This window comes from Cervus elaphus, chromosome 19 (assembly GCF_910594005.1).
Source record: "Cervus elaphus chromosome 19, mCerEla1.1, whole genome shotgun sequence".
NCBI classification, from domain to species: Eukaryota; Metazoa; Chordata; class Mammalia; order Artiodactyla; family Cervidae; genus Cervus; species Cervus elaphus.
The window spans coordinates 73,916,914-73,973,443 of NC_057833.1; the positions used below are offsets into that span (position 1 = coordinate 73,916,914).

At 53.0% G+C, this 56,530-nt stretch overlaps 3 protein-coding genes and 1 non-coding gene across 4 annotated transcripts; 1 reads left to right on the forward strand and 3 right to left on the reverse strand.

The window, feature by feature from the left end:
* Window positions 1-3,278: 3,278 nt before the first annotated feature.
* Window positions 3,279-3,659, reverse strand: LOC122676098 (60S ribosomal protein L10-like). Its single transcript, XM_043875433.1, has one exon. It carries the CDS (start codon window positions 3,639-3,641, stop codon window positions 3,339-3,341), a length of 303 nt encoding a protein of 100 aa, XP_043731368.1. The 5' UTR covers window positions 3,642-3,659; the 3' UTR covers window positions 3,279-3,338.
* A 40-nt stretch (window positions 3,660-3,699) lies between these two features.
* LOC122676250 lies at window positions 3,700-3,828 on the reverse strand. Its single transcript, XR_006335521.1, has one exon. It is a non-coding gene; the product is annotated as a small nucleolar RNA SNORA70 (small nucleolar RNA).
* A 15,002-nt stretch (window positions 3,829-18,830) lies between these two features.
* RRP1 (ribosomal RNA processing 1) lies at window positions 18,831-32,922 on the reverse strand. Its single transcript, XM_043874958.1, has 13 exons — window positions 32,695-32,922; window positions 30,676-30,758; window positions 29,244-29,301; window positions 27,649-27,734; window positions 27,218-27,279; window positions 25,566-25,695; window positions 25,406-25,470; window positions 25,060-25,238; window positions 22,198-22,274; window positions 21,453-21,550; window positions 21,298-21,317; window positions 20,307-20,417; window positions 18,831-19,351 (listed from the first exon to the last, which is right to left on the reverse strand). Exons 1-13 carry the CDS (start codon window positions 32,825-32,827, stop codon window positions 19,119-19,121), a joined length of 1,335 nt encoding a protein of 444 aa, XP_043730893.1. The 5' UTR covers window positions 32,828-32,922; the 3' UTR covers window positions 18,831-19,118.
* A 14,555-nt stretch (window positions 32,923-47,477) lies between these two features.
* On the forward strand, window positions 47,478-50,965 carry CSTB (cystatin B). The gene is made up of 3 exons (XM_043875239.1): window positions 47,478-47,654; window positions 50,087-50,188; window positions 50,629-50,965. Exons 1-3 carry the CDS (start codon window positions 47,589-47,591, stop codon window positions 50,755-50,757), a joined length of 297 nt encoding a protein of 98 aa, XP_043731174.1. The 5' UTR covers window positions 47,478-47,588; the 3' UTR covers window positions 50,758-50,965.
* Window positions 50,966-56,530: the final 5,565 nt, after the last annotated feature.

Consider the following 56,530-nt stretch of genomic DNA (forward strand, 5'->3'; position numbering starts at 1 on the left):
CGTCACTCCAAATTTTTGTTGTGATGAGACAAAGAACTGAGGAGCATACATTCGCATGACAGGACTATGTTTGCCAACAGTCTGTTCCTTTTTGTCACCAGCGTCTTTTGAATGGCCCATCTGTATTTGGGGACACGCCGGGACATCCGTGCCCCGGCGTAGGAACCAGAGCTCCCCCCACCCCGACCTCTCCAGCCCCAGCAGCCTGACCCGGGCTGAGCCGGGTGGCCCAGGTGAGGCTTCAGGTGGGGGAGGGGGCCCAGCATGTGACAGACTTGTTTCCAGGTGCAGGTGAGCTTGGACAGCTTCTAGGGCCTCAGCGTCCAGGGTCAGGGTGGGTGGCAGGTGGCCAGGAACTTTCCTGGCACGAGTGTGCAGCGACAGGGCAGAGGCTAGGGGGTCTCAAGGCTTGGAGTGCTGCTTTTATAAGCTTCCACTTGCTTCTCTGGCCGCCCCACCAGGCCCTGAGCCCCTGCTGTCCCTTCAAACATCCCTTTCCAGCTGAACCAGCCTGAGAAATATCTCCTGCTGTCAGCTGAAGACACTGCTTGGGGTACCCCCTTCTCCAGAAATGAGATGGGGTACAGGCCCCTGAACACATAGCTGAGGACAGAGCTCCACATGCACGAGCCCACCCGGGTGATGAGAGGGGAGCACTGGATAAGGAGGCCAGCCCAACTGTGCAACGGTCACACCCCTGCCTCGCGGGTCTTGGTCTCCTCGGCTGGAAGCCAACACACTTCACACAACGCCTGTCATGACAACACCTCTGTTTAGTGGCCGAGCCCTGGGTCAGCCTGCGTGGCTGTCATTGGAACACAGAGCTTCGCCCCATGAGACCTTGTCTCATGGTGGGTCTAGCCCCTGGAGTCTCCTACTGGGCATCTTTCTCCTTTCTCTGCCATTCACCCCTCCCCTTGCACACTCACAGGTACACACCCTTGCACACCCAGGCTCACCATCACACTCACACATATTTGCATGCTCACACTCACAAGCCCACATTTGGGGTCCGAGTTCACTTTCTGGGACCTTAATGCTCAGGAATGAGCTTGAGATCAGGAAGAAGAAAGCTGGCAGTCTGCCTGATGTTTAACTGCTTCCTCTTCGTTTCTTACGCTGCCCTGCTGAGGCATCCATTTGGTTTTTGTTTTGTTTTGACTTTCCCTCTTAGGAAATGAAACCAGTGACTCTGGGCAGGCATCTGATGGCAGGAGGCACCACCCTTACCCTCCTCCAGCGGGGTTGGGGTGACTGCAGGCCTCTCCCCACCCACCCTGGGGGTCCAGACCCCACCGCAGGGTCCTCTCATCTTGCCCCTCCCATCCCACAGGCCCAAGGCATTGCCAGGTCACTCCAGATTAGATGTACAAAGGACAGGAACCCCCAGATGCTGTGGTGGGTGCAGGGGGGCTGGCCTGGGTCCCCCAAGGTCAGGAGAGGGCTCAGGGGCCCTGCGGGCAGGACCAGCCCAGGCGGGAGAGCCTTGCTCACTTGGGTAAAAATATAGGTGGGTGCCAAAAACTCAGCAGTGGGATAAATAATATAATAAATCAAAATGGATGCCCACCCCCGAAATTAATAATAAACAAAATATCAAAAGTTTAAGTAGGACATCTCAGTGGGGCAGTGGCTAAGAATCCACCTGCCAATGCAGGGGACGTGGGTTCAATCACTGGTCTGGGAAAATCCCACACGCTGAGGGACAACCAAGCCCCTGCCCCACAGCTTCTGCCCTGTGCTCTATAGCCCGGGAGCCGCACCTACAGAAGCCTCTGCACCCTAGAGCCTGTGCTCCGAAGCAGAGAAGCACCCCAGTGAGAGGCCGATGCACCCCAGCGAGGAGGAGTCCCCGTTTGTTGCAACCTGAGAAAAGCCCCTGCAGCAACAAAGATGCAGCACAGCCAAAAGTAAATTAATTAATTAAAAAAAATTTTCAAATAAAAGCTGAATCTGGCCCTAGCCTCACCAACCTTTTCACTCACCTCTCCTGACTCCAGCCCCACTTGTGGGCAGCTTGACCCCCAAAGCAGAAGAGGAAGGATGGCTCAGGGGTCCGCGTGTGGCTCAGGGCTCTCTGGGCTTTGCAGCCAGCTGGTCAGGTCCTCCTGTCACCCACGTGGCAGAGGGCTTTGAGAAGTGAGTTGGGGTCGTTCCCTGGAGTCCTACAGCCATTGCTCTGGGCGTCACCAATACACATGCACACGTGTGCACAGACACACACACACACACACATACACACACACACACATCCACATGTGAACGTGTGTGCTAAACAGCGGCCTCCAGGGAGCCCCTTCTCACTGCCTGTGGGCTGGAGCAGCGGCTGCTGAGTCCTCATCAGCCAGAGCAGATTTCTGAATCCGGGTCAAAAGTCATCTAGGCAAGAACTGATGGAGGCCCAGGCCCCCCACGGGGCTTAGTCAATGATGCCTTCTGACTCAGGTGTCAGCTCTGCCTGGGCACTGACCTTCCGGCAGGGACACATGTGCAGGTGTGTGTGTGTGTGTGTGTGTGTGTGTGCATGTGTGGGTGTGAGCTCCGCGTCTCCTTCCCCGGCTGGACGTCGTGTCCACAGGGCACAGTCTCTCATGCCACCCGCCCCTCCAGTCTGCAGCGCAGAGTCGCTCACTCTGCTGGAGTGAAGGAAGGAATGACGTGGGCAGGGGCTCAGCAGGGGTGTACCTTTCTGTGCAGTCCGTCTTGTGAAGCCCCCACGTTGCAGGGTGGACTGTGGTCTACTGCCAGCTCTGGAAGGCTGCCTGTCGACCTCGTGGCTCTTCGGGGCCGTGGGGAAGGCAGGTGGGCTCCAGGGCCAGAGCTGCAATTCCCACTGGCCCCAGGGAGGGGACGGTACAGACAGCACCACCCATGTTGGCTGCGCTGGGAACCCCGTCTCGAGGCGGGAGCAAGCCAAGACAGGGCTCTGTCCATGCTTCCCTCCCAGCCACCATCCTCCAGGCGACCCGTCCCGTCGTGCACGTTCATTACCAGTCCCTTCTCGCAGCTTCCAGCTCCATCTGCCCCACTGTTTATAGTTGACTGTTTTGGGGACACAAATGGCCACTGTGACTCGACCTTTAAAATCCATAATAAAAATAAATGAAAAAAAATAAAAAAATAAAATCCATGGAAGACACTGGGCTGAAGCGTTTGCAGGCGGACTTGGAGTCTGGAGGGAGGACAGTAAAACCGTCCCTCTTCTCTTCAGCGCTGAGTGTCCTTTCATGTCCCAAGAGGCTTCTCCAGAAACACAGCGCATTTTATTTATTTATTTATTTTTGACAGGAAATAGCATTTATTGGTGAGCATGATTAAGGAGGGAACAGAGCTGATGCTCATGAGTGCAGGGCCCGCCATTTGTCCAGGGGACCACGATTAGGGATGTATTTGACCCCACAGCCGTCCGGGATGAGTCGCTTTTCTGCCACCATGTTCTCAAATTCATCCGCATTGAACTTGGTAAATCCCCACTTCTTGGAGATATGGATCTTCTGACAGCCAGGGAACTTGAACTTGGCCCGGCGGAGGGCTTCAATCACATGCTCCTTGTTCTGCAGCTTGGTGCGGATGGACATTATGACCTGGCCAATGTGGACCCTGGCCACTGTGCCCTGGGGCTTTCCAAAGGCACTGCGCATACCTGTCTGGAGTCTAGATTGAGAAACAGCAGGCCAGTCATGAATGCCCACTAGGAAGAGTTGTCTCCAAGGTCCCTTAGGGCTACCTGTACAGGCAACAGTTTGCATACACTACCAAGGAGGCTGCTGTTTGCAGCCATTGCACACTGGGCCCCCATGAACACAGCGCATTTTAAATAAACTGCCCGCTCCTCCCTCTCTTAACCCACCATCTATGGGAGAGAGGCGTCTCTTCCATTTGAGGATTTAGGAAGGTCCCGGCTGTCCCCACAGTTTCCTGATTTCACAGCCTCTCCTTTGTCCTCCCCAAGCTTGGAGGGCAACCTCTGTTCAGCACAAGCAGAGTGAAAAAAAAAATGATGAAAACCTTATTCACAACTTATCCACTTACCCACAACTGTTCTGGGCCCATGTGCCTCTAAGTACTTTACACGCATCAGTTCACTGAATCCTCAGATGACCCTGAGCCAGCATGGTGCCAATTCCCAGGTGAGAGACGGGAAACAGGGCTGCCTGTCAGTGCTCCGCATCCCGAAGCTGCTCTGGGCGCGATGGTCCTGAGGTCCCCGGGGCCTGAGCCTTGCCTGCCCCCTCATCGTTTGTTAGGAGGCAGCGGGGGCTGTGGCCTTCTGACCAGGTGAGTGTGTGAAGTGTTGGGGTGATGTGGGGAAGACTCCAGGTCCTGGGGGCTGCTCGCCAGGGAAGCTTTCATGAGTTCCAGCCAAGCCATCCTAAGTGCCCACGGGACTGGCGCAGAGGCAGAGAGGGTCTCTGGGAGAGCCAGCTCACCTGGCCTCTCAGCTGGCCCCTCACCGCAGGGCGAGGGGACCACCTATCAGCAGGTCTCCCCCTCCTGCTGGGTTGCCATGGCTGCCGGATGCTGCCCCCACCGGCTCTCTTGGGTGGACCAGGCTGCCATCAGGCTGCTGAGCCGCCAGGCAGGTGGCGGGAGGGAAGCGTGGCTGCCGGCGGCTCTCTAGCCCAAGGAGACGCCGAAGCACTGAGTGGACCTCCCGAGGCTCACGTCCCAGGCCTGCGGGGCCCGCGCCCAGGGAGCACAGGGAGACAGGCACCCTCGCCTGAGCCGGGCGTCGGCCTGTCCGCCTTCTGGAGACTGTCACCCAGCCCTCTCCAGGAACGGACTGGCAGATTCCCAGGCAGGAGACAGCAAGAGGGCAAGTCCAGTGAGAGGGCAAGTCGGATGGGGACGGCAGAGCCTCAGCGCTGGCTGGGGAGCAGGAGCGACCTCCTCCCTCCGGGACAGACGGACCAGCTTTCCTGTACACACACACACACACGCACATGCACACCACACACACACACACACACACACACACTCACATGCATATACTCACAGCACACACACCCCCAGATTCACACATGTGCATACACACAACACAGATGCACACTCACATGTGCATGTGTTCCCCTGACCTGAGCTGTGTGTGCGGTCCTGTGGATCCATGCCAACTATGAACACAAGAGTGCATGTGGACGAGGGTAACAGCCCCGCCCTCACCGTGGTCACACTGAGGACCTGGGAAACAGCCTGGAGTCTGCCAGGCCCTCGGGGGCCCCAAGCTGAGACCCTGATCACACACACTCACACACACACACACCCGGCGCTGGTCCAGTAAGAATGTGTCCCGGAGGTTCGTGGCAGTGCAGTCGGGGGTGTGGGCAGCCCAGGATATCCAGGGGGCTTTCCACATGGGAAAAGGGCTCCACGTGGCCATGAGCCATGGAGGAAGGGATGCCCCCACCGCACAGGGACGGCCTCACAGTCAGTGTGGGAGTTAACAACGAAGGGGGGATGAAGTCCCCGCACAATGACATATACGTGGACCCAACACGCGGCCCTGCAGCAGAGGACACACCAGCAAAGTCCAGGAGTGGACAACTGAGGTCAGAGAGAAAGAAAGGGATGGAAGAGGGACTCTGGGTGAAGAGGTGTAGGCATTTCAATCTAAAAACAAATGGGCAAGTCTGGCGGCCCTGCAGTGGTTAGTCAGAGTTTAAATAGAATTGAAAAGAGGTGTTCAGGACTTCCCTGGGGGCTCAGTGGTAAAGAACCTGCCTGCCAATGCAGGAGACACAGGTTCCCTTCCTGGTCCGGGAAGATCCCACATGCTGCAGAGTTTCTAAGCCCCTGCTCCACAGCTACTGAGCCTGTGCCCCAGAGCCCGTGTTCCATGACAGGAGGAGCCACTGCAAAGAGAAGTCCGCACACCACAACTAGAGAGGAGCCCCCACTCACCGCAACTAGAGAAAAGACTGAAAGCAACGAAGAGTCAGCAGAGCCAAAAATAAATATTTTAAAAAAAACTGTGTCAATAATCTAAAAAAATAGATGTTCTAACAAAAACTTGTCCCTCCCAGGAGAGGGACAAAGATGGACCTGCTCCCACAACCATGCTAAAATCACAGCTATTCACAAAGCAACTATTGGTGAGAGAGACTGGAAGCCGAGCAGAAAATACCCAGAGTAACACACCCATGGAGATAAGAGTAGCTTAGTGGGTGTCAGGGGCTGAGGCTGGGGTGGGGTGATAGGTAATGGTGCAAGGCTCCTTTGGGGTGACAGAATGTTCCAGAACTAGGCAAAGCGAAGGGTTGCACCACCCCGGGGATGTATGAAATGCTGCTGACAGCAAATGTCATGTGATGTGTGTTTCACTGCAATAAAAACTGCTTAGGAAAACAAGAGCCAGACCAAAGTAAACTATTGACTCTAAGGAAGCAAGCGCACTTGGGCAGTGACCTGTTCAAACACACAGGCGGTGATAACTGTGATGAAACATTAAACACAAGATCCTCTCTGTAAGGTTGTTTGGGCCTCTGCCTCACACATGAACCTGACCTTCTTCAGGGAGGGAAGTCCTGCACCCCACTAAGATGGACTCATTCTCTCCCTTAGGATGCTGGCGATGACACTTCTTCGAGGAATGACTGTAGAAGGTCATGGTGACCAGCCTCTTTCTGTGTACATGCTACCTGGCCTCTACACCCCTGGTGACCTTGAAGTAAAATGCCAGACTGTCATTTTGATGGATAATCCTTTGTCTCAAAAACATCCCTGAGTGTGCTTTAAACTCCACCTAGCAGGTGGTCAGTGCTCAGAATTTCTGAGAATCTGCTTCCCGGGTTAGAACCCTCAGTTTGGAGTAAAATTCCCTGTTTGATTCTTCACATGGCCATGAACTGAATTTTCCTGGCCCATCACGAGAAGCTGGGATGGTGGTTACCTGTGTGGTTGGGCGCGGCGTGTGGAGGGGCCTCAGGGCAGGACTGGGGGAGCTTCCGGTACTGCTGTCTGGCCTGGGTGGGCTCCCCTCATAAGCACGTTTCTCGTGGGTTCTATGTCTGGTTTCTATGACTACAGGCTTTTGGACGTGCCCTAGTGGCCACGAGCCTTATGCAGGGCAGCTGCTTGTTCCCTCCAACACACACCTGCTGCCCCTCACCTGCTTCCTCCCCATGGCTTCCCCGAGGGCTTGCCCACCTATGTGTGCCTCTAAGCGTCTGTGTAACCCCCGGAGGAACAGCCAACTGGCTCCTCTGAGCCCACAGACGCCGTTAGAAACAGGAGCAGGCAGGGCTGGCCCCTGCTCCCAGCCTCCCGTGCCCATGGGCACTTGGGGGCAGAGCCAGCAGGAAGCTGGCCAGTGAGGAAGCTGGCAGGGGCGGGGCGGTCCTTCAGAGAGACCCCTGTCCTGAGCTGAGGACACAGGCAGGAGGACAGCCAGGCTGAGGGGGAGCACTGGTCCATGCCCAGAGCCTGGCCAGTTCCTCAGCACCTCTGCCCCCGGGCTCCCACGTGGCTGCCGTGGCGGGAGGGCGGTCAGTGGAGGGGTCGGGGTGAGCGGCGGCTTGGAGACTGTGACCGTGCTGCTAATGCTGAGGGTGGGGTGGCCTCGGTGAGCCGAGGAGGGAGCTAAGATGGTTCAACATAAAAGTGCTCAGATTTCTCTCCAGGTTAGGTCTGGAAGGTGGCTGCCTGCCACGGTAGGTCCCTGTCACCTGGGGGACCCATCTGACCCATATCCCAGAAGGGCCTCCTGTGTAGACAGTGGGTTCGTAAGTAAGCAAGGGGCCGGCCCCACACAGGACACGGACTTTTCATCTAGATTTAGGCTTTTTGTGTATAAACCAGAACAGGATGATTTAAAGCGAAATGATTTTAATTTTACAACATAATATAACCAATTGATCTACTTTGTTTTCATGTAAATGCTTGGCTTTTTAAACACATCCCATTTCCAAAGGTGGTAATACAAGAGAAATCATGAAAATGATATTTTCCAAAGCTTTCCTTTACTTCTCAGGGAGAAGCAGGCAACATCTCAAACAGATGAAGACAGAATCGTACAATAAACCCCAATGACCTCAGGGTTTCCCCACTTGAACACCTGCATGTGTCCTTCCCACAAGGATGCCTTCGACCTTCCCTGGTCAGCCTGGAGGTCAGGAGACACGGGGGCGGGTGGCATCCAGCCTTTGCTCCGGCTCGAGTCCTCTGGGGTCCTGTGATGTCCTTGGGATCAAATCGGGTTCCCTGAGATCATCACTCTTCCGGCACAGTCCCGGCAACGTCTGCGTTTTCCTAGTGTGTTTACTGGCATCATAGATTCAGTCTATAGATGGAGACCAGCTGGTGTCCACTGTGCTTCTGTAGCCCCCCACCCCCAACCCCACTTCTTTCCCTATAGAGTTTCTGTTGAACCAGGTTGCTTGTCCTGTGGCGTTTTCTCTGGACTAAAGGACACGTTTCTATAAACAGGTGTCTGCTCTGCAGACCTAATCCATCCTGGATTATTCTTCTTTCTTTCTAGACTTCTTTCAGGCAGAGGTAGGGTCTCTGCCAGGAGGGACTACAGCTGCTTGTTTCTCCTTTGTGATGTCACATCCATAGGTTTCCATCCCCCACACCCCTTAATTCATCAGGGGGTGCACAATGATTCCTGGGTCTTATCTTCCTGTCTTTGTCTAACTCTCTGTAGTCATCTCTCTACTGCCCTCGGGCAGGGGAGGGTCTGGAGGGTCTGGACAGGAAGGGTGAGGTTGGCGTGGAATCCTCAGTGGGCCCCCAATTGAGTTCAGTTCAGTTCAGTCGCTCATTCGTGTCTGACTCTTTGCGACCCCATGGATTGTAGCATGCTGGATTTTCCTATCCATCACCATCTCACAGAGCCTGCTCAAACTCATGTCCATCGAGTCAGTGATGCCATCCAACCATCTCATCCTCTGTCATCCCCTTCTCCTCCTGCCTTCTTTCTTTCTCAGCATCAGAGTCTTTCCTAATGAGTCAGTTCTTTGCATCAGGTGGCCAAAGGATTGTAGCTTCAGCTTCAGCATCAGTCCTTCCAATGAATATTCAGGACTGATTTCCTTTAGGATTGACTCGTTTGACCTAGTTGCAGTCCAAGGGACTGTCAAGAGTCTTCTCCAACACCACAGTTCAAAAGTATCAATTCTTCAGCACTCAGTTTTCTTTATGGTCCAACTCTCACATCCATACATGACTACTGGGAAAATCATAGCTTTGACTAGATGGACCTTTGTTGGCAAAGTAATGTCTCTGTTTTGTAATATGCTGTCTAGGTTAGTCATAGTTTTTCTTCCAAGAAGCAAGCGTCTTTTAATTTCATGGCTGCGGTCACCATCTGCAGTGATTCTGGAGCGCAAGAAAATAAAGTCTCTCATTGTTTCCCCATCTATTTGCCCTGAAGTGGTGGAACCGATGCCATGATCTTAGCTTTCTGAATGTTGAGCTTTAAGCTGGCTTTTTCACTCTCCTCTTTCACTTTACTCAAGAGGCTCTTTAGCTCTTCTTTGTTTTCTGCCAAAAGGGTGGTGCCATCTGCTTATCTGAGATTATTGATACTTTCCCCAGCAATCCTGATAATAGCTTGTGCTTCATCCAGCCCAGCATTTCACATGATGTACTCTGCATAGAAGTTACGTAAGCAAGGTGACAATATACAGCCTTGACATACTCCTTTCCCAAGTTGGAACCAGTCCACTGTTCCATGTCCAGTTCGAACTGTTGCTTCTTGACCTGCATACAGATTTCTCAGGAGGCAGGTAAGGTGGTCTAGTATTTCCATTTCTTGAAGAATTTTCCACAGTTTGTTGTGATCCATACAGTTAAAGGCTTTAGCATAGTCAATGAGGTAGAAGTAGATGATTTTCTGGAATTCCCTTGCTTTTTCTATGATCCATCAGATGTTGGCAATTTGCTCTCTGGTTCTTCTGCCTTTTCTAAATCCAGCTTGAACATCTGTAAGTTCTTGGTTTATGTACTGTTGAAGTCTAGCTTGGAGAATTTTGAGCATTACTTTGCTAGCATGTGAGATGAGTGCAATTGTGCAGTAGTTTGAACATTCTTTGGCATTGCCTTTCTTTGGAATTGGAATGAAAACTGACCTTTCCCAGTCTTATAGCCACTGTTGAGCTTCAGCCCTATCCAAAGCCCACAGGTGTGTTTGCACAGCCCCGTCCGCAGAGCTCATGTCTGACCTGTTCACCCAATGGCAGCTCCCATCCTGGTGGATCTTCTCCATCACCTCCCACCTTGCACCATCAAAAGCTGGGCGAGTTAGTGACATGGCAGCAAGAGCGGAAGGACGCTGACACTACACTGGGGTCAGAGCTTGCATGTTGGGCGTGACCTCAGGCTCAGTGTGACAAAAATGGAGGGCGAATGGGTGGCAGGGCTGGGCAGGCTGAGGGAACTTCCCCTCCCCACTCTCCTTTCTGTGCTGACCTTGATACAAAGCTAGTGTCTAGTGCCATTTCATCTCATGCTGTCTGCGCTGGGACACAGCTGTTGGGGGCTTTTAAAAAGCAGGATGACTCTCCCCTCCTTCTACCTCATGCAAACACCGGCTAGTATTTTGAAATAAAATCTGAGCTTGGCAGAGATTAAAACAGGGCATGAATTTCACAAGATGCCTTGTGGTCTGGGGACACATGAGTTTCACAAAATAAACTGGCTTCTGTTTTCTGTTAGAATCTACAAGTGTCCATCTGGTCCATGCCGTGAAGGAAAAAAACAATCCTCAGAAGGATGTTGAGAAATACCTTAAGATTATTAATTATTTTCAAAATTCCTTCCAAGGCAGGAGAGACCCTCTCTCTCTTATTAAGGTTTGGTTACTGCACACCTCTAGGAGAAGGCAATGGCACCCCACTCCAGTACTCTCACCTGGAAAATCCCATGGACGGAGGAGCCTGGTGGGCTGCAGTCTATGGGGTCGCTAAGAGCACAACTCAGCGACTTCACTTTCACTTTTCACTTTCATGCATTGGAGAAGGAAATGGCAACCCACTCCAGTGTTCCTGCCTGGAGAATCCCAGGGATGGGGGAGCCTGGTGGGCTGCCATCTATGGGGTCGCACAGGGTCGGACACGACTGAAGCGACTTAGCAGCAGCAGCAGCAGCAACCGCACACTTCTGGGCACGCTCCTTAGACAGCAGCGACTGCCACCAGCTGAATGTGCCCCCCCCCCCAGTTCATGTGTTGACATCCTGACTCCCAGCATTTCAGAGTGTGACTCTGTGGAAAGAGGTGACTGAGGTCAGATGAGGTCACCAGGGTGGGTGTTGACCCCAGATGAGTGTGTCCTTATGAGAAGGAGATCAGGACCAAGTGCAGACAGATGGCCTCGTGAGGAACCAGCCCTGCACACACCATGGTCTTGGATGTCCAACCTGCAGGCCGTGAGAAGATAAATTCCTGTCATCTGAGCCCCTGTCTGCAGTACTTGTTAAGGTGGCCCCGTGACTGCCCACCTGTTACCACCCACCTCACCCTCCAGCCCTCTAGCCTCCTTGCTGTTCCACCAGCAGGCACACGCCCTACTCAGGGTCTCTGCTCCTAATACCCACTTGACTCCTGGCTTTGGCCGAAGGTGACCTCAGAAGACCACCCCTCGCCCTCCACACCTGATCCTTCTCCTCCTTCTACTGTCTCCAGACCCGCTGTCTCTGCCTCTAGAGTGTGGTTCCGTGAGGACAGAGTCTGGCTGTAAGAGGAACCCCATCTGGGGAGCCCACAGCAGTGATATCAGGATCCCTGGGGGCAGGGGGCTGACTCCACTACTGAAGCCTGGGTGGTCACTTGGGCCACTTGGGTTCTTGTCTTGTTTGAAATTCTGAATGATTATAAAGAGGGGTTGTAATCATTCATAATCTGCCCCACAGATTCATTCTTCAGACAGGATTCTGCAAACTGTGGGCCTTGGGGACCCCACCACATTCTAGATTCGTGGGCACAGGCTCCCAGACACCAACACCTTGAATGTTCTCATCAAGGTTATACCCCATCTCCACAGTCAATGCCGGATTTGGGGGTCTCCCCCAACCGGCTGGCCTACCCTCGGGACAGTCCAACTCCACAGCTGCCCTGCTCCAGGGCTCCCATGGAGCCAGGTGGGAGCAGGTCCCCAGCCAAGCCAATGAGCTTGGCTCCAGCCCAGCCAGCCTCCCTCTCTTCTCCCATCAGTCACACAGATGAGAACCACCCCCAGCCATCAATGTACCCCAGGCCCCCTACAGGCAAACTTGCGGTCCATATTCCCCTGGGCGGCATGTGCGCCAAGTTCATGCAGAAATGGGCACTTTCACAGCTCCCAGAGACCTGGGTGCAGCTGCCTCACTGCCTCAGGGACCCATCTGGCCTGAAGCTGGCTTCTGGCCAAGAACCTTTTCTCCAGAGTCAGCTCACTGCCTCCTTTCTGGAACCTTCTGGAACGTGCTCAAACTCCACAGGGTCATTACTTGGAGGGAGGCAGTCAGGGACTTTGCTCTCATCTAGAGAGAAATGCATGAATGTCACCAGGACTTACTGAAAAGCAATTCTTTGAAAAGGAAAAATAACAACAAAATAATAAAATCTCACCAGCTCTCTCAGCTGCTTTCAGCCAGGAGAGGAAAATGCTCACGTCAAATAGGCAGGAGCATGGCCGGGAAGGAGCAGGCCCCCGACTGATCACAGTCACCGCGCTGCCCACACAGTGAGGTGGGTGAGTCAGAAAACCCACCTGAGTCCTGGACCAGGGGCTTCCGGAGAGAGAGGGACGGTCAGGCCTGATGTGTCCTCAACGACACTCAGCTGCAGAGCCGACGGCCCTGACTGCATTGCGTTTCTTTGCTTTGTCGCGAGTCCTTACCCTTAGAGAAGGACCCAGTAGGTGTTCTTCACTCCGCCCGCCTGATGCCTCCACCACTGCTGTGGTCCCAGAGGCTCTGTGGCCTGTGGGTGTCAGGGTGAGGCCCTTCCTCTGGCCAGCGGAGGGTCAGGGCAGCATGAGACTCGGGGCCCGGGCTGCGAGCTCAAGACCTTCCCCACTGGGGGCGGTCAAGGGCGCGGGAAGCCTGGTATCAGGGGACACCAACCACACAGGTCTGAGGAAGACAAAGGACTTGACCGTTGTGACCTCACCTGAGGCCAGACGATTCCCAGAATTCTCAGGGGCAAGCCTGGGAACGCCCTCCCCTGTGTAAGCCCGCGTGTGTCTAAGTTCTAGAGTTAATGCATTCTGAATCCAAAAGCCCCCAGTTCTGAAATTTAACCACATCTTCAATTCACATCAAGGTAGAATTTACTTAGTTATTAGAAGGACAAGGGTACTTCCCTGGTGGCCCAGTGGTTAGGACTCCACACTTCCATTGCAGGAGGCGTGGGTTCACTCCCTGGTTAGGGAACTAAGATCCTGCATGCCACGTGGCAGGTCACCAACCCCGCCACCAAAAAAAAAAAAAAAAAATTAAAAGGACAGACTGTGATGCCAAAAGCCCAAAGCACAAACCCCTTGACCTGAGAGCAGCTGAGGCCACTCTCTCTGGGGAAAGGGGCTGGAGGCAGAGGCCTAGACTAGGACTGGGGTCCCGGTGAATCTGCTTGGCGCCAAGTCGAAGGAGCTGTGAGAAAGTGAGAGCCGGTCGGGCTGACCTGGAAGGCTCGTCTCCTTAGAAACCGTGTTGCTGAGAGAAGTGTAGCCAAGCTGAGTGCCCTGGGCACAGGCAGCCACATGCCGACAGCTGCAGCAGAGTTAGGGTTTACTGCAGGCGCCAAGCCAGCAAGGGGAGACAAGCCGTGATCCGCCTCCACCGGGTCTCTGGGTTGGGGGATGTGTTTAGGGGAAGAGCAGAGGAGCTGGGGTGAATCACCGTCTCGAGACATTTCTGAGATGTGGTTTCGGGAGGCAGGAGGTTTAAGGTGGACCGTGGCTCAGGGGTCTGTGAGCTCGTCTTGCCCTGGAGAAACGGCCTGGATGTGTACATTGCAGATCATATTACAGTAGCAATTTAAGTACCTACACGATGTTATCGCCAAGAGGACTCTCAGTCACCTGACTGGCTGACTAGGGTAGTTAGTGCAGGATTGCGGTCAGAGGGGACGGAAAGAGGGTAAAGGTTTGGATGAGAGCTGAAGCATAAACTCAGTATGGGAACTTGGCTTTAGGGGATGGGGTTCCAGAAGAGGGACCTGGCCCGGAGGGTGGGGAGTCTGCTCTGGGGGGCTGTGCATGGACCGGGGCGGGGGGGCGTTCATGGAGCGCTTAGGTGACAGCAAGAGCAGGACGCTCTGTTCTCACAGTGGGAGGGCTGTCAAGGTGGGCACCAGCCAGCCAGTCCCCCACCCCCTCCCTGGAGGGACATAGCCCAAGGCAAGGCCCACGCTGCTCAAGTGCCAGGAAGCACGTAGGGTGCCTTCCCAGCACTGCAGTGCTCTCTGATCTTTTCACTCTCTGGCAAAGCTCCCAGGGCAAGCAGCTCTCCAGGGGCAGGCGTCTCCTGCTCCTGGGTCAGGCTCGGGAGAGAAAGAGGACATGGGGCCTATGGCATTGGATCTCAGGCGACCCAGGAAGCTACCCTGGTCGTGACTTCCTCCCCACCCCCACCCCCCCACTGCCCCAGGGTGTGCACACCTGCAGATACCCTCCCCCAGCATGGTGGGTCCGCCCTCATCAGATGAGCTGGGGCTGGGGACGAAGTCAGAAGGATTCAGAGTGTGAGGCTTTCTCCTGCCGACCATAAGCATGTGGCCGGGAACCGTGGGCCCACGGTTGGGAGCTGTGGGTGCATGGCCAGGAGCTGTGGGTGGTGGAGGAGCTCAGAATGGGGACCTCAGCCTTGATCTTGGGTGCAAAGGATTGAATTCTGCCAGCAAGAAGTGAGCTGGGCAGGGCTCGGCAGCCTGGAGACCCCTGACCTACGAGGCTGCTGTTTTCACGCCAGGCTCGCAGTAATTCATGAGTGAGCGTGGCTATCTTGTGCAGGGCTGAGTAAACATTTAGGCAGGAAAAGGGCAAGGGGACAGGGCAGGAAACAGGCAGGAGGGGTGGCTGTGGAGAGGGGTGGGGAGCTGGGCTGCCAGGGGCACCTCAAGGCCTGGGGTCCAGCTGGGGAGCACAGCCCCCCAAAACACCAAATGTCAAAACTGGAAATCACATAGCTTAGACCCCCCAAGTGAGGTGGAGGAGGGGAAAGGGTGACCAAGGTCACCAGGTGGTATGCGGGCACCGCACAGCCAAGGCCCCGGGGCCAGGGGTGGCCACTTCACCCCTGAGAACCACAGTGCAGACCGCCCAGCTCCCATCCGCGGTGTGGCTTGGTGATCTGGCGCTGGAGCAGCAGTTGCGACACATTAGGCAAACCCTGTGTAGGGTGACTGCCTCCTGGGAAAGGAGGACAGAGGTAAGGCTGGTTTCCATCGCCTTCCCACCCAGGACCAGCCACAGTCCACAATCCAGGGACCCTCTGTGAAGCCACCTGAGATCACCAGCCCCACCCAACGTACAGAGGACACAGACCCAGAGCAGATGGGGACTCGCCAGGGCAGACCAGGCCCCAGGCTTGGCTGCTGGTGGGTCTGTCCCCAAGCCCACTCCATCCCACTGCAGCGGCGGGGGGCGTGTCCCAAACCGCTCTGGCTGGCCCCTCCCCTGCGACATGCAGACCTCTCCTCATCCCTTCCCCTCCACCCCCAACAAGCCTTTGGACTTGGCCCGGGCCAGAGCTCCCTGCTGCTCGCTGCTCCTGTTACAGTAGTACTTTGCCAGGCTCCAGCTACAACAGAGGGTTTTGGGAGAGATTGACGAGCAAACCATGGCTGATGTGAGCACTTTAAGAACTCTGGGCTGTTGTTTTGGACCCTCCTTAGCAGGCCAGGATAAGAGACTTGAACCAGGGTGGGAGCCGAGAACCCACACGGCTGCCACCCCTGCCCAGCAGGACAAAGTTCCAGGTGGGCCCACATGTACTGGCACACAAAGGGGGTCCCGGAGACACCACTAGTCAACACGCTCCAGAGCCCGTCCAATCTCCTGGGAAGAGAACCATTAACGGAGCTGTCATACCACAAAGCTGTAAAACACACTTGCTACCTGACACTCAGGTGACTCAGACACAGGGCTGTTTGCTCTAGACCCCGGCTGCTCCAGAAAACTGTAAGTGAACTTCCTGGCCTGGTGATCAATAATAACCACTGGCCCAAAGCCTCCCTGAGCGTAAGGAAACTCTGAGCAGTGTTCCTTTGGGGGTCAATGAAGATGTCCTAAGAGGGGCCGAGGTGATGAGCACAACCTTATGAATATACGAAGAACTGCTGGATTGCATCCTTTAACTGGGTGGACTGAATGGTTATAAAGCAAATCTCAGCAAAAAAGAAGGGGCCCCAGCAGACCCTCATCCACAGCAGCTCCTCCCAGGCTTGCGGCTTCCTGCCAAATTGAGGGGTAGGGAGCGAGCGCCTGGGAAAGGGTCTCAGGAACCGGCCTCAAGTTTCCCACTGAAGACTGAACTGAGGATTAACATTCCTGACATCAATGGAGTACAAATAATCCACTGGATTAGACAGGAAACCACGAGCCCCTGACACAGGAGATCAATGAATACGTAGCAGTTTGATGAGAAACGGTACCAGAATTTCAGAGCCCCTTCTACACTGCGAGCCCCAGCGGGGAGGCCACTTTCTCAAGATCCACCCCCCCACCCCACCACATACACACACACGCGGGCAGGTGGAAACTCTGCAGGCTGGACAGTATCGAGGGAGAAACCACATGACATCTGGGATGCTCCTACCCAAGGGCGGATCTGCACAGAGATGTATTCACTACTACTCAGCCCCAAAGGGAATGAAGTTCTGACACATCCCAGTGTGCGGGAACCACAAATACACTGAAGGAAGCCACACACTGAAGGATCCCACCCATCTGAAAATCCAAAATGGAGAAATCAGCACAGGAAGTAGGTCGGGGCGAGGGGAGGGTGGGGACTGGAAGGGGACCAGGCGTCCTCAGAGGTGGAAACGTTTGATGGTGCGTCCATCACATCTCAATGAAGTGCTTTAAAGGGTAAAAAAAAAATGATACACGGGGAAAATAAAAATAACACCCCCCTTTGAACACAAGCTTTCCAGGGAACAATGGTTGGCATCTTTACCCATCTTGCCCAATGGGAACGTTTCCCAACACTGGAGAGACACTGCCCTTCAGAAAGACAGCGACCCACTGCCCACCAGCGCCCGCAGCTAGGTAACGCGGTTAAAGTTGAAGGATCCTGAAGACAGGCGAGGCGTTCACACAGCTTGGCCTGGAATGGTGACAGGAGCAGGGTGCTGAGGGAGTTAGAGGGCCAGGGTTTGAGAACTGCTATCAGGCATGACGCTTTTTCTTCCCCCTAGTAACTTCTCCAGGAATGGTTGCTTCCTTACGTTTTGATCAAAGGAATTCCACCAAACAGAAACCCATACCCACCCGCACCCACAAAACAGTGCTAAGAGCAGCAGGACCTCCCTCACTCCCAGGGTCCCTGCTGGCAGGAGGTGACGCCTGAGGGCGTCCGTCAGGTCAGCCCCGTAGCCAGCCCTGCCGCCAGCGGTGTGTCTTGAAGCTGCTTTGTGGGGATGACAGGAGTGCTCACCCACTGAGGTGAGGGGAGGACCTTCTGGCTTTCACAGCAGTTAACTGCATCTCAGGCTGACTGCAGCAGTCTGACTGTGGCCTATCCAACACACACCGTGACCGTGCTCTAATGACTGAGAAGTAACAGTCACGAGAAGTAAAAATTAAAGATTAAGTGCCTCTCTTCCTGGGACGCCAGTCCTTCCCTAAGACTCCTTCCCAGGCGCCAAGGCCGTGTTGCCTCACTGTGCACCTGGGGGCCTGGTTCTGAAACCGGAGTTTCAGGAGTGTCCCTGACGGGTCAGGATTTTCTGTTCTGACAAGACATAAACCTGTGCGGAGGCCCCTGGTGGTCCGGTGGTCAGGACTCTGCGCTCCCAACACACAGGGCACAGCTTCAGTTCCTGGTCGGGGAGGACCCTGCAGGCCAGGTGGGGCAGCCAAAAAAACACAAACTGTGCTGACAACCTCGCTTCTCTTGATCAGCTCCTCGGCTGAGAGGCTGTCCTCTGGGTTCCAGTCCTCTGTCTGGCTCAGATAAAACTCTCTTCTATTCCTATGAGACTGGTGACTACTTCTGTCAACAGGGGAGAGGCCCCGTAAACTTGGGGACTTAGCACTCCCCTCCCCTGCAACCTTCTCCCCACCCACCTGGACTGGAAGGGGGCCCACTGGGGTCCTCCTCCTGGGCGTACGAGCCTGCACACAGCTGGGCTCTGTAAACTGAGGTTCAGCTCCAGCCTCTATGGGTCTTCCCGAGGCTGGGCCTCTCGCTGGGCTCAGCCTCACACCTCGGCCTAGCAGAGGCCAGCCTGGCTGGAGACACCCACCTGAAACCCAGGCAGCCCTCTGCTACAGGCACAGCACCACCTGGAAGCCCCCCAGAGCCCACACTGCACTGCATCCCATTTCTATTTCCTATCTAGTCAGGGCTCAGGCCACAAGCTGAACCCCAGCGGAAAGGAGCAGGGGGCCCAGCGGGCAGAGGCCCATGGGAACCTCAGACCCAGCTCTGCCTCCAGGTCACAGATAAGGGGTGGGTGGGGAGCCGACCCTCCCGCCCACGTGACAGGGTTGGCACAAGCACCAGTGCACTGCCGGCTCTCACCCAGCTGATGGAGTACCCGTGCAGACTACACTGGTAACACCTGGCATTGTCTCCAGCGTCTGAGGAAGATGTGAACAGGCTCTGGGGGACCAACACCAAAGCCGCCAGGCACCTGCCAGGTCACGTGACTAGACATCCCGTGAAACCACACCAGGGCAGGACCGGTCTGTGGGCGCCACGTGGCACTTTATTTATCGACACCCATCGAGTGGCCAGTCTCCTGCCCAGGGAGGGTGTCTGTGGGGGGCCTCCAGTCCCAGGGTGCGCCGGACTGACCGAGGTCAGCACAGCTGCAGTGTTTCTGGGACGTGGGCACCAAGTGAGGGCCCGACCCCGTTAGTCCTGGCCTTGGCCGCTTCTTGACACAGTAAGTTGGGCAGCAGTCAGTTTCTGGGGTCTCGGGGACCCAGCCCGACTGTCCTGTCCCCTCATTCTCCCGGGGAGCCTGGGGGATGTCACTTCTGGCCCTCTGGGGTCCGCTTCCTTTTCGCCTTTGGCTCCTGGCAACCGGCCATCTTTGCTTTGGCCCCCGCCCGAGGCCGCCGCTGCCTCCTGGGGGCCCCTCTCCTGCCATGGCCCCTGGGCCGCTCCTGGGGCACAGGGGGGTCACCGCCTGCTCTCCGCCGCCGCCTCCTCCTCGTGGATCCTGGGCTCGAGTCTGAATGTAAGGCCTCCTTTGCACGTCTCCCTGAAACACAAGGCTGAGTGAACGAAGTATCAAGGTCAGCTCCGACTCCTGAGATTGTCCGGGGTGTCAGGCCCGGAGGGCAGGGACACAGTGTTCAGCACAACGGCCCTGGGAATGGACCTGAGTCAGCCACCCAGGGGCCTGCATCAGTGAGGCTGGAAGGTCCACAGTCACCAGGTGCGTGCGCAACCTATGGAGACTGACCCGGAAGTGGGCCTTTAGGATGACCAGAGGACAGGACCAGGAGAGAGAGAAGTGGGTGAAGACGAGATGGACGGGGGGCCCAGGCTCAGTGTGCAGGGGTGGAGGGGCTGCCAAGAAGGTGGCGCTGGAGCTCAGTCAACGTGACAGCTGTGAGTGGCATCCAGGGCCCAGCCTGGTGCGGGTGCGCAAGATGTCCAGACTGCAGAGCACCCTGGCATAGATGGACCCGGACAGGACTGGCCTGGGCTGTAGCAGGGATGAATGGGGATCCTTCAATGGGCAGGTCACATTCCAGCCACTAGCCTGTGTACAAGCTGGTGGGGAGGGGAGAAGGGAGGGGAAGGGGAGAGGAGCAGGAGGGGGAGGGAAAGAGGCAGGAAGGAGGGAGGATGGGGGAGGGGAGGGGGAGCCTCTAAAATCAAGGAGGGCGCAGTGAGGTCAGGGGCTTCCTGAAGGAGGCTGCAGAGGAAAGGGAGGCATGGAGCAGGTCAAATCAAAGACGGACAAGGGTCAGGAAGAGGCACCAGACCAAGCCGCAGGGAAGGAGAATGGGGGGGACAGCGAGGGCCTCTGGGCCAGGGTGCCGTATCCCCCAGGGCAGTGGGGGGTGGGGTGGGAAGGCTTGCAGCAGGCTGGGGAGGAAGGCAGGGAGTCACGTCTAGAGGGAGACAGGCCATAGTCACAGGTGATATGAGCAGGGGAGGGGCGGGGAAAAGAACCCAGGTAATGAAGCCAACACTGCCAGGCCTACCCGTCTTGTCCTGCAGCTGGGATCCGGACAAGCGCTTCTTCATTCTCACCCGCCTCCCGCCCCGTGGATTCTGGTACGCTTCTTCTGGGATGTCAGCTTCAGGGAAGAGGCCTGTGGACCAAGGCAGGTGGTCAGGAGGCTGCGGGCCAGGTGCTTACAGTCCGTGCGTCCACTGCCTCCAGCACCCCGCAAGCACCACCGCCAGGAGTTTTGGGCAAGGAGCCCTGGTCTGATTCCCAGACAGCCAAGGGCAGCTCACGGGGCATTGCCAGACACTGTCTGGAAGAGCCCATGTGGAGTGCTGGACGCACTGCGCTCTGCCTCACAAACACTTAGCTGGGGAAGAGGCAGGAGACCCTTCAAAATACTGATGGGTTTGAGTCACACAAGCGTATTTCAGTCAAAACCCACTAGACGAACCCAATGTTCACGTGCTCTGTTGTATGTTAACTTCACCTAGAAAGTACTACCCCAGCATGAAATATTTAGAAGGTACACTCTGACTGAGGGGTGGGGGTAAATACATGATAAATCAAAGATGATAAAATGCTAATAGTAGAATCTTAAGTACTCATCGTAGAATCCTTGAGACTTTGCACATATTTAAAATTTTCATAATGAAATGTTGGAGGGAAACACTTACATCTTCAATCTTACACTTTCTAGGAAACTGTCTTTCAGAACAAGCCATGGCAGCTCCACCAGCCACACGCCGAGAAGTGGAGCCATATGTTGCACCACAGGCCAGCAGCGTGGCTGGCCCGGGGAACTTGCTAGAAATTCAGGTTCTTGGGCCAGCCACCCCCCACCCCTCACACTCAGCCCTGAGAACCCCTGGGCTTCACCAGAACGAGAGTTGCACAGGCCCACAGCAGCCTCCCCGAAAGAAACACCACTGGCCTCCCATAGCCACCGGTGCTGGGGGTGAGCATGTGACCCGATCCACTCCCCAGAGGACGAGATGCCGTCGAGCCTGACACCCAGCGCTCACCTTCCGCAAGGGCCTGCAACCTGGAAGGAAGAGAGAGTCACTCACCACTTATCTCAAGAGGAGAGGCCGCCCCCCAGGGAAGGCCCTTCCAACCCGATCTCTGAAGATGGGCCACCCATCTGAAGACAGGCAGAGTGGAGGGCCGGGGCACTCACTTCCGGATCACTTTGTAGAGGCGCTTCCGGTTCTGTGGAGGGGTGTCCTGGCGACTGGCCATCTCAAACAGTCTGTCAGCAACAGCCTTGTAGTCAAACTGTTCAACGGAGAGATGCCGTGGAGGCCCAGTCAGCCCCCAGGTGCTCCCAGAATGAGACCCAACAGAGAACAAGCAAGAGGACCAACGCCAAGGCTGCCCGATGCCCCCGGCTGTGCCCCCACGCCCTCCTCCACCCGGCAAATGCCGGCCTCAGCGAACACGAGGGGCCGCATGGCGAGCCTCTGCACAACTGTAAATCCTCCGGGAGCCATGTCAAAATGAGCAGGAAGGAACAAGTAAAATTAACCTGGTGAATTTAGCCCAAGACATCTAAAATCTTACTAACGCATCAAGTAATCAACATCTGACACTAACTAGGAAGGCCCCTACGGGTCCAATCCACCTGAAGTCCCCGATCTTTTCTGCTGAGCTCAGGCTCCGATGGGGGCCTGAAAGGCCCCCAATACGCACCACCCCAGTGGCCCCAGCACCTGAAGGGGCCGGGAGCAGAGGCGGGGTGACTGCCGAGTGGGGAAACCTGGGCTCAGCCTCCCGGGGTCCGGTCCCCAACTCCCCTTTCAACAAGTCTGTGTTCTACAGATGAGCCTCCAGGGTCCCTGCCTCCCACCCAGGCCCAGCCGGACAGATGCCGCCCTGCTTGATGCCCAGAGCTGAGCGCTGAGCCCACAGGCCCATCCACACACCTGGAGGACAGTGCTGGAGCTGTCGTCGTCCTCTCCCGCCTGCTCGTCCAGGGGGGGCTGAGCCCTGCAGACAGAACCTAGAACGGAAGGGCCCCACGGACTTAGACACGCCTAGTGCCGCAGGAGTTACAGGCCCAACCTGGGACCCAGGCTCCCTGCCTGCCAGGGCCACAGCTGGGCTGAGGAGCCCACAGCAGGACGGCAGGAGCACTGAGGGCCTTGCCCCAGGGCAGCGGTGCCCCCCAGACAGGGAACCGAAGAGCCGTCCCAGAGGCGGCGGGGCCTGACCACTTCCAGTGAAACCGGGAGGGGCTGACCAAACAAGGGGGCACCTCAGGCAGGAATGGCGGGCCAGGAGCCCCAGGAGGAGGAGGGAGGGGGCTGTCCGGCCATGGGGCGGCCGGGGCTGAGAGGCAAGCAGGGAGAGCCGTTTCGGGTGAGGGAGCGGACACCAGACACTTGGGGCCCTGCCATCTCCACCTCCAGAGGACAGGTTCGATCAACAGCTGGCCTGAGCGGCGAGCATGTGTGGCAAAGAATGACAATAGCAGGGCTGTAGGCAGGCCCTAGGCCACCATGGGCCCCTGGGTCCATCTGGGCTGGTCATTCAGGCTACTGAGGACAAGGAGGGGAAGGAGGGCCAGGAAGGACGTCCAGGACGGCCGCAGAGTGTTGAGGGGGATGGCTGACCAACAAGAAAGCCAGGGGCGCCAGCAAGGGTGCCGGACTCAGAGGCTGCAGCAACCAACTCTTGCTCCTACCAACCAATGACCTCCCACCAGGGCACAGGACTGTCCGGGGGCGAAAGGACGGTCCCTTCGACAAATGTGCCAGCACACCCAGCATCAACACACAGAGAAAGAAGCTGGACCCTTTCTACCAACACAGACTAAAAAATTAACTCAACTCGGACCAAAGACCTAAAGAAAGAACCAAAACAGTGAAAACTCAGATGAAAACACAGGGCAAAAGCCTCAGGAGACTGGATCTGGCCACGATTTCTTGGACTAAAGGCACAGGTAACATGGAAAATTAAGACAACCAGACTTGATGAGAACTTTCAAATCTGTACATCAAGAGACTGTGAAGATGATTAAGAAGGCCACCCATACAGCAGAAGACACCTGCACATCATAACCTGGGGAGGAGTCACAGCCAGAACACATGAAAGAGCAAGTCAGTCGCACAGTCGTATCCGACTCTTTGCGATCCCACAGACTGTAGCCTGCCAGGTCCTCTGTGCATGGAATTCCCCAGGCAAGAGTACTGGAGTGGGTTGCCATTTCCTTCTCCAGGGTCTCCTGAATTGCAGGCAAGTTCTTTACCAACTGAGCTACTAGGGAAGATACCAGAACACAGGAAGACCTCCTAAGACCCAACGAAAAAACAATCACTCAAAAAATGGGCCAAGGACTTGAATAGACATTGCTCCAAAAATACGTGAAGAGCCAACAAGCACATGAAGAGGTGCCTGACACCAAGTCATTAGGGAAATGCAAAGCGCAGCCACAGAGATAGCACTCGCACTCAGGAGGAGGGCCGCGATCAGAGAAGACGAGAGACTGGGAGGACGTGGAGGAACCAGAGCCCTCCTGCACCGCTGGTGGGAAGGTAACGAGGCCGCCGCTGTGGGAACAGTGTGGCGGTTCCTGGAAAGTTAAACACGGATTACCCGAGGACCCAGCAATCCCACTTCTGGGTGCAGACCAAAAGGAATTGAAAGCAGGGTATCAAATAAGATATTCGTACACCCATGTTCATAATAGCACTAACCACAACAGAAAAACACGGAAGCAACCCCAAACTCCATCTACCAACGAAGAACAAAACGTGAACTACACATTCAATGTGGTATTGCTCAGCCTCAAACATTCCCACACAGGATACGCCGTGGCTCAGGGAACTAAACCAGACACAAAGACAAACACTGTGTGAGCCCGCTGCTGTAAACACAGACGCCGACAGGCGGGCTCACAGGACTGACAGCAGGGCGGCGGGGGCCAGGAGCTGAGCTGGGCAGGGGCGGCAAGGGCACAGCTTCAGTCGGGGAAGACAAGTTCCAGAGACGGACGGTGATGAGAGCTGTACAACGTGAACACACTCAGTGCCCTGAGCCGTGCCCTTACACACGGTTGACAAAAGGCAGGGGTGGAAAAGTCTGCAGCTGGTGGAGGGCACGCACCCCTAAAGGCACGAGGACCCACCACAGACCCCCTGAGGACACGGCCATAAGGCTATCTGACGCCCCCCCGAGGACCCACTTAGCACCAGATGGACAGGCTGGACCGGACATCGTTGACGCAGGCCCATGGGCCCCGCCTCCAAGGGGACCCTCACTCATGCTGCCTCCTACTCTTCGTTCATACCTTCTTCCTCCTCCAGCTCGATCTAGCGGGCCCACTCCCAACGCCAGGGACACACAGCTCCCATCCTGGTGGGTGAGGCCAGGCATTCGGTGGTGGGAGACGGGCCAGAAAGATGAGCAAGTGACTTGTGTAATTTTAAGTGATTTACTCCAAAAAGTGATCCACCACGGAAATGTCCATTGAGCAAGCTGGGTAGGGAATGGGAGGCTGCACTTGAAATGGTGGGCAGGGCAGGGCAGGAGTGATGGAGGGCAGAGACCTCACAGGGGCGGGGAGGATACCCGGTGACAGGAGCAGAGCCTGGGGAGTTGTGAGGAGGCGGGGGACATGGAGTGGGCGCTGGGAGAGCGAACAGCACATCTGTTTGTTTCCAAGGTCAGCCCGGCTGCCACACTGAGAACAGACTTCAGGGGCGAGGGCAGAAGCGAGGGGGTAGGACAGGAGAGGAACGTGAGGGTCCACCGCAGGCTGTCACCGTGGAGCGTGCAGTCCTCACCTTTAGGGGGCTCTCTGGACAGCATGCCCCGCTCCTGCGCCTCCTCCTCTGACAGCTCCTCCTCCTCCTCTGACAGCTCCTCCTCCTCCAGTTCATTCATGAGCTCTTCAATGGCCAGTGGGGCCTGCTCTACGATTGTTTCAAAGATGCCTTGAGCGATGTTGTGCAAAACCAGGGAGCTGAGGGGCAACACAGAGCCACTGTCAGGCTGGACCATCCTTGCGCCCACCCCTCCCCATGCTGGCCTCTGGATCCCACTGGACCGTCATGAGCACACGGCATCTCCCAAGGGCAGCCCCTCCGGGACTCAACGGAACAGAGGAGGCAGGTGGGAGACAGCACTCACTCCTGAGTCTGGGCAGCGATTGTGCAGAAGGGCCCGATGAGCCTGAGGTTCTGGTCCGCGGTCAGCTGCAGGGAGAGGGTTGGGGCTCAGCTCCCGGGCCACAGGCACCCAGCAGCCTGGCCACTGCCCGCCTCGCCCTGCCTGGCTGCCGACCACCTACCTCGTGGGCGCCCACTTTGGTCAGCTCCTCCAGGAAGATCTCGATGAAGTGGCTCTTCACCCCATTGGGGGCTTCACTGTCCGGGTGCAGGATCTCTGTCGTTAGCAGCTCCAGCAGCTGCTCGGTCTGTCTGGGGAAGAAGCAGCAAGTCAGGCAGCAGCACCAGGGGCCGCTGACGCCAGCAACACCAGGGTGCTGTCCCCGGACTAGAAGGGACCCAGGCCGTGACACACATACTTACCGAATGTCACCCTCAGTCTGTTACACGCATGAGAATGGAAAAGGGCCAGAAAAGCAGATCAACTAGCTGTTTACACATGGCAACGGGAGGTTACCAGCTTCTGCATAAGGATCTGAGGCTGAATTACCAGCAACAATGAGGATGGAACTACCTCCCTAACAACATCCCCCAAGTTAACACAAGTAACACCATCACTTCCACAGAGCCTGCTGCAAACCCTGTGCCGCCCCCGCCCCCAGACAGCAGAGCCCTAAATGCTGATATGAGGGACACTGCCTCATATCACTAAAAACCAGAGGCAGCCTGGCCCTAAACGTGGAGTCAAGTCACCCATAGCCATTCTCAACCTAGAAAAACAGCTCCAGTAACTACAGTCCAACTCCTGCTGATTTTTTTATTGGCTGGAGGTTAGGCCAGGGGCAAGACTTGAACTCTGCAATCCAGAAGATGGAAAAGTCCTACAGTGATGTAGGCCATAAGTTGCCCTTTCCAGTCTGGTAGCTGTTTTGACATCTGGGTCCTAGATTTATTATCCTTGTGCTTAAAAATAAATTGTTTTACCATCATTTTTTAAACACTAATCAATTCAAAATCAGCTGTTTCTAAGCCCTTTCCCCTAGCACCCGCCCTCCCCAAATTTGGTGGCGGCAGGACACTCACAGGTGGGATATTTGGACACACTTGCAGTAAAATAAAAAAGTAGTCTCTATAAATTCCACACCCAATTCCATGCCCCTTTCGTATAAAGCACAGACCACCACCATATTTTAAAAGTAATTGTCAGAGAGTCCCCTGGTGGCCTAGTGGATTCTGGGCTTTCACTGCCATGGCTGGGGTTCAAACCCTAGTTGGGGAAATGAGGCCCCACAAGCCATGCAGCACAGCCAAAAAAAAAAAAAATTCTTTTAAGTACTTGTCTGCTGGAATTAAAATTGCTTTTCAATGTTTTTAAAAAGTTTTTCTGAGTTCTTTGTATTGAGCTCGCCTATCATTACAAAAAAATTTTTTAAAAATTTAATTTCAAAAACTTTAAAACGTATATCTGTATATATTTAACATATATATTTAAAACGTATATCTGCAGAAACTCACTTTATGTTGTGATGTCAGTCCGCCCCCTGGAGGTTTGGAAACCTGCTGGCGGAACCTGGATGCAGGGCGGCAGGTGACAGACAGGTCCAGGCAGCAGTAGCCCCGCCCATCTGCCCAGGGAGCCCTGCCCACCTGTCTCGAGGAGGGAGTAGCCGGGAGGGGTAGCTAAGACCAGCAGAGCCCTGCCCAGCCCCACTGGAGGACCCTAACCGGCTGCCAGTTGCCAGGGAGGCCTGAGGTGAGCCAGAAAACACAGACCCTCTCAGTCTGGAGGGATACAGACCACCCAGCAACAGGTGTGAACAGAACAGGCACCCACCTCTCGTCCCATCCCTGCATCTGCAGGGCCTTCAGCGCCTCGTGCAGGACCATCCGCATGAGCTGTGGCACAGGAGGAGACCCCGTTAGCAGACCAGCCCAGACCCCCCCGCTGCCCGCCATCTGTGTGCCCTCGAGAGTGGCCGGGGGCCGGGCCTGGGGCCGGGATGCCAGCCTCCCAGGAGAAGCAGGATGGACGCTGGGGGGCGACCACAGCACCAGGACTGATGTCTGTGATGGATGTTCCCAGAGTGAAAACAGGACGAGGAGAAGCCCATCTGCAGGGGCGGAGCCTCCAGACACACCAGGTCACCCCTCAGGGGCCTTGCCCTCAGCACTGTCAGGAGCCCGGACGCCGAGCTCGGCTCTGGGAGCGCTGTTCCCCAGCCCAGCACCATGGGGCCCCTTGAGGGGAGTGGGCAGCATCCTCACCATGTAAAACTTGTCCAGGCGCAGCCTGTCGATGCCTGGCCACTCACGGTTCATGGTCTGCCAGAAGGTCTGAAGGAACAGGTGCTCTAGGGGAGGGACAACACCAGAAGAGTTGGGGGGAAGCAGTAGCCGCCTCTGGAGGGCAGGGGAGAACAGAGACCATGAAGAAACTTGGTCAGGATGTCCCACGGCAGTGGCCTTGGGGGCCCTCGGCCTGAGTGCGCTAAGAGCAGTGCTGCAGATGTGGCTTAAAAATGCGACTTTCAGGAACCTCAGAAAGAAAAGTACAGTCCAGCCAGAAGCCTGAACCATAGCCACATCCTCTGAACATCAAGCGTAAAGAGAAGGTGAGGCTTAGCAGGAGAGGCGCTGCCCAGGCTGCCCCTCCCCACACGGCCACTGCCACTGCCCCTGCCCCAGCACCTACACCCCACCCCACCACTGGCCCCACTGGATCCGCTGACCTGATCAAACACAAAACCCTGCCAATAACAGGTATGTCAGGACCAGGGGGCTGTGGGTTCAACCAGGTCCCCCAAAGTCCTAACCCTCAACCCTCAGCATATAACTATACTTGGGAGACAGGTCTTTGAAGAGGCGATGAAGAGAAAAGGTCACTGGTGTGGCCCTAATCCAACCTGACTGCTGCCCTTATAAGGTGATTCAAGACACAGACATGCACAGCCAGACGGCCACGTGAGGACACAGGAAGAGACGGACATCCACACGCCTAGAGAAGAGGCCTGAAGAGATCCTGGCCTGCCGACGCCCCGACCTAGGACACGAAGGCCACCACTATCGCCTGCTGCAGAGCATCCCCACAGACAGGGCTGGTCAGACAGCCCAGCGAAGGACAGAACTGTGTCCATTACCTCACTCAAGTGTCAACAACTGGACGCTCTGTACCTGCCCTCCTGCTGAGCACAGAAACGCTTCTGCACGTTCTTAAAAGATGAAACTTACAGAGAATGGATTTCCTCAGATGTGGTACAGAGAGTCTCCCAAGAGAAGAAAGTAGTGTCTGTAACTGCACAACCCCTGCTTTTGATGACTTTGGCTACTGAACCATAACCGAACTACACCTACCCACACAGCCCAGGCACCACCAGCAATGGCCCCGTGGTCCCAAGGTCCAGACCAGGGAGGCCGCCTGGCCTTGGCTGCCCTTGGAGCAGGGCAGGGAGGTCACAGATGCTGGCACATGGGCCCCATCCCCAGAACGCGACTCAACAGGACCAGGGTCTACACACACATCAGGATTTCTAAAGACACAAGTGATGCCAAAGGGCAGGTGGCAGGGCTGAGGATCCCGATGCTGGTCCAAAGAAGAGTCAGGAAGACGCGCTGCAGGGAGCTCACGCCGTCAGGTGTGGACACTCCACAGCTTCCACTGAGACTCTAAATGGAAGGCATTAGCCCTCCAGACCTCGGAGGGCTCCAGACCTCTGTCCTGGGTGAGTGAGGAACATGTGCTGGAAGCCAGAATAGCCTCTCCCGCACCAGCAAACTCCAGCCGGGATGGGGCCCTCGCTCCCACTCTCAGAACGCAGGCCTCATGTTCAGGGGCTGGGTCTCAACGTGGCAAAGATACTTACGTGCCTCTGTGGTCTGGAAAGCATGGACAAGCTGGGAAATGGTCCGGCCAAGTTCCTCCTGCACAGAAATAGGACAAACGCCCTCAGTCCCTGAACAAACGGGATCCTTTGCAACAAGCAGCGGCAGGAAGAAACTTAACTGTCCTCACTCATCATGGGATCTGGCTCCACAGGGCCCCGCAGCCCAGCAAGCTTGGGGTCCGGAAGTCTCATACCACTAAAAGAGGCCTCCCCGAAAGCCATGCTCACCTAACCTCACAACAAGCAAGGGCAGGGACTGCCCTCCTGACCGAAGCCCAACACTCAGTAACGGAGACCAACAGTCAAAGCGGGGAGGGGAGCAGAGCCTGGCAGCACACAGCCATCTGAAGCGGGGGCTGAGGAGACCCCCCAGGTTACTAGCTGCCTGCCTGCCTCGGTGTACAAGCACCACCTACTGCACTGGACCCTAGCGTAGCACCTGAACTTCATTAAGTACCCTCACTACTCAGGGTGTCCTAAAGAGCGAACAATCCCCACTGAGACTCACCCCAAGAAAGGTGAGTACTGGAGGGCAGTGACACCACTCTGTAAGACACACAACAGAGGACGTGTGCCATGATACACGTACTCAACCCACGGACGGCGCAACAACAGAGCAACCTGCATGGACTCTGGGTGCTGATGATACGTGGGTCCACGGATTATGAGGAAGGGCCCACTCCAGTGGGGGTGTGGACAACGGGGGAGGTGGCATGTGAGAAATCACAGTATCTTCTCCTCTCAGGTTGCTGTGAACCTAAAACTGCTCTAAAACATAAAGTCTATTTTTATAAAAGACAATTGAGAAAAAAAGGCTAGGGACTTCCCTGGTGGTGCAGTGGCTAAGACCATTCCATGCTCCCAATGCAGGGGGACCAGGTTTGATCCCAGGTCAGGGAACTAAGACCTGGTGCAGCCAAACAAATAGAAAAAAGGAAAAAATACTTGTCTCGGAAGACTTGGATGCCGTCCCCTGGTTTCCAGCATTTCAGCACTCAGCTCATCATCTCTGACAAACACAAAACAGACAACCCAGGGACTTCTCCAGTGGTCCAGTGCTTAGGACTCTAAGCTTCCACTGCAGAGCAATGGGCTCAATCCCCGGTCCCGGTCAGGGTACTAAGAGCACACAACCACCCCCACCTCCAGCCAAAAAAGCCAGAAAACCCAGTTTTCAGCCATGATGTACCTTGGCATTCACCAGCATCGCTATGGTGCCCAACTCACCAAGTGTGAGACCCTCCCTAACCCAAGGCCCTGGCCCTCCAGGCCTTAAGAAAAAATAGCATCAAAGCTATAAAACTGCGCTCAGCACGTATGCTGCAGTAAAATGAGGGCTGACAACATGCTCGTCTGCCCTCCCACTCATACTGCGGCCCCAGCGCCTTCTGTAGCCTCCTGGGCAACTCACCTGCAGCAGCGGCTTGTCCTGCATCCACATGCAATAGAACAGCCCTTTCCACACCTTCAGCAGCTCATCATGAGTGAAACCACCTGCGCCAGAAACAGCACCATTCAGACTAAATGAAGCCCATCTTTTAGTGCCAGAACAGAGAACTGTGACTGCCTGAATTAGACCAAAGGCCTCTTACTGTACAGGTACCTGGCCCTCGCTCTGAACCAATCCTCCCAACTCAGAACCTGCTGGGCCAGTGGCTGCAGGGTCTCCTCAGGTAACTGCTGCTTGATTCATTCAATAAATGTTTACCAAGAATCTCCAAGTATCAGAGACTGTGCTCCATTTTTGAGATTCAAAACTGAATGAGTCACCATTTCCTGGGTTGGATGGTGGCTATGCAAGTGAATCTGTTGGCCACAGTTCAGTGTTACACCTGGGCTTTGTACACTTTTTAAATTTTAAAATTACACATTACCTTATTCAGGCTCGTTATGACAAAATTAGACAGCATATTAAAAATCAGAGACATTACTTTGCCGAAAAACATCCATCTAGTCAAAGCTACGGTTTTTCCAGTAGTCATGTATGGATGTGAGAGTTGGACCATGAAGAAAGCTGAGCACCAAAGAATTGATGCTTTTGAAATGTGGTGTTGGAGAACACTCTGAGAATCCCTTGTACTGCAAGAAGATCAAAAGAGTCAATCCTAAAGGAAATCAGTCCTGAATATTTACTGGAAGGACTCATGCTGAAGCTGAAGCTTCAATACTTTGACCACCTGATTAGAAGAACTGACTCATTAAAAAAGACCCTGATGTTGTGAAAGATTGAAGGCGGGAGGAGAAGGGGACGACAGAGGGTGAGATGGTTGGATGGCATCATTGACTGACTCAATGGACATGAGTTTGAGCAAGCTCCGAGAGTTGGCCACGGGGTTGCAAAGAGACACGACTGAGCAACTGAACTGACTGACAGATATATAAACTGACTGATGAAGACAGATATATAAAATCACCCAACAAGTATATACTGAGGTCTTAACTATGTTCTGGCACCCGGTTCCAGAGCAGTGGTTCTCAGACTTTATTAATAGGATGGCATCACCTGGAGGGTTTCTTTAAAGATTCCTGGGCTTTCCAGGTGGCGTGAGTGATAAAGAACTTGCCTTCCAATGCAGGAGACAAGAAACGTGGATTCCATCCCTGTTGGTAAGATCCCCTAGAGGAGGAAATGGCAACCCGCTCCAGTATTCTTGTCTGGAGAATCTCATGGACAGAGGAGCCTGGTGGGCTATGGCCCATAGGGTCACAAAGAGTAAAAGATGGCTGACAAGACTAGGCACACACACAGCCCATCTGCCAGAGCTTCTGATTCAGCAGGGCTGGGATGGGACTCACAAATTTACATTTCTAACAAATGTCCAGGTGATGCTGAAGTTGCTGATGGGGCCACGTTCTGAGAACCACATTCTGAGAACCACCAAGGACTGAAGAAGCGGTGATTTCTGACAACTGTATGCTGCATGAAACTCAGACGACAATCCAACAATTACACAAGAAAACACTACCAACAGTGACAAATGACGCTCTAAGACAAAAAAACATGGTGCCCAAACAGTGGCTAGCAGGGATAGTGGGATATACGGGTTGACAGGGTCCTGTTCCCAGAGTAAGGCAAGTCGGAACTGGAAATAGATTAGGGGCTTGGCTGGGGTGGGGTGGGGGATGGCCCTCCGCAGAGGGACACATGGCGGCCGACAACGAGGTGACGCCGCGCACCTTCAAGTCAGTCAGCGTGCATAAGGGGATCAGGGCCACGCGTTGAGGCAGGAGCGCGAGCCGGCGGGTGGGTGGGAGCATCGCCACGGCCCGACCAGGCTCCGCCCGGCCGGCCGGACCATGTGGAGGCTCCACGCGGTTGGAAAGTCAGCTAACTCGGGCCGCCGGCCCCCAACCCGGGCCACCCCGCGCCCCCAGCCCGGCCCGGTTCGCGAGACGCCCCCGGCCCACATCCCGCCAACCCCGCGCCAACCTTCGGCCCGCTGAGTTCTGGCGACGATGTATTTCCGGAGCTTCCTCACCGCCCGATCCCGGGTCACCTGCTCGTTCCCCGCCAGCCGCTGCGCCAGCTGGATTTCGGGCGGGAGTTGTACTCGCGGACCCATGGCGACCGCGCCGAGACCCCAAGATACCAGTTACCTCGCCGCTATGCCTGGGCGCGTTGCGTTACGTCACACGCCCGCGCCGGCCTCGATGGGATTCGGTGTGACGTCACGCTCCCGCGCCGGCTCGCCAGCACTCGGAGTGACGTCACGTGCCCGCGCCAGCCTCGCCGGGTCGCACGCCTCCGCCTCCTAGTGGCAAGGCCCCGCAACGACAAGTGCGCGGGGCTCTTTCTGGCTCCGTTCCTTCTGAACACTGACAATTAAAAGAAGGCCAGCATTTACCCGCCTTTTGGGAGGCGGAGAGGTGCTGTAGTTCACCCTTGGCTGCTGAGGGAAGGCTCTTGTTTAGCAAAGAATGCCAGCGAGCACAGACAGAGGAATGGTGGAACTGTAGAAAGCCCCCAATGAATCCAGTGAATGTTGGTTCAGGCCAAGGTCATCAGAAAACGCCACGATGCCAGGGGAGGGTGGTCACGGCGGGGTTTGCGCGAGTGCCGCCCACGCCCGCAGTGGCCTGCCGCCCTGGCGGGGCCCCCACGCTACAGCACTGTCACCCGTGGGGCACGCTGCACTGATCTCGTCCACCAACAGGTCCGCGACCGGCCTGGAGCACAGAAAGGCGGAAGGCGGGACACAGGGCAGAGGGAGGCAGTCGCGAACCTGTTGCGTCACCGCGCCCCTCAGTAGCCTTTTTCAGTAATGGGTCATGTGTCAGGGGGACCCAGGGTCCCCGGATTCATTGATTCACTAGGAAGACTCTTGGCTGTGATTTATTATGGCAAAAGGATTCAAAGCACAGGGAAAAGGTTTATAGAGCACATCTTCCCCTAACTCTCCAGCAAACAGCCATGACAACACATTGAATGTCAGGAGGAGCTTGTTAGAGATCAGAGTCTGGGGCTTTTGGGGGACTTTCCTGGTGGTCCAGTAGTCAACACTCTCCACTTCTCTCCACTTCCAATACAGAGATTCCCTGGTCTCCCGAATGGCTCGAAACACCGCTAAAAAGTTAAAACAAAAAGCCCAGAGTTGCCATTATGAGCTGGTCACAGCACCCTCTACCAGACACACCCAAATTCCAGACTCCCACAGGGAGAGCAGATGTTCAGCACCTGCTGTGTCGTTGGTCCAAATACCTTAGGCCCATGCGTCACTCTTATCACAATTAGGGTGATGGGATTGTTGTTATTCACTCACTAAGTGGAGTCTGACTCTTTGCAACCTCATGGACTGCAGCACGCCAGGCTTCCCTGTCCTTCACTATCTCCTGGAGTTTGCTCAAACTCATGTCTATTGAGTTGGATGCCATCCAACCATATTATCCTCTGTCACCCCCTTCTCCTCCTACCTTCAGTCTTTCCCAGCATCAGGGTCTTTTCCAGTGAGTTGGCTGTTTGCATCGGGTGGCCAAAGGACTGGAGCTTCAGCTTCAGCATCAGTCCTTCCGAGGAATATTCAGGATTGATTTCCTTTAGGATTGACTGATTTGATCTCCTTGCAGTCCAAGGGAGTCCAAGACAAGAGTCTTCTCCAGCACCACAGTTCAAAAGCATCAATTCTTCAGTGCTCAGCCTTCTTAATGGCCCAACTCTCACATGTATACACGACTACTGGAAAAACCGTAGTTCTGACTATACAGACATTTGTCAGCAAAATGATGTCTCTGCTCTTTAATACACTGTGTATGTTTGTCATAGTTTTACTTACAAGGAGCAAGCGTCTTTTAATTTCCTGGTTGCCGCTGAAACAGAGCAGGACCCTCTGGTCCTTGCCCCCTGCCCCCCACCAGGTCCTCTGCCTGCCTTTTGTATGTGGAAAACTTTAGTCAAAGAATAAGTTTAATCAGAGAAATGAGAACATGTGAAAACAAAGAAAAACAGTCTAAGGAGACTAAATAATAATAATGTAGTCACTAAGCATAGTCAAGAACCTTTAGTTCTTTCTCAAGGGCTATAGATAACATTCTGAGTCGTATCCTGTGAGCTGTCGTATAGATACCAAAACACCAAGTGGAGAAGTTAACTATACGATGACCAGACCATACCCAGGACATGAACTGCCACAATTCCGAGAAACGACCGCAAAGAAATGGGAAAAAATGTATACCCTGGAACTGAAGATTAACTGTACCTAAAATAACCAATATGATGCCGGTCAGACCGCTGATGACCAACTTGAAGATGACCGTGCTCTTTCTGCCGGTAACCTCTCCACCCCAACTCTGTCTATAAAAGCTCTCAGCCCCTGCTTCTCAGGGGGTGGGAGTTGGCCTTTGGACACATGCCTGCCACCCTACCCGTCAGACAGTTGTTAACATCTGAAATAAAGCAGACTCTCCTTTCCACCACCCTGGCCTATGTATTGGCTTTTGAGCGGTGAGCAGCCCGACCCACACACTATTCAGTAGCATAGTGACCATCTTCGGTGATTTTGGAGCCTAAGAAAATAAAATCTGCCTTTACTTCCACTTTTTCCCCATCTATTTGCCATGACGTGATGCGCCTGGAGGCCCATGATCTTAAGTTTTTGAATGTTGAGTTTTAAGGGAGATGAAGAAAATCTCCAAATCCAGGTTCCCAGCTAAGGGTCAAACTCATTTGCTGGACTCTCTAAGGATAGCAGTCAGGCCTTATATTAATGCTTTTCTGCACAGGCAAAGCAGTAAATACTTCCATGTCTGTGGGCCAAAACAACTGCTGCTTTGGTGTATAAAGCAGCTACAGGCAACATGCAAATGAATGGATGCGACTCTGCTCTAATAAAGATTTATTTACAAAAACAAGTGATGGGCTAGGATTAGGCCCACTGATTATAGTTTGCCAACACATGGTGGAGAAGAATGTCTCAACTTTTAGGAAATAACGTGATGTGTCCAGTGAGAGTTAAATTCCATGATGTCAATAAATGGATAAATGATCACATACATGTAGTACACAAGCAATTATGGCAAAATGTTAACAAGGATTGACTCCAGGCGAGGAATACAAGTGTTCATTGCCCTATTCATCCAACTTTTTCTGTTTGAAAAAACTATTTAAGTTTTTCACCAGCAGTGGCACTGTTGAACAGGACAAGATCCCTGCCTCACCAGCCAGGACTCAGCAGAGATGCCAGGCAGTAAAGTAACAAATCCTTGCATTCCAGAGAGGAAAGCGCTTTGGGAAAAGCCAAAGCAGGAAAAAGGACAACAAAACCCATAGAAACGAGCAATTTTAATAGACATTCAGTGAACTTCCAACACAGAATTTCACCAAAATAATATAATGAAATGGAGCAACATATACTTTAAAACTATTGGGTTGGCCAAAAAGTTCAATTGGGTTTTTCCCTAAGATGTTATGGAAAAAGCTAAATGAACTTTTTGTACAACTCAACATACTTGACAGTGTATACAGCTATTAGATGCTGACAGCTAATGAAGGATTTCTTGCATATTCAGTGGAACTAAAAAATACATGTCTTTGTTCAGATGAAATAAAATTTATATTTTAAGGCAGGATGAGAAAATGAAGCATAAAATTCTGTCCATTCGGGCCTCCTTCTGCCTTTGATGGCCAAGTGCATCCAAATTATACATTAACCAGACCTCCTCAAAGGTGGGAATGCCTGTTCAACCATAAAGATAATTTTTGTTTCGTTTTATTTTTTTCTGACACTGGCAATGTGACTTCTTAGAAGAACAGCATTCTTTCCCAACTTCGCAGGGGGTCATGGTGACCGGCTGCTGGCTTTGCTGCCTGGACTATGTATCCTTGGTGAACTGTATCTAAAATGTCAGTATGTCATTTTGATTGATGGTTCTTTGTCTCGAAAATGTATATGACCGTGCCTTTGACTTCTAACAGCCAGAACAGTCTTCAGAATTTTCTATAAGACTTTCTCCTGTGTTATAATCCTCAATTTGGCTCTTATAAAGTTCTCTTTTCTCTTCTTGTCAACTGAATTTTCCTCGACAATTCTACATGCAAAATTATCCTTCTCTAGGAGATTTTCCAAAATCCGCTGTGCGTCGCAGGCAAGAACCACCCATATTAATCAGTGGCAAAAGGGGGATAACAAACATGATATTCTTATAGCCTCAAAGTACTTATTGGTTAATGTGAAATTGGTAACATTACAATGGAGAAACCCTGCAGACACACCTTCACTCAAGATGGAGATCTACATCACCAGTGAGATGTATGGATGTCACATGCCCTCAAAGTGACGCATTGAAAGGACAGCATCACTTTGGTGGTGTCCCTGCCCCAAACACACAGCCTCCACCTCATCAGGAGAAACATCAGATGAGCCCAAACTAGGGCCATTCCCCAACATAGGCAATCCACCCTCATTAAATGTGTCAAGGGTGTAAAAGGCGAGGTCTGGGAACCTGTCCCAGTTTGATGTCTCTCAGAGGACTTGACCAGGAGGGGCCAGGCGCAAGGAACCAAGGCCAGGAGGACGCTAGTGGAAGTGCAGTGAGGGCCTGGATTCTGGACACAAACTCCTCATGGGGCATCTCAAGGCTCACTTCCTGCTTTGATAGCTACTATGTTTAGGCTTGTGTAAGAGTTTAAGGGTGTCCCTGGTGGCTCAGATGGTAAAGAATCTGCCTGCAATACAGATTCGATCCCTGGGGCAAATCCCCTGGTGAAGGGAATGGCAATCCATTCCAGTATTCTTGCCTGGAGAATTCCATGGACAGAGGAGCCTGCCAGGCCATAGTCCATGGGGTCGCAATGAGTCTGATATGGCTGAGTGGCCAACACTTCAAGAGTTTAACATTTAGGGAAACTGGATGAAGAATTCACAAAAACCCGGAGTATTTTTGTAGCCGAAAATTATTTCAATATAAAAAGTTTTTTTTAAATTAAAGTTTAAAAAGAAAGCAAAGTAAGGGACTTCCCTAGTGGTCCAGTGAAAGACTCCCAGCTCCCAGTGCAGGGGACCCAGGTTTGATCCCTGGTCAGAGAACTAGATCCCACATGCTGCAGTGAAGATCGAAGAGCCTGCATGCCACAACGAAGACACAGGGCAGCCAAATAAAGAAATAAAAATGAATATTTAAAAATTAGAAAAGCAAGAACAGAAAATCTGAGAAGACTTGGGGAAACGAGGTATTTTTCCCATTTCTACGAGCATTATACACCCCCCACCCCATCCTACCCCAAGGGCAGGGTTTTTCTCTGTCCTACTGGTCTGTACCCAGCACGGCACCTGCGAGGTGACCGTGTGCAGAACAGATGTGGATAGCTCACCAGGTACAAATTAACAACAGAAGTGTGCTCACGTATTCGACAAATAACAAAAACCAGCATCTCTCTTTCCTGCAGCATCGTGGGGAGCCACTTCCCATCCTGAGGTTGCCCTGCTTGTGTTCACTTTCTGGGACCTGGAAAAACCCCTGTTTATAGATCCTGTGTGTCTTCCTAAGTCATAGTCTTTCAACTCCAGACCAACTTGGTACAGACCGGAAGGGTGTGTGTGACACCTCTGAAGCACAGCTTCATATCTGTGCTAGGAAGTGTGTCTGTTGAACCAGAGAGGGACACCGTTCCCTGGAGGGTCTATAACAAAGTGCCAAAAACTGAGTGGTTTAGAACAATAGAAATGTATCATCTCCCAGTTCTGGAGGCCAGAAGCCTGAGATCAAAATGTCCACAGGGCCACGATTCCTCTGAAGGCCCCAGCGGAGGGTCCTCCCTGCCTCTTCCTGATTTGGGGGCTCCTGGTGTCCCTTGGAGTGTGGCTGAGTCACACCAGTCTCTGCCTCCATTCTCACACGGCCCCCTCCCCTGTAGCTCTGTCCTCACACGCCGTTCTTTCCGCCTCTGTGTGTCCTCTCATTTTCTTATAAGGACACCAGTCACTGGATTTAGGGCCCACCCTCATCCACTGTCGGAGAAGGCAATGGCACCCCACTCCAGTACTCTTGCCTGGAAAATCCCATGGACGGAGGGGCCTGGTAGGCTGCAGTCCATGGGGTCGCTAAGAGTCGGACAGGACTGAGCAACTTCACTTTCACTTTTCACTTTGATGCACTGGAGAAGGAAATGGCAACCCACTCCAGTGTTCTTGCCTGGAGAATCCCAGGGACGGGGGAGCCTGGTGGGCTGCCGTCTATGGGGCCGCACAGAGTCGGACACGACTGAAGCGACTTAGCAGCAGCAGCAGCTCATCCACTATTAATTCACCTTACCTAATTACATCTTCGAAGAACTCATTTCCAAATCAAGGTTCCATTCTCAGGTTCTGGGTGGATGTGACTCTGAGGGGACACTATTGAACTCATTAGAGAAGGGGTAAAGAAGACAAAATAACTGACAGTCACTACCACCTAACGAGTGCCTACCAGGTGCGAGGACTTACTCACAAAGTACATAAAGCTTCTGCAAACTTTAAAAGAATCCTGCAAGGAAGGGATGGATCTTGCACTTTTAAAATATACAAGAATCTTTGATTTACTTGGCGGCACTGACTGTTCCTTGTGGTATGCGGACTCTTTAGCTGTGGCATTTGAATCCCGGCCCCCTGCACTGGGAGCGCAGTCTTAGCCATGGGACTGCCAGAGAAGTCCTGAATTTTGCAATTTAGGTGAGCGAGGAGGCTTACAGGGGATCCTCTTGCCCAGAGTCTGTAAGAGACAGGTGAAGGTAACACCCAGGCCAGCCCGTGTGCCCACTACAGCTGTGGGCGCCCCACGTGCGGGCCAGGACCACACGTCCTGACGGGTGGCAGGTGGTTCGTGTGCCCAGTTAGCAGCATGGGTCTGAACACGAGGGCTGTGCCTGGTGTAGCTCAGGTGCTGCCTTTGTGAGATTCTTGGTACTCTTAGAACAAGGGCCTGAAGACTCATTTTGCACATGCATTAGACAGCCCAGCAGATCAAGCTGTGGTCATGGCCCCGCCCCTCCTCCTCCTCCCAGACCCCACCCCACCCCACCCCCCTGCCCCCTGCTGCTCCAGGACTCACACCCACTCACTCCTACTGGCTGCTTCTCCCCCCATATTCATCCCTCAGTTGTTATTATAGAAGATTAAGGAAAAATAAAAAGTTAGGGGAGGGAACCAACCATGGTCTCATGCATGCGTGCTAAGTCGCTTCAGTCGGGTCCAACTCTTTGCGACCCCATGGACTGTAGCCTGCCTGGCTCTTCTGTCCATGGGGTTTTCCAGGCAAGGATACTGGAGAGGGGTGCCCTGCTCTCCTCCAGGGGATCTTTCCAGCCCAGGGATCAAACCCATGTCTCTTATGTCTCCTGCATTGGAGATGGCAATTTCGTTACCATTAGCACCATCTGAGAAGTCCGTGGTCTCATGGTCTAAAGGAAAAATTTCTGATAGATCTGTTCTCTATTTTCTGTGCATAGGATTTTTATTAATTATATGTCAATTAAATAGAATCTATCAATTGTATTAACCACATTATATTGACTGTTTTGAAACTGCTTCTCAATAACACACCTAGCATTCTCCCATGATGTCATTTACTCCTCAAGAATGAACACTATTCCAAAAGAAAACGTTTTTTTTTTTTCTAAAAACAAAGAGTCCTGGGACTTCCCTGGTGGAGCAGTGGCTAAGACTCTGAGCTCCGAATGAAAGGGGGATGGGTTCAATCCCTGGTCAGAAAACTAGATCCCATATGCCAAAACTAAGAGTTCACATGACACACATCTAAGACCTGGGACAGCCAAATAAATAAATAAACATTTAATTTTTTTAAAAAAGAGTCCTTTAAATAAAACTTTAGAAAAGCACAGAAATTCACAGAGTGTTGTTAAATACCCATTCCCCCCCTCTAGTGATGGCTACTATTAGCATCGGTGAGTGTCCATCAATCCCACAGATGCCTGGGCCCCACCAAGCCCCAGGGACTTGGAATCTAAAGGGCTAGGAACTCAGGGTTACAAAAAGCACCCAGCGCTGCCAACAGCAGGACCCTGGAAGACACAGTTCTATAGACACTTTTTCCCAACTACACAGGGCTCCTGGCTGTGGATAGAGGCTGGGCAGTGAGGGGGCTTCTAAATTCTGGGATGGACATTTTTACACTAATAGGTAAATCTTCTGTCCCCCCATTAATTTTCCTTTACAAAATTCCTAGCACTGCCTTTCATTGTGAAGTTTTATTTTTGATTTACAAAAGCATGTAACTGTAACTGAGCAGGACCCTATGGGGCCTTCTCGGGACAATATGTATACGTGTGCTCAGTCGTGTCTGACGCTTTGCGACCACATGGACTGTAGCCTGCCAGGTTCCTCTGTTCATGGGATTTCCCAGGCAAGAAAACTGGAGTGGGTTGCCATTTCCTCCTCCAGGGGAATCTTCCCAACCCAGGGGTCAAACCTGGTCTCCTACATTAGCAGGTGGATTCTTTACCACTGAGCCACCTGGGAAGCCCAGACCATTCCCTTACCATCCTCTGCCCACTTCTTGTCTGTAGAAAAAACTTCAGCAAAAGAATAAATTTAGAGGAGTGAGACCATGCAGAAGCAAAGGAAAGCAGTCACACAAGACAAAATAGTAAGTTTCGCCATTAAAGACAAGGATCTTTGGGGAATACCCTGGCAGTCCAAAGATTAGGACTTGGCACCTTTACTGCCGGGGGTCTGGATGCCATCCCTGGGCAGTGAACTAAGAGCCTGCCAGCCATGTGGTGTGGCCAAAAAGAAAAAGAAAAAAAAAAGAAAAAAAGACAAGGACCTTTATTTCCTCTTTAAAAACCTATGATTAACATTCTGGGCCATATCCTTTGAGCTACTTTACAGATGCTGAAACCCCCACCCGGTGGAAGAAATTAACTTCATGATGACCAGGCTATAGCCATGACGTGAGCTGCTCCATCTTGCACACTTCTGAGAACTGGCCTCAAGGAAATGGGAACCAACCAACTCTGGAACTAAAGATTAACTGTACACAAAATGATCACGAGGGTGCTGATCACACTACTACAGGACCGACTTCAAGATGACTCTCAAAGGGAGCGCGTCTGACTCCAAGACGCCTGTCAGCGCTGACTGTGCTGTCCCACACGTGGCTCCCCCTCCGCCCCGGCCTTGCTCCCCTGGAACTCCCCTTTGAAAGCTCTTGCCCCCTGATCAGCAAGAGGGACTTGATTCTTTGGGACACCTTCTCCCCAGGATTGCCGGTTACCTCATGACAGCCATCTTTCCTTTTACCCAACACTTGACTCCTAGCATTGGATTCCTGAGTGACAAGCAGCTGAACATGAGTTCCGTAACATAAAGAGTCAAATGTTTATTCAATGCCTCCTTTGTGACAGGTATGGAGGTAAGAACAGTCCCGGTGCTGCCTGTCTTCTGGGGACCTGGACAAGCATCCGTACGTCATTAAGACACACACACAGAATTTAGCTGGGTTGGCCCAGGACAGGTCAACAGGTGTACCCCGGGTGTCACCTGCCCCACGTGGGTCCCAGTCTTTCCCTTCTGATTCTTCTAAGCTTAGAAAAGCTTTTGCCTACATTAGTTGATAGCAACAGCCCTTCACCATGTACATCTGTTTCCTCCCCGATTTCCGCACCTCCCTCCACCTTTCAGGGGGGGCTCAGGGCTGCCTCTGCTTGGCTTCAAGGGGTCTGGCTCAGAGGTATAGCCTCTCTCTGCTGTGCCTCCAGCTCACCTAGCCTGCCAGGCCTGTGATGGGTCCTGATGCAGGAGGCGGAGCAGAGATGAGCCCACGTGGGGTACCAATTTTCAAGTTTATATCTACTGATATTCCCCTTGCTACTGAAGATAAATAGGGGAATTTAATAAATGCTTAGTTGTTTAGATGTGTTATCTTTTTTTTTTTCTCCATCCTCCTCCTCCTCCCCACCCCCACCCCGTCAGAGGATTTCTTAGGCTAGAATTTAATTAGCACAGACTCAGGGAATGGAGTTTTTGCCTGATGGAACAGAAGCAACTGACCAGAACGGGGCATAGGTGGGTGAGTCGCCCTCCTCAGCATGTCGACAGGGATGCACATGAGCTGGGGTGGGAGGGGAGCAGAAGACGCCCTTTTGGACTACTTTGAGCTGAAGGCAATCAGGACCCAGTGGACCCAGAAAACATTATGACCTCTTCCTTAACTTTCCTGGTGGCTCAAACTGTAAAGAATCTGCCTGCAATGCAGGAAACCTGGGTTTGACCCCTGGGTCGGGAAGATCCCCTGGCGAAGCTACCAACATTCTTGCCTGGAGATTTCTATAGACAGAGAAGCCCGGTGAGCTACAGTCCACGGGGTTTAAATGAGTTGAACGTGACTGAAGTGACTTAACAACATAACAACCAGAAGAAGAGCTATTATTAGAGATAACTTTTTAATCTGACTTACCTGCGCAGCAAGGGAAGCACTGACCTCCAACCTCGCTCTCTGTATCTCCCTGTGAGGAGCCCTCCTCCTTCGGGGAGCCCCAGGTCCCCACCCTATTTCTCAGCTCAGGGTGCCATAGAAGCCTCAATTGCCAGACTCATCACCCTTGGTCTCAGATCTTCGGGGCTCCTGTATGTCAGAAATTAAATTTATATTTCTCCTGTTAATGTCTGGTATCAGTTTAATTATCAGTCCAGCCAAAGAATCCAGCCAGGAAGAAAGGACAATGTCTGCAGCTCTACAACTGTCTTGCTGGGGAAGAAGGGGCCATGAGACACTGAGGAAAAAGCCACTGTGGCTTCTACTGACTCTGAGAAAATCAGAGATCACAAGGGAATCTTCAAAGTTGCTTGAATTTAAAACAATTTTTTGGCTTCACTGCACAGCACGTACCTGGAATCTTAGGTCCCCGACCAGGGACTGAACCCACGCCCTGTGCAGTGGAATCATGAAGTCTTAACCACTGGACTTCCTAGCAAGTCCCCTAAAATTTTGATCCTTCTGAATACAGATTTTTCAGATTGAAGTGAATGGCCCCAGGGATCTACGTGAAGAGAGAGGAAACTCACACTCTTCCCCTGGCTCCAGTAAGATGAGAAGCTGTGGCCTCAAGCAATGAGACAGAGACCTCAGCATTTTTCAGGGCCTTTGGTAGAGAAAGTAATGCTCATTATGGGTGAGATTTATGTTTTTTTAGTTATTACACACAACAATAGTGATAACATCATCCCTTCATCCTAGGGCTCAGACACCGGACCCAAGCATTTTATGTTCATTAACTCACTTGGTGCTTAATTTAGACACAGAGAGGTTTAGCAGTTACTCCCACGCCACACAGCAGGTACACGGAAGGGCTGGATCAGCATTAAACTATTTGACCTTTTAGCCTGCCTTCCATGGCAGCTTGAAAACATGTCTGGACCCAAGCCTTCAGCAATAAAGCAACCCTGACTTCACAAAGCAGCATGAGATACTATGTTGTTGTTGTATCATTGCTCAGTTATATCCAGCTCTTTTGTGACCCCATGAACTGTAGCCCACCAGGCTCCTCTGTCCATAGGATTTCCCAGGCAGGAATACTGGAGTGGGTTGCCATTTCCTCCTCTAGGGGATCTTCCCAACCCAAGGATTGAACCCATGTCTCCTGCATTGGCAGGTGGATTCTTTACCACCAAGCCACCTGGGAAGCCTGGACACTGACTATACATACAGACAATGGCCAGACCACGTACATGCAACTAGAGAACTCTAACCCACAAACTCTGCAACCACCACCCAGAAGCCAGACCACAGCCTCTACAGCCACCAGCCAGGAACCTCACAAGTGAGCCATGACTGCCATCTTCTCTAATTTTTGCTCCTCCCCTTTCTAACCTAGGACAACCAGAGAAGTCAAGAATGCCCTTGAAATTAATCACACAGGATCCTCAGCTTATAGCAAGCCTGCCCACAGCTTCTCCAGGCCTGGGGCACACCTAAGCTTTCCTCCTTTCTAATACAAGCTGTGCCCCCCTCTGCCTGCCTGGGAGGCTCTGCCAAAACCCAAGTCAAGGTGAAAGACCCCTGCTACAGCCAACTCTAAAAAACAGCCGTCCACAGGTGTGTTACCTTCCTACTTGTTTTTATTTTTAAAATAAAAACCATTGCTGAATGGGCTTTCTCTAGTTACAGCGAGTGGGGGTTACTCTCTAGTTGTGGCGAGTGGGCTTCTCACCGCAGTGGCTTCTCTTGTGGCAAAGCACGGGTTGTAGGGAGTGCAGACTTAGTGGCTGTGGCCTGGCCCACCAGCTTAGTTGCTCCACAGCATGTGAGATCTTCCTGGATCAGGGATCGAACTTGCATCCCCTGCATTGGCAGGCGGATTCTTAACCACTGAACCACCAAGGCAGTCCCCTCCTATTTGTAACAGGTGAGCACCTGCAGACCAGTCCAGCAGGAAGAGAGGGTCAGCACAGAGAGGCATCTCAAGGTGGGCCACACCCAACAACCCCCATCCCCCCTCTATAGAATCACAAAAGGCACAGAACTGCTTTCCTTGCCCTTCTTGCTCATTATTTTCTGATGTTTTGTTTTCAACACAGAGTTTTCCATTTTTATGGGGTCAAAACTGTCTCATTCATTTATTAAATTAAGAATTACAGGAGTCTTGAAATGGAGTCCTGTGACTTCAGAGTCATGCCCAGGTGTCTCTCTTATCTTGCCTGCTTGTCCTAGCCAGACCTGTTCCATCACATTCTGTCTAATCAATAAAGAGTAGTGAAGGTCAGGGGCCTGCCGCCAGCGTCCCAATCAGCATCACTGATTATGTGCTGCTCTGAGTCATCTTCCAGGTAAGATAACCTTTTACAGAGTACACTGAGACAGCCCAGGGTCACAGACTGCCAGATCAAAGACATCCAGGCCATAAATGATTAAGACGATAACCCCAGGGTATTCCCTGGTGGTCCTGAGGCTAAGACTTCACACTCTGCAGAGGACGTGGGTTCAATTTCTGATCCGGGAAATTAAGATCCTAAGTGCCAGGCAATGTAAAAAAAAGTTTCATTTCAAGGATACCACCTGTTTTTAATGATCTTTTATTTATTCATTGGTAGGAGTTCTTTATATATTCTTATCAGATATGTGTAATGAGAATATTTATCCCAGTGGGTGGTTCATCTTTTCATTCTTGAAAAACTGTCCTTCAATGAATAGTTCTTTCTTTCCATTAAATGCAAATGATCAGTTAAAAAAAAATAAATAAAAACTGCTGACTCAGAGACTTCCCTGGCAGCGCAGTGGCTAAGACTTTGCCTTTCAATGAAAGGCTGCATGTTCAACCCCTGGTTGGGAAACAAAAATCCCACGTCTTGCAACCTAAAATACAAAACATAAAATAGAAGCGATATTTTAACAAACTCGATAAAGACTTAAAAAAAAAAAAAACAACTGCTCACTCAGACCAAGGAGGGTGGACCTGAGGCTGTCTCCCCCTCTCTTGCTTTGCTGGTGTTAAAGTGCAGGTCTCTGAGCTTGGGCCTTTGCTGGGTGTCAGCTTCTCCTTCCTTACCACCCCAGGGCTCAACCTCACCTGACCTCCCATGCTTCCCTGAACTTACAGACCAGGCTCTGCCCTGGCACGTCCCAGAAAGGCTCCTCTCCCCACACACCTGCTCACCGGCAGCTCCCACTGAGGCTCCACGCTGGGCCCCCAGGAGGCAGGGCTGGCCTGCACCTGCAGAGTCAGCCCCCAGGGGTGGAGGAGGCCCAGCGCCCACTGAGGGGCAGCTGGACCTTTCTGATAGGCCAGTCCTGTCCAGACAGCTCCCAGCACAGCCCCACCCTGCCCCCAAAAGACAGGGACCCTTTCTTTCCTGGATATTGCTGCTGCTGCTGCTGCTAAGTCACTTCAGTCGTGTCCGACTCTGTGCGACCCCATAGACGGCAGCCCACCAAGCTCCCCCGTCCCTGGGATTCTTCTATTACACATACTCTAAATCCTAAGCGAAACGGCCAGAACTAAACCCTTTACAACGCCCTCCGCATGACCCCCACCCAGGCCTGAGGCCCTGGGAGTCATCGCCTCGCCGCCACTGGACTCCTTTGTGCCTCTTCTGACCGTCCACGTCAGCCCTTCACCCTGCCCTCGCGTCACACGCCCACGGTGGGCACAGCAGACCGGCACAGGTGGGGCGCTGAGCCAGGCCTGGGGATGAGGGGCGCCGGGCAGGGGCTTCTATTACCCTCTGCCCTGGGCAGCTCTCAGGGCCAGCTCCCCGCTCCTCTGCGAACACAAACACTTCTCATTTCAAGACCCATCACTGTCATCGCAGACACCGGGTCAAAGTGTGGGCACCTGGAAGACAACACAGGAGAGAGGGTCTGGGGCCCCTGAGTGGCCCGCGAGGCCGGGAGGAGGCAGGCTGGACCATTTCCAGCCCGCGTTCTGCCCGGCTCGGGACGCGGAAACCTAGACGAGACCACCCCTCAGCGACCACGCCGGCGGGGCGGGGACCACCTCTCCACCCGGACCCTGCAAGCCGCGCCCCCGCCCACACCCTCTGGCTCAGCCGCCTGGGAGGACGACACCAAACCCCGGGAGGGGGGACAGCCCTACAGCACACGACCTTTGGTCCCGAGACGGTGCCCACCGGGGGTCCCGAGCTGCGGCCGTGCTCCTGCCCACCTCAGTCCGCACTGACCAGGACGGCCGGTGCTCTAGTCCCTTCTGGGACGCCCTGCACCCCATTTCCGGTCCCAGGTCCCCCCCGCCCGCCGCGCGCTGTGGTTTCGCCCGCACGTCACCTGACCGCCGCGCCAGGTCTGGGCGCTGGACTCCGCTCGACCACTCCCGCAAATGTCCGCTGCTTCCGTGTGACCGCCGCCTGGTGTCCGCACGCTCCCGCCCCTCCAGCCGCCAAGATGATGTGCGGAGCGCCTTCCGCCACGCAGCCGGCCACGGCCGAGACCCAGGCTATCGCCGACAAGGTTCGGGCTGCGTGGGGCGGATGGGGTCCTGGGGGCCGGGGGCGTCCGCGGGCATCCCCGCTGGGACGGAGGCGCTGCGCCCGAGCGCATCCCGCTGTGAGCCGGGCTGGACGCAGGTGGATGCACCTCCCTGCCTGCGAAGCTCTCTGGTGCGGAGGTGTCCCCTGGATTAGGGGGCGCGAGGTGACAGGGAATAGCACTTAAAGAGCAAAGGATACGACAGGAGGGGTGAGGTCCCCATGAGTGAGTCTGGGGGGTCAGGGTCCCAGGCGTCCGAGACTCGGGCTGGACTGAGTGTAGCCCTTTTTGTGAGTTTGAAGTGGTCTCCAATAAAAAGTTTAGAAACAGGAAGTAGCTGAGTCGAGGAGGCAGAGCCCGGTTCAGATCCTAGTCAGCTGTCCAGCCCTGTTTCCAGAAAAACACTTAACCGGAGGATCAGGTTGGGGTGGGATGAGCTGGGCCTGTCCTGCCTGTCATTGCAAGTAGGGCCCAGGAGGCTCGAGTTCTGATAAGAAGAGACTGAAGACAAGCTTTTGTCCTTTAATCTTCCTTCATGGCTGCTGCCTTCTAAACCTCAGCCATGAGCTCAGCCCAGTCCTCTCTCCCGCGGTTGGGACCATCTGACTGCGGTAATGGAAGGGGCTGAGTCAGTCTCCTGAGACCTGTGAAAAGGAGGAATTTGCTGGGACTCCCAGAAGAGCCAGATAGGAGAAGATTCCTAGCTTTTCCCCTGTGGCCACTCAGAGAGCCCAGCCCTCCCCGCCTCTTCCTGGGACTCCAGGCCGGAGAATCCCTGCTGGTCACCTGAGCTTTGAATGAGTGTGAACGCCCTCAGGAGAGGAGAGTTTCTGTCACTAGGGCCTGCACTTGGGGTCCATCCCTTGAGAGTGGACTGTCCTCACTGCCCCTGGGAACAAGGAGGCCGCCCGTGTGCTGGGTGGGCTGTGTGAGGGGCAGGGGCACCATCCGGTGACCTTTTGTACTGGAGCTTTCATGAACAGGTGAGGAGAAGTGAGGCCAGAGACAGACCTGTACCCACCACATCCAGTCCTATCCTAGGGCCTTCCCTGGCTCTCTGCCCACCTGGTCACTCTGGTCTGGGAACTGCCAGCTTCCTAGTGACCCGGGGCCTTCTGAGCTTTCCTTGGCTCCAGTCCAGCCCATCTTTCTCCTGGTTGGAGCTGTGTTGGTGAGCTGCCATCCTGCAGGCCTCCGCCTCCCCTGCTCCACCACCTCCACCTGGGCTTCTCCCCAGTCCCCGCACAGAGTGGGGCTCTCCTGCCTCCACTCCTGAAACAGGTGATTCCATCCCAGACCCCCAGGAGGGTCTGCGGGTGTCACTCGCCCCTCCCTGGTCAGGTAAACTGTCTGAGGGTCAATTTCCTGTGCACCTAGAAGGAACAGGGGCTACACAGGTGAGTGTTCAGCCGAAGGTGGGCACTGGCCCAGGGGGACACACCCAGCTGATCGCCTGAGAGCCCTGGCAGACTCAGAGGGAGCAGGCAGCCAGATTCTCACCACCTGACCCTCCCTCTGATCCTTCCCTCCACTTCACTCACAGGGAGCACCCCTCCCTGAAGGCCTTTGTCAAGTGACTCACTGGCAAGTATGATGGTGATCCCCTTGGCTCTCCAAGCAGCACACTCCTGGTCTTAACTGAACTCCTCCGACCCCCACAACAGGTCTGAGGATTCCGGGGCAGTCAGCAAGCTCCTGGCCAGTAGTCCAGACAGCAGCCTGAGCACTTGGAAACTAGCTTAGGTTTTCAAGTCAGACAAAACAACCTGCTCTCCCCTTCCTCCTTAAAAATTCTCAGTTCCCCAAAGGCCAACACCCTGGAAAAGATGACTGATCTGAGAGTATGATTAACATCTGACACCAAAGATCAGACACAGTCTCTGCCCAAAGGCCCTGTATCCTAGAAAGACCATCTAAAGATGCAATAAAGCATTTTTTTCCTACAAAAGTGCTTTATCTGCTACATATTCTGTCATAGAAGAAATTGGGATTACATAAGAGAATTAAGGCACATCAATAAGATGGAAGATTAAATTTAACATTAAATTTTAACATTTTTAAATGTTTTAGTTTTCAGAGAGTAATTAAAAACTATATACTCTTTCAAATGAAGGTTTGAGTAAAAATGGTAAACAAGGTACGAGCTTATGTACACTGTTGTAACTATGAGAATATAAACTATCCATGTCTGGAAAAGAAAGGGCTAATGATACAGGCAAATGATATCATTGAAACCTCAGCAGAATTAAACAACTGTTTTCTGTACTTGAAATCAGGGCCAGCATTTTAATCTGTCTGCTCAGCTGTGAAGAACAGACGTGCTCTAGAAAGTGTGTAGAATGTGGGCATTAGAGTTCAGCTGTAACATCTTATACAGGTGAGCTCACCTGTCTCTCCCTTCTCCCGTTCCCCAGGTGAAGTCCCAGCTGGAGGAGAAGGAGAACAAGAAGTTCCCAGTGTTCAAGGCTCTGGAGTTCAAAAGCCAGTTGGTTGCTGGGAAGAACTACTTCATCAAGGTGGGGTGTCCCCCTCAAAGTAAGGTCGAGCCTGAAGTGGGAGCTCACAGGTGCCCAGGGCAGGGGTGCTCAGCACAGTCCTTTGGCAGCCCTCAGCTTCAGGGCTTTGGTGGCCGTCTGAAATGAGCATGCGGGTGCAAGCATGTGTGTGTGTGTTTGCACATGTGTGCTGCAGCTGCCTTGGAGAAGAGGACCTAGCCTCTCGGGTAACTGACGGCTCTGCTGGAGTGAGTGTGGATGAGGGGTGCTGGCTGGGCACCGAGGGCCTCCCCTGTACTTGAAGAAGGAAGTTGGGAATGTCCTCAGCCCAGTCTCTGGGGACATAAAGGGATGTAGCCTCCGGGCATCCAGGGCCTTCCTGCCCATCCAGCCAAATCCAGCGAATCAGGGGGACGTGGGGTCAGATGCCCCACCTGTCCCTCATTGGACTCTCCTTTCAGGTTCAAGTGGACGAGGATGACTTCATGCACATCCGAGTGTTTGAAAGCCTCCCGCACGAGGGCAAGCCCGTGGCCTTGACCAGCTACCAGACCAACAAAGGCAGGCATGACGAGCTGACGTATTTCTAGGCTCGATTTTGCAGTCCGTCGCCCACGTGGGTCTCTCCTCTGCAGGCCTGTCTGGGACCAGACGTGGTGCCCCTTGGGGTGGGGTGGTGTCTCTGCTGCCTGCTTTCACTGTGTTCGTTTTTTTCTCCCAATCCATGATGTTAAAGAAATTTCTTTCGAGGAGGGCTTGTGTTATCTTTAAATAAATTGTGTTTTCTGTTTTCACAAATTGTCTCTGTTGGGGTTTGTTTCTTCATCTGAAGCTCCGATCACAGTAGAGAAGTGTCAGCAGGTGAGAGGTGGCCTGGGTGGAGCCCCCACTGGGCCTCCTGCAGCCTGAGCCCCCTTCCCTGAGGAGCCGAGGAGGGGGAGAGGGTGGCCCAGGTGACGGTGGGCGGGTGGCACACCCAGGGTCCCAGGAGCCTCTGCTCTAACCACAGCTCCACACACCGGCATGGTGACGCTGTGTCGTGGCTCCAGGTCTCAGAACCCCCCACCCCACCCAGTACAGTAAGAGGGGCTGAGAAAATCCGACCCTAGAGCATTAGTTCTGGATGGACTCAGATACATTCTAGATGGACTCAGATACATTCACGCATTTCTGCTCAGGTAGAGACACACAGATGTGTGCAGGGGGGCGGTGACCTGCAGGGCCCGCTGAGAGTCACGTCCTGCAAGCCCAGCTCCAACTACCCACTGACTGCCCGGGGTAAGCGCTGGGTCTGTCTCAAGGCTTCCTGGTTTCCACAGCCGGTTACTACCTTTAGTGAGGTCAATCCAGTGGTGTGTTTGCCATGTGTGTGTGTGTATGTGTGTGTTTGTGTGCAGTAGAATAGAAAAGTGCTCCCTGCCCTGTAAGACAACACTGGGGACAGCTCTATGAGGCTCAGGGTCCAGGGAGACAGCCTGCTTCTGAGGGTCGGAGTCTGTCTCCTTCCTGTCTCCACTTTGTCTCTGGGGCAGGTGATGTTTTGTGTCAGGCCTGCTGCTGATGGATCGGAGGTGCAGGTCGTGAGGGTCGAATGCAGAGCAGCTGAGCACTCCTTGGGGAGCAAACAGACTGTGAGAGCAGGAGAAGGAGACTCTGAGTCAGGAGCTGTGTGTCCTGCTCTCTGCTGAGCTCTAGGATAGAAAACTTGCATCTCGGGCTGTTGGTCTGGGAAAACAGAAGCCAGCGAGCACATTTACAGTGACTTGAAATCAGCTGTATTTCCACCAGGAAACATCCAGTGAAAGGTGGGGGATGGGGGATGCTATGTAGGTGCCTGGACAGGGCCGACAGCCCACATCTCATAGCAGGGAGCACCTCATAGCAGGGAACGTGGAGCACAGGGATGGAAGCATTTCGGATCACCAGATTCAGACAGAGGGTCCCCCAGATGTGTGCTGGGGCTGACAAGGTTTTGAAACTAGGAGAGCTGGTTGCACACCATGGTGAATACACTAAACACCAGTGTGCACGCTGTCAAATGGTAGGCAGACTTCCCTGCCAGTCCACAGGTCAGACCCCACACTTCTACTGCGGAGGCCTTAGGTATGATCCCTGGTCAGGGAAATAAGTCCTGTGTGTCACACAGGGCTACCGAAACTAATTGGTTTAAAAAAAGAGGGAACTTACTTCAAAAAAAAAAAATAGAATAAAAAGGATAAATGAAACAGTAAAGTGTATGTTGTAAGAATTTAAACTCCATTAAAAATTGACTGAGATGCAGATAGGACACCAGAGGCAGTTTGGGGCACGGTGGCAGAGGGTTTGGGGGCCTGCTCGGGGAGCTCATTCATTGCCCCCAGACCCAGTGTCCCCACCAGCTGTGGGCACTGACCCAGTGGACACCCCTGCTCTCTGGCCTTTGTGGTCATAAATTCGATGCTGGTTTGGGAGGCCTTTGCTGAGAGATCTGGAGGTAGCCAAGCCTAGGAAAGTAGGCCAGGTGAAGACAGAGGGGGGATGGAGAGCTGTCTCTATGAGCCGAGGATCCCCACAGGGCAGGGAGAGGTGGGAGGGGCTCCCGCTGAGCCTGGGAGGGAGTGTGGCCCTGCTGATGTCTTGACTTAGGTCTCTGGCCTCCAGAACCGGGAGCAAGGATATTTCTGTTGCCTTACACCCCCAGTGTGTGGGGCTTTGTGCCAGCTGCTCCAGGAGACCCATCAGCAGTGGAGCTGGTGTGCTGGGTGGGGGACATCTTCCCCCTCTCCCGACTCATCCTCTCTCATCAGCCCTCAGGGGGTTCTCCTCTCCTGTGGGTTCCTCTGTTAAGTTGATGATTAATCTCTGTGTCTGAAACTTTATTCGTTTTGGTGTTCTGTACCTGTTCCTCCTCAGACTGAGGAGTATCAGAGAAAATAGGAGTCGGGATGGAGCAGAACCTTGGAGCACAGCCCCACACCCACCATCCAAGTACGAAAGCAAGCAGTTAACAATCAGGTGGAGTCACAGACTCAGTGCCTGGTTCACATTCCTGATTTGTTTCACTGTTACCAGGTTGTTGTTCAGTTCTTCAGTCCTGTCCGACTCTGCAACCCTGTGGACTGCTGTATGCCAGGCTTCCCTGCCCCTCACCATCTCCCGAAGTATGCCCAAGTTCATGTCTATTACATGAGTGATAACCATCCAACCATCTCATCCTCTGATGCCCCCTTCTCCTTCTGCCCTCATTCTTTCCCAGCATCAGAGACTTTTCCAGTGAGTCCACTGTTTGCAGCATGTGACCAAGTAGTAGAGCTTCAGCTTCAGCAGCAGTCCTTCCGATGAGTATTCAGGGTTGATTTCCCTTAAGATTGCCTGGTTTTGATCTCTTCACTGTCCAAGGAAGTCTTCTACAGCGCCACAGTTTGAAGGCATCAATTCTATGGCTCTCTGCCTTCTTTATGGTCCAGTTCTCAAAACCATGTGTGATCACTGGGAAGGCCATAACCTTGGCCTATATGGACCATTGTTGGCAGAGTAATGTCTCTGATATTCAACACACTGTCTAGGTTTGTCATAGCTTTCCTACCAGGAAACAATCGTCTTGTGATTTCATGGCTGCCATCACTGTCCACATTTTGGAGCCCAAGAAGAGGACATCTGTCACTACTTCCACCTTTTGACCCTCTTATTTGCTATGAAGTGATGGGGCCAGATGCCATGATCTTAGTTTTTTTAATATTTTGTTTGAAGCTGGCTCTTTCACTCTCCTCCTTAACCCTCATCAAGACATTCTTTAGTTCCTCCTTGCTCTCTGCCATCATAGTGGTATCATCCCCATTTCTGAGGTTGTTGATGCTTCTCCCGCCCATCTGGATTTAGCTTGTAACTCATCCAGCTTAACATTTCTCATGATGGGCTCCATCTCTTCTTGATCTCTTCAGTGTCTAAGTCTCTACTGTTTCTGTCCTTTATAATGTCCATCTTTGAGCAAAATATTCCCTTGATATTTCCAGTTTTCCTGAAGAGATTTCTAGTGTTTCCTCTCCTGTTGTTTTGCTCTATTTACATGCAGTGTTCATTGAAAAAGACCTTCCTGTTTCTCCCTGCTTTCTTTAGAGTTCTGCATTTCTCCCTTGATTTTTGCTTCTCTTCTTTCTTCAGCTATTTATAAAGCCTCTTCACATCACCACTTTGCCTTCTTGCATTTTGTCAGGCGAGTGTAGTCTCCTCGGTTCTGTCTTGTCCCAACAAATATTTGAAGCAACGGACATTAAAGCCCTCGGTGCGTCACAGCTCTTGGATTGACCATGTTATAGCTCTTGGGTCTCAAACAGACCGTGTTATAGCTCTTAGACAGATGAGTGTTACAGCTCCGAGTTACATCTCAGTTTTATTTAGAAAATAACAGGGAAATACATCCTCAAGGCGTGAGGGCATGCCGACCCAAAGACGCAAAGAGAGAGAGAGAGAGACAGAGAGTGTGCACTCGGGAAAAAGAGAGAGACCTGGCCCTTTGGCTCTCTTTTTATATGTTTTTTCCTCCCACGCCCCCTCCTACCCCCTCCGCCAACCCCAGGCCTGCCCTATGTAAATTGGGTAGCCAGGAGTGCTGTTTGTTCTACCTGAGGTCCTCACTCCAGTCCTTGGACTTTCCTTTGACCTTCCTTTGTTCTATTTTCATGGGCTTTTCCCTTCCTTGTCTTTTAGCCACCACCATTCTGGACTCCTGTTTCCTATTCAAACTACCTAACACGTTTCTTTTTCTCTGGGAGGGTTTTGTTCGCTTCCTCCTGTACAATATTATGGACCTCTGTACATAGTTCTTCAGTCACAAGCTTTACTAGATCTAATCCCTCGAATCCATTTGTCACCTCCACTACATATTCATAGGGAGTTTGATTTAGTCATACCTGGCTGGCCTAGAGGTTTTCTCCATTTCCCCGTTATTCCCCACTCCCCACTTAATCCTGAGAGAGTAACAGGCAAGAAGCCCAGGGGTCTCCAAATGGAGGAAATAGGCTGCAAGTGTCAGACATTTTTTTCTCCTCTCTCTTAAGCAGCAGGAGGAAACAAACTAGTGATATATTTTTTCCCCTTCTCTATACAAATTTAAAAAGAGATATTTCTTAAAACACTGTTGCCATAATGACACCTGGTTCCACCTGAACTTAACTTTTCTCAAATCTTGAGCTAACCAACACATTTTTCTTACGGAAATGTTTGTCTTAAGCTATGTTAATATACTATACATTGACCCTAGACTCTATCTTCAAGTCGGTTCCCCCTCAGAGCTCAGATTTAGGCTCAGAACTGACTTGACAAACCAGTATGTTATACTCAAATATTGTTCTCCTAATCTATGTAAATGCAACTATTTATATAGTAATCTGCCTTTCTTCAAGATTCAAGTCAATCGTTTTATGGCCCGAGATGACTCGCTTGGTGCCAAGATTATCTCAAAATGCATCTTGTGGGTGAGGGACCTGGTGCCATTCTCTGAGTTATGAGACATTCCTTTCTTTCATTAACAGACTGCTAGTAGCTATACAACATCCAGCTAAAGACTAGCAGGCAGGTACTCTTTCTGCCCCCTTCTGATGTCTATGTCAGAAGCTTTCTCTATCCCTTTTATACTTTAATAAAACTGTTACACTTAAGCTCTGAGCAATCAAGCCTCCTCTCTGGCCCCAGATTGAATTCTTCTCTTCCGGAGGCCACGAATCCTGGCGTCTTTCGTGGTTCAGCAACAACCTTTCATTCCCCTTAGTATAAGCATGAATTTTCCTATGAGAAGCTGATGGTCTGAGCCACAGACAGTTTCAGGTCATGTTTTTATTGACTGTGTATAGGTTCTCCATCTTTGGCTATGAAGTATGTAATCAACCTGATTTCAGTATTGACCACTTGGTGATGTCCATGTGAAAGTCATCTCTTGTGCTGTTGAAAAAGGGGATTTGCTATGATCAAATACCTTCTCTTGGCAGAACTCAGTTAGCCTTTGCCCTGCCTCATTTTGTTCTCCAAGGTCAAACTTGCCTGTTACTCCAGGTATCTCTTGACTTTCCACTTTTGCATTCCAGTCCCTAAAGATGAATAAAGTATCTCTTTTAGGTGTTAGTTTTAGGAGGTCTTCTAAGTCTTCACAGACCCCATCAACTTCAGCTTCTTTGGCATTGGTGGGAGGGGCATAGACTTGGATTACTGTGATGTTGAATGGTTTGCCTTGGAAATGAACTGAGATGATTCTGTCAATGTTGGGGCTGCACTCAAGAACTGCATTTCAGACTCTTTTGTTGACTATGAGGGCTACTCTGTTTCTTTTCTATGGGATTCTTGCCCACAGTAGCAGATGTAATGGTCGTCTGAAATAAATTCACCCATTGC

Excerpts from the sequence above, each read along its gene's own strand:
- LOC122676098 (XM_043875433.1), bottom strand. The coding sequence starts at position 3,641 with ATGCGCAGTGCCTTTGGAAAGCCCCAGGGCACAGTGGCCAGGGTCCAC.
- RRP1 (XM_043874958.1), bottom strand. The coding sequence starts at position 32,827 with ATGGGTCCGCGAGTACAACTCCCGCCCGAAATCCAGCTGGCGCAGCGG. Across the intron at positions 27,280-27,648 it reads GCCTGGACAAGTTTTACATG|CTCATGCGGATGGTCCTGCA; the intron begins GTGAGGATGCTG and ends CCTGTGCCACAG. Across the intron at positions 19,352-20,306 it reads CCAGCTGCAGGACAAGACGG|GGAGACGTGCAAAGGAGGCC; the intron begins GTAGGCCTGGCA and ends CTTGTGTTTCAG.
- CSTB (XM_043875239.1), top strand. The coding sequence starts at position 47,589 with ATGATGTGCGGAGCGCCTTCCGCCACGCAGCCGGCCACGGCCGAGACC. Across the intron at positions 47,655-50,086 it reads CCCAGGCTATCGCCGACAAG|GTGAAGTCCCAGCTGGAGGA; the intron begins GTTCGGGCTGCG and ends CCCGTTCCCCAG. Across the intron at positions 50,189-50,628 it reads GGAAGAACTACTTCATCAAG|GTTCAAGTGGACGAGGATGA; the intron begins GTGGGGTGTCCC and ends CTCTCCTTTCAG.